The sequence below is a fragment of the Cygnus atratus genome, chromosome 19 (genome assembly GCF_013377495.2).
Source record: "Cygnus atratus isolate AKBS03 ecotype Queensland, Australia chromosome 19, CAtr_DNAZoo_HiC_assembly, whole genome shotgun sequence".
NCBI lineage: Eukaryota > Metazoa > Chordata > Aves > Anseriformes > Anatidae > Cygnus > Cygnus atratus.
The window spans coordinates 3,328,022-3,388,969 of record NC_066380.1 but is presented as its reverse complement, the minus strand read 5'-3'; the positions used below and the strand labels follow the sequence as shown (position 1 = coordinate 3,388,969).

Below are 60,948 nucleotides of genomic sequence, written 5' to 3'. Positions count from 1 at the left end.
GCGGTCCCCTGCCCTCCTGGATGTCTGCAAGAGGTGTGTGCTGTTGCAGGGACGGGCTCGGGCTGTGGATGGAGCTGCAGGCTCCTGCATGCAGCCTGAGGACCGGCCCCCACGACTCAGAAGCTGGGCTGGTGCCTGAATGCACTCGTGGACTCAGTCCAAAGGGTGTACGTACCGAGCGATGCTTCAGAGCAAGGGGAAAGCCCTTCTGGAGGAAGGGATGGAGATCCCGGAGGAGAAAGCTTCCCTTTCCTCTCCATACGCGTCTCGCTTTGACTCCCAAAGCCCCAGTGGCCCGCTGCTCCAGCTCTCCTGGGCCATTACACAGCGGTAATTACTGCAGCTCTCTGGGGAAACGGGATCTTCATCTGTGCTGTAATTACAGCCGCGCATCCACAGCAAAGGGCTCAAAGGGAGCTGGGGAAGCGGGAATGAGGAGCCTGCCCTCCCAGCAGCAGGCACACTCGGAGGCGCATGTAAGCTGTAAGCAGCCAGCACAGCCTCAGCCCTGGTCTCACACACACACACACACACACACACACACACACACACACACTCACATTCCCCTCTGCTCAGGGTGCTCCCGGCCACTGCAGGGGCCACCTGGCACAGTCTGCAGGAAACCACCCATTCCCCTCCCTAACTCTTTGCCCTCTCCCATCCCCATCACTTTTGCAGAACCGGCTGCAGGTTCGCTCCGCACTGTCACCCGAATCCAGCCCAGATGGGGCGAGTTCTGCTGCTCTCTGGTGGCTCCCTGGCATGAGGGTCCCTGACATGGAAATAGAGCAATCCCCTCTTCGGTCCCACGTTGGCTATCAGGAAAAACCCTGGGCCAGTGACTTTGCCCTCCCTGCACAGCCCATCAGCCGCCAGGTCAACCACCCAGTCACTTCCATCAGCACAAAATCCATCAGGAACGGTCGGTTTGATTTCATTTATTTACACAAGACATTTGGGGAAAAGCCTAATCCTATTGCAACTGGGGAAAAAAAAAAAAAAAAAAAAAAAAAAGGTCCCAACCTTTCAGCCTAGAGGAGCTCAGGCGCTGCAGCCAGGTGGGTTTCTGTTTCGGAGGCTGTGCCCCGCGTGCAGGGCACTCACGTTTCACTCAGCACCCCGCCTGCTGCACGTGGTGCAACGTCTTGCAGAGCATCAGGTGCAGGGAGGCTCTCCAGCCTCAGTGTGCAAATGCAAATGCAGCAGACAGATCTTGCAGCCTCACATTTTTTCTGCCTCCTGTTTCCTGCGCTGTCCGCCAGGAGCAGAAGCCCGGCAAGCAGTGCCTGGGGGACAAGGTGGGGAGCAAGCCCCTGCAGTCATCTGGTGGTGCATTGATTCTGCAAACACCGATCTCCAGGCTCATCGACAGCTGTGCGAGCGCCCTGGAATTCAGTGGGACCGCTGGTGTGATGTTCATCCCACATGTAAGCACCGTGCCAAATCAGCCTTGTACCTTCCGTGGATTTAAATAAATGGGTTGAGTTTTTCAAGGCAGAGGCACAGCGAGCCCGGAGGAACCAGCCACGAGCACCATCACGGGAGCTCCCCATTTGATGCCTGGAGGGAGGCAGGCATCTCTGGGGAGCAAACGGCAAACACCAGCAGGGGGCTGCTGCTCTCCTTGGCCCTTTTTGGTCCTGCTGTGCTCTGAGACCTCCACCTCTGCAGGTCTGGGGGTCCCAGCGCACACACACACCAGTGCACGGGGCTGTTTTCTGCAGGTCTCTGCCACGGAGCTGCCACGGAGCTTGTGCAAGATGTGCAAAGTGCTTGGGTCCCCTGACACAAGAGACCATAAAACCACATCTGGCTGCAGTCAGCACCCGAGAAGATAAAGAAGTCACTTTCCCAACAGTTATCTGTAGCTGGGTAAAGGTTATGTGAAGAAAATCTGGTTACCTGATATACTTTTGCAATTTTTTTTTCTTTTTAATTGCTCTTTCTTACAGACAAACTCCTTTACGCTTTCTTTTTCCAGAGAGCACGGGAGGCTGCGCACCCACAGCCCCGCTGCCAGGGCAGTTTCACAGTCCCAGCCTTCAACCTCTTGTGCAACCCAACTGCTTCGTCGCCCGGTGGGTAACTGCAGTGCTCGCATTTAAACCACACTGAGTCAACACCCTAATTCCTCCCCGAGTGCTTGCTCTGTTGTCATGAGAGCACTGACGTGTGACTACCTAAAAGCCCGGCAGCTACAGGGAGCGTGGCCACGGGGCAGCGGGAGCTCGTGCGGCAGCTGGGGGTCAGCCTGAAGCTCTGCCCTGCCGGCCTGAGAGCTGGGGAGGGAAAGGGAAGGCTGCGAGCGTGGGTGCAGCCCAGGGACATCACTACAGCATCCACACGACAGGGTGAGCTTCGCCTCTGGTGCCCCAGTGCCCGTTTAGGCTGAGCGAGTGGGACGGAAAGGGGATGAACCCACATCCTTTGCACAAACGGCTCTCAGCCACCGTCCTTGCCTGGCAGAGCAGCCCGCAGCAGGCAGCGTCAGCCTTAGGGCAGCCTTGTTTATTGAGATAAAGATGGCCCAGGTTACCAATCTATACCCATGCCTACGCGGAGAAAGCGCTAGCAGAGTAAGTACATCGGTATCATGACGCTGTGCTATTTACGTCCCCTGCCTGAGCCACGCTGAGGTGACACTAAGCCACAGCAGGCTCTGAGAGGCACCGCAGCCGGCTGCTATTGAGACAGGGAAGACACACACAGACACAGACACAGATTTCTAGGTTGGAAGAGACCTCAAGATCATCGAGTCCAACCTCCGACCTAACACTAAGTACTCCACTAAACCATATCGCTAAGCTCTACATCTAAACGTCTTTTAAAGACCTCCAGGGATGGTGACTCCACCACCTCCCTGGGCAGCCCGTTCCAATGCTTAATAACCCTTTCGGTAAAGAAGTACTTCCTAACATCCAACCTAAAACTCCCCTGGCGCAACTTTCGCCCATTCCCCCTCGTCCTGTCACCAGGCACGTGGGAGAACAGACCAACCCCCACCTCGCTACAGCCTCCTTTAAGGTAACTGTAGAGAGCGATAAGGTCTCCCCTGAGCCTCCTCTTCTCCAGGCTGAACAAGCCCAGCTCCCTCAGCCGCTCCTCGTAAGACTTGTTCTCCAGACCCCTCACCAGCTTGGTCGCCCTTCTCTGGACTCGCTCGAGCACGTCCATGTCCTTCCTGTAGCGAGGGGCCCAAAACTGAACACAGTACTCGAGGTGCGGCCTCACCAGAGCCGAGTACAGGGGCACAATCACCTCCCTAGACCTGCTGGCCACACTGCTTCTTATACAGGCCAGGATGCTGTTGGCCTTCTTGGCCACCTGAGCACACTGCTGGCTCATATTCAGCCGACTATCAACCAATACTCCCAGGTCCTTCTCGGCCAGGCAGCTTTCCAGCCACACATCTCCCAGCCTGTAGCTCTGCTTGGGGTTGTTGCGCCCCAGGTGCAGGACCCGGCACTTGGCCTTGTTGAACTTCATACAGAGGGAAGAGGATGGCTCAGTGCATGGATGGATAGACTGACAGAGCTCCAGAAGAGGTTAGATCAGATGCGTGGATCACCTTACGGTTCCTAGGTCTCCGGCAGGTGAGGCTATTTTGCATCCCTCAGCAGCAGGAGGTTGCTCTCTGGGTGCTTCAGCACCCCGGGGCTCCGTGCTGCCCACGCTATCAGTCCTTCCTCACAGCCAAGGTCACCGGCGCGTGCCTTGACACAGCTGAGAACAAAGCTCAGCAGGTCGCTTCCTCCCCCCTCTGCTTTTAATGTCACCAAAACCAGCTGCTGTTTTCAGCACATCCCTTGGCAAGAGGAGAAGAGAAATGAGCTGCTGGGCAGCGAGAAGCAGCGAGGGACACGTCTCTCCTTCCTTCCTTCCTTCCTTCCTTCCCAAGTGCTTTCCTTCCCTGCCCTTCTCCGCTCATCGCGCTGCCTGCGTGGGAGACGTTCTCACCGGCTCCATTTCTTCTCCGGGCCGGAGCTAGTCATCACAAGTGAGGTCACATGCTGTTTCCACGGGTAGCAACAAATTTAGTCAAATAAGAGTTAAAAAAACAGCGCCAGGTTACTACAAGGCATCAGACGACCAAAGCCAAACGGTGGCACTCTGGGCTTTGCGGTGTTTCACAGGCTCAGCCACAGAAACCCCATCATCGGTGACGCTGCGTGGACCCTGCTGCTCACGCAGGTCCCAGCACCGTGCTCTGCTGTGAGCACTCTCATCTCAGGCAGCTTTTCGAGGCTGCTGCTGCGGATGCTCGAGGGCACTGGGCACTGCACGCATCCTGAACAGGCAGCGCCTGCTACTGAGAATCTGTGGTCTGATCAGTGCTGGCTGGGTGCTTGTTTCTGCCAGCGTTTCTGGACCCTGCTCAGCTAGACTACCTGCAGGGTACACTTGCAATGCATGTAAATAATTCAGTCGGTAGTTTAAATATGCAAAACATGCAGCGCAATCTAATAAGTTTTTTTTTCTTTTTCTTTTTTTTTTTTTTTTAAAAAAAGCATTTGGAACTGCTTTGTTCTGGCTGCTGAAGCGTGAGCGGGCAGGGAGGGGTTGCTGCTGCCTCTGCCCAGGGTCGGCCGCGTCTCGGGGCTGCTGACACAACCCCTGCAGTGCTGGGTGCGTGGTCCCTGCGCCGTAAGGCAGCTTGGCATGATAATGTTCATACACAGGCTGTCGTCATCTGGCAGCGTAACCATTTTCCTTATGAAATAACCCAGAGGGACAGCTCTGCTTGCTGACATGCAGGCCCGTGTCTGCCTTCTAATCTGGCATCAGAAATCACTCCCCTTCCTTGAGCTGCAGACTAACACGAAATGTTTCATTTGCATCACTCCAGATAACCTGTTGGAGAGCATGGGGAGGAGGGAATTAGAGCCGGGCTCCTTTATAGGCACATCCACGAAGCAACACGTGATGCCATCCCCTCCATGCTGTACTTGCTAATGCCGTTTGCCGCCTGCGCCACGTCCACGCTGAAATTCACATTTCACTTTCCTACCATGAGCCAGCGTTTGCGATTTCGGTGGGTCGGCTCACATGCACCCCAGTGACAGATTGCCAGTGACTTTCTTCCCATGTCCACAAAAGCGAAAGTCATGAGGATAACGCAAGATCGCTCTAGGCCATCATATGCTCGGCTGGCAAGGCGGCGCTGCCTTCCCAGGCATATGCGGGCTGGCACAGTGCTGGAGCAAGGCTCACTGAGCAGCCTCTGCGATGCGGGCCCGAGGGATTAATCTAATGCTGTGCCGAGATGCTAATACAATAAGGGTTCTTTGTGGCATTAGCAGGAATCATGAGACCGGCTCTGAGATGTCATTGCCTGGCAGTTGTAGGGAGTGCCGGCCTTGCTCTCTCCGACAGAGAGAAAGCTTGTCTCCCGGGTCAGGCATTACAGCTGCTGAGGGGCGGCGAAAACGCAGCGAGCTGCCCCCTCGTTTTGGTGGCAGCTCACGTGGGAACAGCCCGTTACCTCTGGCGAGCCAAGGGAATGAGTTATTTGTGAAGGGATATCGCTTTTCCTCTGGTTTTCCAGGAGCTGGGAAGTCTGCTGTGCTGATGCCACCAGGACCGCAGCACCAGGGGTGTAAATCCAACACGCTGCCAGGCCCACATCCCACCCAGATGAAGTCATTATCATCCACGGGACCGGGATTTTACCATAAAAAGTGTTGCAAAACCTGCTGAAGCCAGAGAAAGGGTTTGTGCTGGTTCCAGCAGACTTCCTTTCATCTCCCTTGCCAGCTTCGCGCCCACAAAGCTGTTTGGCCTGATCCTGACTTCACCCCAGCGCCAGCGGGGGAACTCCCACCCGCTGAGCACATGGCTCAAGGGTCCTCTGCGGGGAGGCAGGGAAACAGCCAGGGGATGGTGATGGGGCACCACGACAGGTCCCAAAGACCCCAGATGGCACCATGGGGGCACCCAAAGAAAGCCCTCAGGGCACCATGAGGGAACCCAAAGACCCCATGTAGCCTCACAAGCAGAACCAAAGACCCTGCATAGAGTCAGGAGGGGACCCAAAGACCCCACATAGCATTATGAGGGGACTCAGAGACCCCACATATTGTCATGAGGGGACCCAAAGACCCCACATATTGTCACGAAGGCACCCAAAGACCCCCCATAGCATTATGAGGGGCCTCAAAAGACCTCACATACTGTCATGCGGGGACCGAAAGACCCCATATATTGTCATGTGGGGACTCACAAGACACCACATATGTTCATGTGAGGACCCAGAGACCGCACATACTGTCACAAGGGGACCCAAAGACCCCACAGATTGACACAAAGGGACTCAAAGCCCCCACATATGTTCACGCAGGGACCCAAAGACCCCACCTAACACCACGGGGGCACCCCAAACCCCCCACACCGTGCCGTGAAGCACCTCAGGGCCCCCCCCCCTCCCGGCTCCATCACGGCCTCCCCTTCTCCCCCCACAGCACCGGGACGGCCCCGGCCGCCTTCCCCGTTTCCCCCCCGCCTGGCTGAGGGCCGGGCCGGGCGGGGAGGCCGGGCAAGGCCGGGCCGGGGCCGGGCCGGTCGCACCGCCCACATAAGGCGGAGGCAACCCACGGCGAGCGGCTGGAGGCGGCCGGGGCTTAGCTCGGCTCGGCTCGGCTCGGCGGGCCCGGGGGGGGGGGTGGGAAGCAGCATGGAGCTGGGCTGGCTGCTGTGGGGCGCGGCGGTGCTGCTGCTGCTGCACGTCCTGATGGAGCTGAGCCCCGCCGTCAACTTCGCGCTGCGGATCGGCTTCTACTACCTGCTCTTCTTCGTCTGCTCGGCGTTCACGGCGCCCGTCTGCCTGCTGGTCAACGGCGGGCGAACCGTCAAGAACATGAGGCGAGTGCCGGGGCTAGCGGGGAGCCCCGGAGGGGGGGGGGAGCCCCGGGACACGCGTGGGTGGTGGGGAACCGCGGTTGTGCTGCCCACGCCGCGGGGATGCTGCTGGAGATGTCTCGGAGCACAGACTGGGGGTGGCCTCCAGGCTTTAGGGTGGGTTGGGGGGGGGGCTCGGAGCCCCCCTGTCTGCCCCCTGCTCCGTGCTTGCGTTTGGGGACCCCGGCAGGAGCAGCGGGGAGGTGGGGTGATGCTAGGGCTCTCCCTTTGGCATGCCTCTGGTGAAGGCTGGACACCAGCGGTGCTTTCTCCTCCAAAAGCGATGGCTGTGCCGTTTAAAAACATGCCCGTGCTCTGCCTGGGGAGCAGCACGAAGAACTTGGCCACCAAACAGCTGCCCAGGGCATGCTGGTGGCCTTTGGGTCCTGCCACGGCCATCCCGGGGTGCTCGGTGCTTGGGGATGAGCCCGGGGTGCTCCTGCAGAGGAGCAGCCCCTGTGTGGGTGAAGGCACAGGAGTGTTTTAGGGGCAGGGTTAGCACTTGTGTCTCTGGTGGTTTCTGTCCAAAGTCCTCCCTCTACGTGAGGATTTGTGCCGCTGTCTGCTACCAGGCCCCGCTGTCAGCCCCGCTTCGTTTCTCTTTCTGCCCCGCAGGCTGAGTTCTGTGGGCAGGGAGGGGGGGGACCTTTTCCTCGGGGGTGAAAGTGGAGCCCTGGTGCCTTGACGCATCCTCGTGGATCAAAGGTTGGGCAGCATCCCAGCCGGTGGAGCTGGACTTTGGCTGCTTCGGGGTGTGATTCAGCTCCCAGTGCCCCGCGCGGGGCGGAGCGAGCGGTGTCGGGAGGAAGTGCGGCGTGGGTCGCGCTGCCTCCTGCGCGCTGCCCTGCCCCGGGCCATGCTCTGCGACGCGCCCCGATGGCCTGGCAGCGGGCGTTACAAACCACTCTGTGCCCCAGGGTCTCCTGCTCAGCTCCGTCTCAGGCATTGACTTCCTTGGCTTGCTCCGGAGAACCTTTCCAGCGCAAGGTCTCCTCCTCCCAGGAGTCAACAACCAACCCTGCAACCCATAGAATTTGTGATGTCAGTTATGGAAACACCCTTTTCTTTTTTTTTTTTTTTTTTTTCCCCACCCCCTTAAAACTTTTAAAATCTGTAAAACTAAAAAGGAACTTTGCTGGGAACAAGAACTCCTTGCTCTGAACAGTTCTCCTGTTGAAACTCGGAGCTGAATTTTGGCCAGAACCACCCTTTTCCTGTAACTTAAGCCCATCGTTTCCACACGCTGGCGCTGGCTGATGATCCTGGTCGCGTATCCTAGCTCCTGGGAGGTCTGTGGCTGAGGTGATCTAACAAGCTCCTTATTTCTGCAATCTCCCAGACTGTTTATACTGCCGCGAGGAAAGGGGTTGGAGGAGAGCACATGCTGGTGGTCAGACAGCGATAACGGCGTCGCTGCCTGGCGCAGAACACCCTGTCCTTGCTGTGCTCCTGGCTCCAGCGCCAAGTCGCCGTGACTTGGAAGAGGTTGCCCTCCATGGCTGATAGAGATAGATCTGTTTATCTAGTGGCGAAACCTCTTGCGAGAGAGTTTCCAATCTGGTAAGCAGCCTGCATTAATCCTTCAAAGTCAGAGGATCCTAAAAAAGCCTCTGTCACAGGCTGTGGTGCGTGTGAAGCCGGGGTTGCTGGATTTCAGGCTCGAGCTGTTACAGATGTGCTGGAAAGGCACGTTCCCTCTCATTTGTCCACTAGCTCCTTGTGCCTGGCAACAAGTACATCAGACTTACAGCTGCCTGCAGCTGCGACTGCACCGAGTCAGGGTCCTCCACACCAGCAGGGAAGCTGCTCGCACGGCTGGAGGGGGGTAAGCTCTATCTGCATAGCCCCGTGGGTGACGTGGCCAGCTGAAGCAGGGCTGCCAATCGCCCAGTTCCTCTTCACTTGCCCCGAGCTCTGCCCCTTTGCCTTCTTCAGCAGCTCAGGCCATATCTTGTGCAAGGAAGCGCTCGCTCCTTACTGGCAGGAGGAAGTTGGATGGTTTGCTCTTGAGTAATGTGTAACCAGCCTCTCCCGGCAGCTTCCGAACAGCGTGACTTGCAGAGCAGCGACCTCTCCTTTGGTTGGCAGTCAGAAGGGAGGAGAAGTGGGATTTAGGTCAGTCCGGTGGCATGGCCTCCACCGTGCCCTCACCGGTCTGTGTCACCTCGTCTCTCCTCACCTGCCCCTTGTCCCTGCCCGGGCCGTGCTCCCCTCACCCCTGCAGCCTCCCTGCCCTGGGTGCGGCTCTGACCTTTGCAGCAGGTTTGCATGCCGGGGACTGATAGCAGCTGTGTCACGCAGCAGAGTTACCCGCGGCCACTGGCCTGCCCTGAACTCTGGCGTTAAAGCCAGAGACCCAGGGACCTGTATGGCGGGGCACCCCACGGAAACACGGCACTCGCTGCGGGAAGGAGCGAGCCAGGGAAGTTGTGCGGATGAGAGCTTGTGGCTGAAGAGCTGATGGCAGGGACGGGGAGAACTTCTGGGGAACAGATGCCGGGAGCTGCTGCCAAGCTGGGATGAGATGCCTGCTGGCTGCTCACCTGCCCTCCCAGGTGACAGAGATGCTTCCTGGGTGGGTGGTGGTGTGTACCCCTCCAGAAGGACCCCGTGGTGGGGGAGAAGCTGATGTTGTCCCTCTTTCCCCTCCTGCAGGGAGGGAAGCTCCATCCCCTGTCTGCAGGGAGAAGGTACAGGGTGTCCGGGTGCCTGCTGGAGGCAGGTCAGCTCGCGAGCCTGCTCTAGGGGAGGCAGAGCTGTGCTGGTGGCTGCTCCTGGGGGCTTTGCTCATGTGCAAGCTCCTCCGCCTCCCGTCCTGGCAAATGGCTGCTCCCCTGCCCAAAATAGCCCTCGTGTGCTGCCAGCTTCTGCCTGCGTCCTTTGGCCCACTTGGAGGGTCCCCAGCTCCCACCTGCCCAGGGGCGGTGGCGATGGGTCCTGCTCCCGCGGGCTGCCAGGGGCTTGGCCACGGAGCCCGGGCTGTCCGTGCTCAGCAAGGGCACGGCAGCCCACGAGATGCATTGGCAGGGCTGAGCCGAGCTGCTGGTGCCTCCTGCCAGCCCCTGACCTTCAGGCACTAGGGAAGGAAGCCAGGAGCTTGGTGGACAGACCTGAAGGTCTTCTGGGGGACCGAACTGGCAGGAGGAAGCTCTTGGCTTGAAGATGGCTTTGCCAAGGGCACTTCCCCAAGGCCAAGCTGCGTGGGGAGCATCCCGTTCACTGCTTGCCTCCTTTCGTTGTACCAGGATGTGCTTCTTGCCTTTGTTCTCCTCCTTTCTTGGACTCCCCTAGGGTAAAGACACCCCACTACTGCTAGTCCTGCTAAGCAGCACCTGCCAGCGCTGCAGTGAGCAGGATCAGCAGAGCATTCCTCGGGTGAAAGGCGCAGGCTGTTGGCCATGCGCTGGGGAGTGGCAGTTCCTAGAAGAGCTGTCAGAGCAGGTTGTGGGGCTCTGCTGACTGCAGCAGGAAAGCGTCGGTAGCGTTGGAGCAGACCGTGACACAGAGGGAAACGAGCAGCAATAAATGGGTGGGACTGGCAGCAGGAGGAGTGGTCCGGGCTCAAAGTTACAATCGGCTTCCCCCAGGCTTCCAGTAAAATTTCCCCACTAAAGAGGACCGTGCTTAGCAACCGAAGCACCTTGGGCACATGGCACCAGTCATGCAGGACAGGCACCTAGGCGAACCAAGGGCAAATGAGACTGGAGGCTGGCTGTAACACAATTCTCATCTCCTTCCACCCACTCTGGTGCTGCACGGTGCAGCAGACCCTGTTACATCCCTGCCCTGCTGCTGTCTGACCGCTCTTCTCTTCTCTTCCCCAGGATCATCAAAACTGTAGTCAAGACCTTCAAGTATTTCTTTGGCCTGAGGTTTGAGGTGAAAGGACGGGAGAACTTCGAGGTGGAGGGCCCTGCCATCATCGTGTCCAACCACCAGAGCATCCTCGACATGATGGGTGAGGAGCTGGCCCAAGGGAGGGAGCGCTTCTCTTGTTCGCCACCTGGGAAACCCTGCTGGCATCTCCTGGCCACGCAGCCCCCCTGCCCTGGCACTGGTCTACGCTACCGAGGCAGCTGGTCCAGCTTTCTCTCTCCGTGCTGGATTCAGGAAGGGTCTCCCCTCGCCCTGAGCCATCACAATCCCCTCCCCGCCTCGGATCGTGTCTCTTGTCCCGTCCAAGTGCAGGCGCTTGGGAAGGGGGTGGCTGCTGGGTCTCACCCTCTGCCGTCACGTTAGGGCTGATGGAGGTCCTGCCCGACGACTGTGTCCAGGTGGGAAAGAAGGAGCTGATGTACGCCGGCACTGTGGGGCTCATCATCTACCTCGGTGGTGTCATCTTCATCAACAGGAAGAGCACCAGCAGTGCCAAGATGGTGATGGCGGAGGTGGCCAAGACTATGGCGACCGATAACGTGAGTGTGACTGCGGCCCTCGGCGGGGTGGCGTGGGGGACGTGGCAGTCCTGCTGCTGCCTCAGCCAGCAGGAAGGGAGTGCTGCGAGTGGGTTGCTGGAGCAGAGCCTTATCTCCCCGCGTGCAGGTGAAGGTGTGGGTGTACCCAGAGGGCACGAGGAACTGCACCGGGGATTTGCTGCCGTTCAAGAAGGGAGCGTTTCACGTCGCTGTCCAGGCACAGGTAACAGCGCTTTGCCCCTGCGTGGGGACCCCGAAAGCTTTTGCAGTGGCATCGCAGACTGGTTGTACAGTCGCAGGGTCTGTTTGCTCTCAAGCGGCTGCGCTCCTCTGTTAAACCACCGTTAGGTGTCACAAGCACTGCCCAGCGAGAGCTGAGAGCCTCTCCCTTCCCCTGCAGGAGTGACACGACCCCTTGGAGTGGGTGGCCGCAGGCAGCGGAGAAGCTGCCTTGTCCCCTCTCCTGACTGCTGTCGTCCTGGTGTCCCATCTGGAGGGCAGAGCATGGGGACGGGCGCACCTGACCCCTGAGCAGAACTGCTTTAGGGCCAGGTCCTCCGGGCTGGCTCGTGGGCAGCTCCTGGCAGAGCGGCCGCAGCGCAGAGCTCGCCCCTGGCAGGGAGCCCAGCGGGCCCTGCACCTCGAGAGCTCGCCTGGAGGATCCCAAAGCTGTCAATTCCTTTCTCAATCCCCCAGGCTGCAATAGGATAGTGTTGATTCGGGTTTATTAATGCTCGTGCTTTAGAGCAACATCTGGGCTTGCTCTTCGTAGAAATAGCTGCTCCTTCCCAGGCAGCCGTATGGCACCGCTCTGCGTTGTCTTAAATGCCTTCCCTCCCCAAAATGACAAGACCTGTGAGCAGTCAGTGGGGGAACAAACGGTTCCTTGGCTCTGGGCTGCCGGCACTCCTAAAGGAGTGGTGGTGTCCAACCGGAGCCCCGGGGGGTTGCTACAAGCCCAGGTGGAGCCTGCGTTGTGCCATCCCTGCTCCTGCCAGGGCTGGTGCAACCCCAGCGGGGTGGTGGGGCCAGTGGGAAAGGCTGCTGGCGGAAACGGCACCCACCTCTGTTTACACTCCCCGTGAGTCACCGACTGCAGTTTGTGTCTGTGTTACCAGCACTAAAACACCGTGGCTCTGTGCTTGCCCTCCCGGCTGTGTCTCTGCCTGTCGGAGGCTCCCCTGGGAACAACGGGCCGCTGCTGATGACGCCCTCCCTGAGCAGCTGAAGGCACAGCGCCTGGCCTGCCCCACGCTCGTGCTTACCCAGCACAGAAGGCCTGTCAAAACAGGCACCTTATAGTGCTTGCAGGTCGGAAGCTACCTGCGTTTCGAAGCCTGCCCTGGGAGGAGCCAGGCTGAGTGCTGCCTGAGACTGAAGTGTAGCCTCCCCTGTGGGGCTGTGTGCCCCAAACGGCCCAGAGCCAGCCCTGCTGCGTGGGACTCGTGGCTTGTCTCTGCCCTGCCCTGGGCTGCTGCGGAAATGCTGCAGTGCGAGTAACTTTCCCCTCTTCCTCCCCAAGGTCCCGGTGATCCCCGTGGTGTATTCCTCCTTCACCACCTTCTATAACCCAAAGAAGAATCTATTCACATCAGGTACGAAAGAAACTTTACAGAGACGGGGGGGGCGATGCCATCTCCATGTGGAGATCTGGTGGGAGGGAAGCGGTGCTGAGCAGGAGGAGCCCTGCTGGCAGATGTGTGGAGGCAGTTCAAACGCTTGGCACCAGAGCCTGGGCTGGGTTAACTCGGGAAAGAATGCGATTAAATATGCCAAGTTTTCATTAAGAACGGGGCACCACCTCGCCCTCTCATAGCTGGCACAGCCAGGGGCGTTGGGTGAGGGCTCAGGCTTTGGGGAAGAAGCAAGCACGGTCTGCCTCCTGGCCTTTCAGAGCAGGGACCCCTCTGCAAGTTGTATTAATGCTCAGAAGGCTGTCAGTGAAAGTGCTGGGCAGAAAGTTGGCTTTCAACCAGCTTGGATCAGTAACTCTAATTCTGGGAGCTCTGCATGCTCCGCGCCTGGCTCAGCAGAGCCAGCCAAAGGTAGGAGGCCGGGTAGGAGCAGATGGAGGGAGCGCCTGGCTCAGGCTGAGCCCTGCGTGCTCGCCCCAGCCTTGGCTGAAAACCCTGCAGAGCAGCCGCTCCTGCAGTCTCTCAGGAGAGTGTTGGGTCCTGATGTGGATTTACACCCTGATATGTGGCATGGGCTTGGCTGTTGCTGAGGGCAGAGGGGCCTAACCCAAAGCACGACGCTGCCAGAACCTGCAGCCTCTTCTCCTGCCCTGCCCTGCAGACTGGGGCATGGGAAGTGCTTTGCTGTTTGCTTTGCGCAGCTGTTCAGGACAGGGCCTAATTCCCAGAGCGATCTCTTCCCCTGAGGGCAGCACAGCCTGCGCTGGCAGGGGTGGATGCCTGAGGGTGGGTGCCTGGAGCCCTGGGGGGTGAGGGCTGGGCAGGGGGTGCAGGTGTCCCGGGAGGGCAGAGAGCAGCGCTCCCATCGCGTGGGGGATTCTCACAGGCTCTTCTTGTCTTCCCAGGCAAAATCAAGGTCGAGGTTCTGCCTCCGATAGAGACCAAAGGCCTGACATCAGACGATGTCTCTGACCTTACCGACAGATGCTACCGCACCATGAGGGAGACCCTCTTCAGGCTGTCCGGCCGCCCAGGCGAGGCGAAGGACTCGTCCTAGATGCTCCTCCAGTGGCGGCACCATGCGGTGGTGGCTGAAGGGACCTGTCTGTTGCCAAATACCCAAGGAACTTCTCTTCCTCTGCAGTGACTTCTAACTCTGGGGACATCGTGGACTGGCACACGAGGCGTGTTGAGCCAGCGCTGAGGTTCCCCATTGAGTGGATTTCTCTTCTGGGTACATTATCTTGCAATGAAACGTCTCCTCTTTCTGTATTTCTCAGGCATCAAACTTGTGCTACCAAAGGGCTCAATGACCAGAGAGGTGAGTTCCCCAGCTCGGGCAGCTGCTGTGGGGCGATGAAGAAAGCCTGGCTGGAGGCTGGGCCCTGCCCCGTGTCCCCACGCCTGTGTTAGGTGCTGGCCTGGCCCTGTACAGCCCCAGATGGAAAGCCACCAGGCAGCAATGCGTATCTGCACGTGACACTGCTCAGACCAGGCTGAAAATTGGGTAAAAAGCCCAACTCCGTGCGTGCTGGGAGCATGGTGTCCTCCCCAGGCAGGGCAGAGCTCACAGCTGACTCTGAGAGATGCCCTTGGGTCTCAGCAGCGTTTTGTGCTGGGGCTCTGCATTGCCCAGGCACTCTTTAGCCAAGTCTTTCGCACTTTGTGGAAAGCTCCGAGGGCCAATAACTTCAGGTGGGCAGAAAAGGGGAGTGCATGCGGCCAGCCAGCCTTTTAAATGTCTCTTAGGGCTTGGATTTCCCCTGTCTGAACAAGTGCTCTTGGTCACTGAGGGGTGCAGCAGTGCAGAGGGAAGCTGCGGTCTCACCAAGCCAGCATAAGCAGGCTGGGGCTGTCTGAGTGCCGTCCAGCCTTGCCAGAAGTCATCTTCTGAATGAGACCCCACGCCTGTTGCTGGCATAGAGCCACAGCTTGATTAAGAACTGCACAGATCTGTCAGGGTCCTGGGCCAAGCTGTGCTCAGGACAAGCCTCTGGACACTGCGGGACAGGCACCTGGGCTGCCCCAGTGCTTCCTTGGTGCAAACTTCTGCCGGCTCCCTGCTGTGCTGTCTGCTCGACCCCCTCGCAGTCAACATCCCAGTGCCCGTGGTACTTGTTCCAGATGCAGAGGGCTCCGTCACGCTCGTCTTGTCATGGTCAGCACTGGCCGAAAGATGGTGCCTCTCCCATGTCTGTGCGCTGATCTCAGCGGAGCTGCTGCTCCGCGAGAGATGCAAAACTCAGGAGGAGCCACAGGGTGTGAGAGCTGCCTCTGTAATGAGCAGCGGAGCTTGGAAGGCTTCGGCTCTTCCCCTGGGGGAATAAGCTCAGTCCTCAGAGCAGGAGTCCAGCTAATGGGGTTTCCCCTGCGCTCCGGGGTAGCGGACCGGCAGGGCTCCTGGATCCCTCGCTGGGAGCTGCAGGAGCACCGATGCCCTCTGCGAAGAGCAGGGCTGGCTCACCGAGGTGCTTCCAGGGTGCAGGGAGGCTTCGGCACCCCTGCTGAAGGAGCAGGGAGCAACACCTTGAGGTGAGCCCCCTGGGGCTGCTTGGGTAACCCATACAACCAGGTCTTGCAGCCTGTCTGTGACTGCACTGGTGGAATTGGGCTCACAGGGCATTTCTGGGGGTAAAGCCTTGCCTGGGCGAGGCGGGGGGATCCCACGCAGCCAGCACTCCCCAGGGGAGGGAGTGCTTGGGCTGAGCTGGCAGGGGGCTGGGGCTTTATGGAGGGGCCTTACGGTACGGCCTCAGGTGTCCGACCCGTGGGATGGGTCGGGGTGGGAGGATGGAAACCGAACCAGCACTTTGTAAGAGCGGCAGACGAGCGGCTGTCAGAGAGGTTAAACCCAGACAGGTCCCAGGAGAGCAGCCACGGGGTGACTCCTGCAGCACCTGGGAGGAGGGAGTGGTGCCTCTGTGCGTTGTCTGCTGCTCGCTTTTAACTGGGGTGAGAATAATGTATTTGCTTTAAAAAAAAAAAAAAAATACACCTTTTGGTTATTTAAATAAAGGAGACTCCTGGTCTTGTGTGGGAGCTGGGGGAGGAAGGCTGTTGTCAGGAACGGTGCTGACCCTTCAGGTCCTGCAAGGGGAGGGTTTGGTGATCTGGTGGCAATTTTACAACCTTGTTTTGACAGCCCCGTGCTGAGCCCCTGCCTGGTCTGAGGCAGGAGGACAAAGACCCCCAGGGACCTGTCTCAGTGCCTCCAAGCCCCATCCCTGGGAGCTCCATGCCCCCAGTAACAGGTCCACAGCCTCGGTTTGCTCAGCAGCAGGCTTTATTTTATTACAACCCTGCAGCACGGCCGTACCCACGTGGCTCCTCCTGCAGCTGTGGTCGTAGGAAAGCCTTGTACGTGGTCGGTCACATCCGCTCTGCTGCACCTGCGACCTTGGGCTTGAGCAAACAGGGCTGGGAGGCAGCATGTTCTGCAGCAACTGTAGGGCAGGGAGAGACCAGCTGCCCCACAGCCAGCACTGTGCCAGTGAAAGCGAATGGATTTGTCGGCCCTCGGCCCTGAATCCAGGTGTGCAGAGGACTGGTCCCCTGCTTGGCGTCACCCTGTTGGCATGGCTGAGCTGCACAGGTTTGTCCCCGTCCGCTCTGTGCGGATGACGGGAGTGTCGTGGGGAAAGGTTTTGCATTAGAGCAGGTAAAACCAGACTCTGCCTTCAGGGCCGTGTAAAAGCATCGTCTTTACTGCTCTACAGGGCTCGGGGGTGGTGCAGAGGGCTGAGCTAAGCAGGTAATTTCAGAGCAAGCCACTGCAGCAGCTACCCTAAGGAGATACAAAGAAGCAGCCCCCTTCCAGTGCTGGCTGCGGAGGGAGGAAGGTCCCCAGGGGCAAGATAGGTGCCGCAGCAGGGGCACCCGTCCCTGTACCTGCCCCGTGCAGTACCTTTGCAGGGACCAGTTGCACCCGTCCCTCCCTGCAGCGCTGCCTGGCTTGGGACTGCCCCCTGCCACAAATCCACAGCCCTCCAAATGCTCAAAAAAGCACCTGCCTTGTCTGCACCTTCTTTGGGAGAAAGTCCAAGAATACTCAGGAGGGACGTGGAGGACAACTGTCCTGCCCAGGTCAGGGCTGTGCTCTGCTGGGAATTAGGGCTGGGCACGCAGCACAACCCCCCCTCTGCCCCAGGCTCCCCGGGCGATGTCTCTGGGTGACGCCAAGTAAAAGCCAAACACCACCAAGCACCACACGGCCTCACATAGAGCCACTCAGGCACCGCTAACGGCGTGAGGTACGGCATTTATTGTCTGCCCCTCCAGCAGGAGTGGGGTGGGATGCTCGAGGTTTAGGAGTCCAGTTTGGAAGTGACTGCGTGACCTTTGGTAAGGTGACTTGGAAGAGAAAACGCTGGAGATGCTGATGGGAAACCAGCCTTCTCCTGCTACCCTGTGTCTTCCTGTGGATGATGTGGCTTCAGCCCCAGCCTGTGGCTGGAGAGCGAGATAAACGCTACGGATGCACTCCGCTTCTTCCAGTTCCTCAGGCGCTCAGCTAGAGTTCATTCTTGCAGGAACCTGGGAAGATTAAAAATAAATAAATAAATCCAGCGGTGTTGTTAGCCGGGGTTTGGTGTGGTGACAGCAACTGGCTCGTAGCTAATGCAATCCTCTTGTCCCACTGCTTGGCCAGAGATGTGTGCGTGGGCTGGGGGGTACTGCCTGACTCCCTGGGGGCTCGTATCACACGACTAGAACCTGTTACGGCAGGCTGCACCCACCAAGAGTCGGACTTTCAGCACGTGCAGGCAAACCCTGCACCAGGCACCTCCAACCAAGCTCGTGGTGGGCACGGAAGCGCAGGGTTTCCTGTGCTGGCCATAACCAATCCCCGTCTTCTAGAAGGTGCTAAATCCTCTCACTGTCTCTTTCCCCAGAATGACAGGGCTGACCTAGACCTTTATAAACGTCACCCGTATTTGCTGGTTTCCCTTTGCCAAACAACGCCCTCCTGGCTCCCTCCTGCTGCCTTTGGGAGCGTGGCGCTCACCTCCCTGGCATGCCGCAGCCCTCGCCAGCCCTGCCTGGGCCTGGGGAGTCCTGCACAAAGCGTCCCCAGGTGGGGACAGCAGTGACAATAACGCTGCCTGGGACCAGCCTGTCCCGACCGCAGCCCGTGGCTCTGGGTGACAGTAATTGGAAGCAGCCTCTGCCGGTCGCTGAAGCCCCCAGCGCTTTGGCTGGCCCGAGCAGGAGCCCAGGGAGGTTTTGTGGGCTGGGGATGGAGCTGTGGCCGCAGAGCAGCCAACACAGTGATGAGCCTGTCTGCCAGCTGGCTGTCAGCGGCCCGCCGAGCACTGACACGGTCTGTGCTAACCCGGGTAATGCAGGCTTGGAGGGGCTCAAGTGGTTATGGCTTGAGATCCAACCTCGTGCCCTCACCGGTGGTTTAAGGAAGAGGAAATGTTGTTTAGGCCTTACACACAGCCCCACTGGGCAAAGAATTGAGGGGTGCAGTTATACCTTTGCGTTATGCTTCACAAGGCACAGAAAATGGATGGCTACGTAACTCTCCATGGGATGCCCTGCAAACCCCACCGCTCACTGGACAGAAAGAACGGTCTTGTGTCCTCCGGGGACTTCCAAGAACATGGGAGGGACAAAAGCACGCTTTGCTTGCTGGAACAGGCTTGGCAGAAGCTAATTTCAGGACTCTGGAGTCATCCCTTGGAAGAAATCCACGTTACCTTGTGATGTTACTCACATTCCTCGGTGCTGTCACTAATAATATGTACAGGACAATGCCAGGAAACTTGGTCTGCTGTGTGACACTTGGTGGTTCTGATAATTACCCCTTTCTATTTTTTTTTTTAAAGGGTCATTTTGAAGCTTCAAGAATGCTTTTTGCAGTCTTTTATATCTAAACCATTACCACAAGCAGTGAGCTGGGACTGGATATGCCCTGAAACTTCGCTGCCCCTTAGTCTCTCCATGTAACCCCTCTGCAGTTAGCAGCAGGCTGCTGCTGCACACCAGCTCCTGAGCCAGCCAAACCATGGCTGGGTTCTGGGAACGCTGGACTGGATTTTTTTCATAGGAAAATTAGCTGCGAATCGCCTACAAGCTGCAGATCAAAATAGAGTGTTCACACGGTTTGTGCTCTACTACGAGTCAAACTGCAGTGCTCCAGAGAGAGCTCTGGGCCATCGTCATGGGCCCAAGGACACCCTTCCAGCACTGCCTTGCTCTGCGGTGCTGCAGGGGAGCATGCCAGGCAGGACACGCCACATTCGGTCACACCGGCAGCTCTCACCAGCATCCCTTGCTCAAATCTGCTCAGTTTGCTACTAAGACACCTCCTCTGGTGTGCTGCATGGCAAAGGACTGTGCTATAGACTTCAAGAAGAAACATGCCTAAAACTTCCCAGGTTCATAAATCTGCCAGCTTCAGCACGCTCCCTAAACTTTCCTGATTGACTTTTTGGACTATTAATTTCCTACAAGTTTGGGATTCTTTTCATTTCATCCTGGACTGTTACAGTGCTACAGGAAGGGAACAGAGCTGGTGAAGGTGCTGACTGAGATGTGAGCCACCGCTCATGGTGGGCTCCTTCTGCTTCTGCCTCAGAGCCACGTTTCCGTGTGCCTGTCTTGCTATTCTGGATGCTACGAGGGCAATCAGACGCTGCAGCCATAAAGACATCTTTGAAATGAAGCTAATGGGCTGTTTGTGTTCATCTTTTATTAATTACAGGCTGCTGAGTTTGAGGGGAGATACAGATTAATAGTGGCGCGTGTGTTACTGGTCTGGCTGGCTTGCATCTGTGGCCAACCTCCGTGCCTCCTCCCTGCACCAGGGCACAAACAGCCCCAGGCTGCTGGCGGAGCAGAGCCGCGGTCTGAGGTCTGAGGCCGGCTTGGTGGCGCTTGACTGCTTGGGGAGAAATGTGGAGGGGTGGAGTGCAACACTTCGATCCCCCTTCCTCCGGGCACTTACATGTCTCCAGCCGCTCCTCGAGGAAGGAGATCTGCTCACTCAGCGAGTCGATTCTGTCCAGTTGCTGCAGGGAGTGGGACAGCCGGCTGATGGGGTCCGCGCCGACGTCCTCGGGCTCAGATGTCACGAGGTTGTGGAAGGGGGCCAGCACCAGCTGGAGTTTCTGCGGGGAGAAGGGGAGCCGTCAGCATGCCCTCCCCAGCCAGGAGCAGTGTTGGCGGGGCGTTTGGTTGTGTTCAAAGGGACACCATGCTGCAAGAGCCGCTGCGAGGCTCTGCGGCAGTGTGGAGCACAGCTGGGATCCTTGCCTGATCCCTGCCTGCGTGAGGCCGGCGTGGCGTTAAAAATAGAGCAGGGGTGGAGGGAAAGCCTGGCTGCACACAGCCCGGGGTTGGAGCCGGCTGTGCACGGCCGTGGGCCACGGCTGGGCAGGGAAGGAAGGGGCAGAGGGGTGCACCGAACACCCACCTCTTCCAGCGCTTCCACTCTGTTCTTCAGGTCTTTCATTTCTTCCTTCATTTCATCGGAGGGACCTGAAAAAAATACCACCAAGAAAAGGTCAGTTAGTAAAAACCCTAAATTTATCCAAGGTGAAGTGGGATGTGCTGGGCTCAGGCCAAGCACTGCTGCTTGCTGCTGCCCTCCTAGGGAACCCCAGGGCTCAGGAATGAGATCCAACGCCTGCTCTGAGCACAGGCACCTGGACCTGGCGCTACTGAGAGCACGCCTCTCCTGGCCGCTGGAGTACCTAGAACAAAGTGCGGGAGCGTTTCAGGCTTCGATGCTTAAAGGACAAAATGTCCGTGTTGTCAGGAGATTAGTTAGCACCCAGCTCTGCCCTGTCCCATGGTGAGCTCAAAGGATTGTCCCTGCTGAGGACCCTGGACATGGGACAAAGGCAGGCAGGTGGCAGGGCACATGCAGGGGGCTGCCCTGCTCTCCCAGGTCTTGCCCTCACGATGCCAGTGCTGGCCACAGCGCATTATTACTCACGGTACGAGTTTGAAGTGTCACAGCGCGTACCAAAAGTAATAATGGGCCGTCACCAGCAGCGCCCGATGCTCCTCGTGGCTCCAGACATGCCCTGCGAGAAGAACGACGACGATGACGGAGAGCACAGCCACAGCCCCGGCCACCGCATGCCACAGCGGGCTCTGTCACCCTTGCAGGGGCCGAACTCGTGCACAAGGGCGGTTGTTTGGGTCTCCTGGGTCACTGGGAATAAAGCTGATGGGTGCTGGCTGCTGTCCCCTCTCCTGTCTCTTGCCAGTCCTGCTCCAGCCACCTTGTGATGCTGAGAGGTAATCCCAGCTTGCATCAAAGGCCCCGAGCAGCTGGGGCTGTGCCGCCTCAGCAGAAGGTTACCTGCTTGGCTGAAGGTTCCTGGCCCGGGGCCCAGCCCCGCGGGCTGGCACGCCTTGTCGTCAGCAGCGAGGCTGAAGCCATCCCGGCAGGCACAGCGGAAGCTCCCGGCCGTGTTGACGCAGAGCTGACTGCACCCGTGGCTCCGGCCGGCACACTCGTCCACATCTGGAAGGACAGGGATGGCTCCGTGGGGACGGGGCTGGGGGGAGATGCTCACGGGGGACGAGGGGCGCGGACGGCGGTGCCACACGAGCAGGGGTGCTGCTGCTCCCCTGCCAGAGCCATGCTGATGTGATGGGACCGCAGGCAGGGCACAGGGCGCCCAGACCGGGCTGGCATTTGTGCTGGGCACAGCTCTGGTCTCCCCATATATAAGACTCAGAAACAAAAGATAAGCTCAGAAATGTCCAGATTCTGGCTGGGGTGGTCACTATCCCCGAGCAGGCAGGCACAGGCGGCCCCGCACTGCCTCTCGCAGTGCTTGGCTCTCATCCTGGATTTACGGCCGGGGTTTTGGTTCCAGCCAGCCGTGGCGAGGAGCTATCAGCCTTTCAAGTGTGTATAAAACCCAGTAACCTCTCCTCACACGGGGGAGTTATTAAAGCTGTTCCCACAAAGCAAAATGAGCAGAGCTGCTTCCCACGCCCGGGCGAATCTCTTCTAGGCAGTGGGAAAATCCTTTCCCCCCGCGCTGGAGCCAGAGCTGTCAGCGATGTGCTCAGCCCTGCCCTGCCCAGCATGGGTCAATGCCACACGTTCCTCCTCTGCGTTACAGGAGGGTGGAAAGCCAGGAGACATGGCAGACGTGGTTTGCACCATGCTGGTGTGCTAAGGTCCGTCGAACACTGCTGCCTCGGCTCTGCCAGATTTCCCCGAGCTCCAGCAAGGAGCTGCTCTCACGCAGGAGAGGAACCCTTCCCCTCCACTGCCGGATATTTTTGGTTTACAGATTTAGTCTGTGCAGTAAATGGGTGTCTTAGTTTACAGCAGGAGTTTACAAAGGCTGGGATATGGGTCACTGCAAATAGAGTCTCGGGCTGACCCCGTGAGTGTGACGGCTGCTCTGCACAAGGCCCTTTGCTGGCTGCAGTCGCAGCAGAGCACAGCCTCTGCTCGTGCTGACCCAGTGTGGAGCAGCAGCAAAGAGCAAATGTGGGTACCAGGGCTGTGCTCTACGTCTGGCAGCACCAGCACAGCCACAGGGAGCTCTGAGCTTCCCTGCTTTCCTGGCTGGACCAGCAGGCATCGGTGCCCTGGAGCAGGATGCGTAGGCGTGTGTGCGGAGAGGTCACACACAGGTTCCCCTCTGGGCTCTGGGTAGCACCAGGCTTGGTGACGAGCCACAGTGCTGGTCCCTGTCCCCTACCGATGGGCCAGGAGGGCAGCGGGGAGCAGCGGTACCTGTCTGGCAGGAGAGCCCCGTCCAGCCGGGTGGGCAGGCACATCGGCCGGGGAAGGCGCAGCGGCCGCCGTTCTGGCACGGCACCTGGCAGAGAGCTGCAAGAGCAATCAGACGCAGCGTCACTTGGCAGGGCTGGGGGTCCCGAGCCCCCTCCTCTGCCACCACAGTTGTGTGTGTGCACGCACCACGCACATGCACAGAGCAGCACACCCTTGCACCAGTCCATCCCGGTGGGGCTGCGCTGGCCAGTGCTGGCAGCACCAGGGTGTGTGGGGCACAGCTGGAGTGCGACGAACAGACCTTGGATTTGCAGCCTGGAAAGAGGCCAAGGTGCCTGCAACCAGCACAGGGCCAGGGCAGAAGGGCCACGCTGCAGCCCCAGCAGCTCAGGCAGCATCAGGCCTGGGAAGTGGCTGGTGCTGAGCTCCGAGCTCTGCTGGGGGCAGATTAGCTGCTGATGTGTTTTGTGTTTGCTTTGTGCTGCACATCACAATTTCCTCCTGAAAGCATTTCTCTTCCATTACTGCTGATTTATATGGAAAGGACTTACTCATTTTATTTATCCTCTGGTGACCATAAAGTTAATAAACAATCCCAAAGGAAAAAGGCCTGTGAGGCAGCAGAGAAAGGATAGAAATTAATCAGAAATCGAGCCACATTTAGCTGTGCTATTGGAGGCTAAAAATGTAAATGCTTTCCTACAGGGGGAATTGGACTGGTGTCAGTAGACGAGAGAGCTGGCTGCTGGGGCCTCATCCAGGGACCTGAGCTACCTGGGCACGGGGGGTTGGGGACAGGGAAAGCGAGCGCTGGCCCTGGGGTGGCACAGCGGCCTCCTTACCTGTGTTGCAGCTGAGCGCGTGGCTGCTGGCTCTGCTCCAGCCGGGACAGCACGAGGCCACGTGCTGGGGCACCTGCCTGTACACCTGCCGGTAGGCAACCTTGTAGATGGTCCTGCAATGCAGAGACGGGGCTGAGCTGCAGGACGGACCATCGGGGGCCATCCTGAGCCCCCCCGGCCCCGCTCCCACCCCACTCCGGGTGCTGCTTTGCTGCGACGGCTCCAGCTCCTGCTCATGAAAGCAGGCAGCTCCCTCACCTGTAGGTGCTGCACAGGCGGTGGCCCTGGCAGGTGGTGAGGTAGGGCTGGTACACGGGCTGCACGTGGGACTCGGTGTAGGCGGCCGTCCGGCTCCGCGGCTCGGCGGCGCAGGCCCTGCGGCTGAGCAGAGAGGGGCACGGGTGAGGCCCCAGCTGGGACACGACCCCGACGCTACTCCCGACACGCCAAAGGGGCTTTACACCAGCTGGGGACACAGCCTGACAACCCCAAATTACACAGGGCTATTTAAACGGCAGTGGCTCAGTGCCCAAGTGACCCCGGAGGTGACTCCAAGCTGTTTCGGGGCAGGGAGACAAAGCTGGCAGCGCTGCGGGCTGCACGGCCTCCTCCTTCCCAGCCCGGCACGAAGGCACTGACGCCCCCTCGTCCACTCACCCCTGCACAGTTCCTCTGTCCTGGACAGGCAGGGCCTAGATTTAGGGGGGGGATTCACTCAGGGCTGTTCTCCTTTCATTCACTACCTCCTTTCCTCTAAAACAGTTCAATTTTAGGTGTATTTTTTCCTCTCCGAGACTTTTTTATACCTGAACCTGATGCCTCTGTGGTCACCAAAAAATTAATGACTTCACAGAAAGGGTCAGGCTCAAAGCAAAAAGGTAGAGGACAGAGGAAAGTTGCCCTCTGTTCCTTCTAAGATAACTGAGATCCAGTCAAAAACTTTCCCAAGGTTAACAGCCAAAGCGGTATCAGTTAAAGATTCTTTTTCTTCAACAGTTTCCAGCCCAAGCAGGTCAGTCCCACTGAGGAGCCTGCTTGCTTGTCTCAGCCTCCCAGCTCGATTAGAAAATTAGAATAAAACAGTCTGGGAATTAACACGGACATCAGATGGCTTCCATTAACTCCAGAAAACTCCTCTCAGCCTCACTGGTTAATGTTACAGAAGCCACAGTTTTTAAATGGCAATTGTTTGCTTTGCAGATTTTATAATAAAGCTATAGCTGCAGTGTGTGCGTGTGAGAGAGGAATTCAGCCTGTGGGTATGGTCACGACCAGAATGTGAAAGGTTTAATGCTAGAGGAGAGTATTTCAACGTAAAAACAAACTCTGTAGAAAATGTGAGCCGAATCTGCGGGGCAGGGGCTGAGCTCGAGCTCCTTTTGGCAAGGGAAGGAACAGGGGCGCTGAGTGCTAGGCACCTTTTGGCCCAGCCGAGAGCTGAGATGTGGCTATTCAGGTCGTGCTGGGATGGATGCAGGGCCTGTGTCAGCCCCAATTCCAGGAAAGGGAAGGGGAATTGCTGGGGCTGCAGCTCCCATGGGCCACAACTGCTGCAGCAGTCCCTGGGGCTTTTAATACCTGCATCCCCTGCACGCTGCAGCCTCTCGGAGCTGGGAGATGGCAGCCTGCTTTGATGGCTCGTTTGCAAGGCTTGACTGGCACGATACCAAGACAGCACGAGTATTTTTGTGCAAGGATGTGCTTGAAAGGGACAATAATAATTCCTGAACAGCTCAGGGCCTGTTTAGCTTTTGACTCTCCCAGACAAAAAGCCAAAGTGCCTTTGTGTCCCCTGCATGGGCTAAACAGAGCCAGGGCGTTTTCTCTAGAGGAGTTTTTCGCTTCAGTGGCCCAGCAAACAGACCCCAGCGAGGGCCTGCCCAGATGTGGCTGCCCCAGGAGGGCTCTGCAGAGCCTTTTCCCAGCTCCTTGCCAGCCCAGCTATGCGCCCACATGTGCACAGCCAGCTGGCTGAACAGGGCTCCCCACCACCGGGTGAGGACGAGCCATGCCTTTACAGCTCAGCATGTGCTTGTGACAGATCTGGGAGATGCAGACAAAAAGGAGCTTACCCTGCCCGGGCAAAACCCTCCGTGCTGGTCGTGCTGAGGATGAAGGCGAGTCCCGAGAGGAGGCAGCCGATTCGGGGCATGTCCTGTCCCCTCCCGCTGCGCGCTGGGCTGTGCAGCAAGGACCAGGGTCACTCCTTGGTGGGAAGCGCTGGCTCCTACTGCATGTCTCACGCTTCAGCGGGGAACCCTGGAACAGAGCAAAAAAAAGGTGTGAACACGTGGTGCCCATACCCAGCCGACGACATCCGATAACATCCGATGGGGACAGGGGGTGGAAGCAGGGCGCGGCATGAGATTGACAGCCAGGTCAGCTCTAAGGGAACAGAAATTTCCCTGTGAGGCATCCACACAGGGTGGGATGGGGTGGCTGTACTGCCCTCGTTGGGCTGCACAGAAAAAACCTGCATCATTTAAAATATGCAGCCAATTCCAGGCAGCAAGGCCAAAACAATGGCTTGTAATTTCTTAATCCATACAGCATTGTAAAGCTGCATTTTCCCACCACATAACATACTGAAATCTGATCTTCCTCTCTTTAAAATACAAGCTCTTGCCAGAGAAAAGTGCTTTAAGGGCCATATGTCCCGTCTGCAGAGTCAGTACTAACCAAGTTGGAAATAAAGAGGCTTTGATTTTCTAGCAGAGGACAAATATGAAACAGGGCTGAAGAAGGTCAATAACAATATCTAATTTACACAGTGTCTAATTTATACAAAACAGTTGGCCTCCGGATGGCAGCAGTTAAAGGAGGAAGAAATAAAGAAACCCACCTTAAACATACGACAATTAAAGAAAGAATCATTCTTTCTGATTAAACCTTGAAAAAGGAGTTGCTTTACTGGGATACAACACAGCAGGGAGCATCCTTCTGAAGCTGCAGAGCTACCCAGAAGTTTTAAAATCCCCAGGTGATGTGGGATGAGAATGGATTGGAGAGCTGCAGATTCATCCCCAAACTTCTGTGGAACAATTCCTAACGCCAAGTTGTTAAGGATGATCATCCCAAATCGATAGACCTGTAACTCTCCAAGTCCTCCTCCAAGACAGGCAGCAGCATCTCTTTGTGCAGGTGAAGAAACTGAGGCACAGAGAGATGGAGGCTTCCACCTGGCCTGCATCTGGAGATAAACTGGCATGCCTTGCATCTGCTCAATGCCCAGCAAACGTGCTGAAGCTTCCCGCTGCTTTTGAGATCCCCTGGCACCAGCCCCGAGCCCATGGCTGGTCTGACCGCAGCAGAGTACCCGACACAGGCGATCCCTTGCCGTGCAGGGGTTTGTGCCTTCCTGCCCCTTAGAGGCAAGCATCTTGTGCCTGTTTCCGTGCAATATCGCAAGGCAAAGGCTGGCTAAGCAGCACCAGGACTCGTCACGGTCAGTACGCAGACACATGGCTCGGCCTGGCTGTGCAACGGAAGCTGCACGTCGCAGTGAATTGACTGAATCGCTGTAAAACGCAGCCAGGACCTCGCTCCATCACTCAACCCGGTGCAGAAGCTGAGGGCCTGGCTCCAGAAGCACGGCAAGGGGTGGCAACGTCGCCACCCCGCTCCTCTGGCTGCCCAGGTGTCCCCGTGGGTCCAGCACCCAGCGGGGAGCTGCACACTCCTGGGCCCTTCTTAACCAAGGTATGAGCCTGGCTTTGAGGAGGTAAGGAGGATTTTGGTGATACGCAGCCTGCAGCCCTCCATTCTCCTACCTTTCTTCCAAACTTAACAGTACATTTCATGTTCTAATGATTCATAAATCATAGCTCCACCATCAGGAAAGACCTGTGGGAAAGTTTTTAAAACACAGTGAAAGAATATTTTTTCTCCCCATCCCTTCTGGAGACGTCCCAGGGACACTGGTGTACAAAGACGGACTAAATCCCTGCTGCTCAGACAGGGGCTTTCCCCAGAGCTGTACTGGGACGCATATTTTCCCTACGGGCACAGATCCTGGGCTAGTGGTGCTACTCCAGAAGCCTCCAAGTCAAGCCCTGCCAACCATCGCAGTCCTCCCACAGAATTCCTGCAACCACCATGGGAGCTTTCCCTGTGGGGAAGGGAAGAAACGCAGGGCACAAGCCGAAAATACAGACGGTTTGTTTTTCTCTTTGAACTGGAGCAGCACTGCCCTACCTCAAGTGGTCTGAGTATTCCCCCGGGTCATAAAATTATGGTTGCTTAGTATCAGATGAAGTTTTGAAAGCGGAAGATATTATAGTCTATACTTGTCTCTTTTACGAGTTTATGAAAATTGTGAAAATCGGCCTCTTCAAAGCTGCAGAAGATCCTCCAACCTGTTGCCACTATCTATCCTAGTATTCCATTTTTAAAGCACATAGTTTAAGGAAAATCTTTCCAGGCTTGAAAAAAAAAAAAAAAAAAAGCCTTTTTTCAGTGTCTTTCTCATTTCTTGAATGATGAGATGAAGCCCCACGGCTTGGCAAGTGAAACTATGTAGGTGCATCTGAGCTTCTGCTGGTTTAGGGGGCAGCAAAGGCTCCTCGGTCAGCCCTGTGCTCTGGTGGGTCCTTCTCCCGCCAGCCGGAAACATCCCCATTACGCTTCCAAGCCTGCTCTCCAACTCACAGCAGCAACCGAAGGGAAAATACAACCCCTAAGGCAGGTGAGCAGCGGGCAAATACAACCCCGGAGGCAGGTGAGCAGCAGGAAAATCCATCCCCCAAGGCAGGTGAGCAGCGCTTCGTCCAGCTCTGCCCGCGAACCCCAGGCTAAAGCTCCAGGTGATGCCAGCGGCACGAACCAGGGGCTGCCTCCAAAGTGATGCCAGAGGATCCAGCCCCTCAGGAGGACGCGATGCCCCCCCCCCCCCCCCCCCCCCAGCTGCATTTCTGCCAACAGCGTGGCCTGGTTCTGGAGGCGAGACCGCCGCTCTCAGCCCTGCAGGTCGGTGCCCAGACCCCCTGGGGAGGGTCAGCACCAGCACCAGCAGCAGCAGCAGCAGCAGGGACACAGCTTTCCCCCTCCGACCCCTTCCAGCTGCTGCCCGCGCAGGCTGGGACACGAGCAGCGCGGAGCAGGGGCAGGGGGACGGATGCTGCTCAGCACCGCGGAGCTGAGCGCGGGGACGTGGGTACCGGGGGGGGGGGGGGGGGGGACACACACACGACACATCATACTGCGGGGACCGGGGGGGGCACCCGGGATGCGGGCACCCACCGCAGGGTGCCAGCACCCCCTCAGGGTGCAGGCACAGCACAGCGGGGCTCAGCGATGCCACCCCCGTCCCACGGCCACGCTCCCCCCCGGGGCTGGACGCCCCCTGCCCTCCCCTCTCCGCCCCCTGCCCCAGCCCCCCCAGCCCCTCTCCGCCAACGCCCCCGCGCTGCCCGAGCCCTCTCCCCCCACCTTTTACCCCCCTTTTACCCCCTGCCCCCCCCCCTCGCCTTCCCCTTCGCCCCCCGAAGATGCGCCCCCCCCCCCCCCCCCCCCGCCGTGCCGAGCCCCCTGGGGGGCTCCGCAGCCGCCGGGACTCACCGGTGGCGGTGGCGGAGCCGCGGAGTCGCCGCCTCGCCGCGGCCCCCCCCCGGCGTTTCCTTCCCCCCCCCCCGAGCCCCAGCCGGTCCCTCCGCCCCGACCCAATGAGGAGGAAAAACGGAGCCTCCCGGAGCGGGGGGGGAGAAGCGCCGGGACACGGGGGGAGCCGCCTGCCCCCGCCCTGATGCCCCCCCCCCCCCCCGCCAACTCCTCCGGACCCCCCCCTGCCGGCCGCCGGCTGCCCCCCGAAATGCCCCGGGGGGATGCTCGGGGACCGGGCAGAGCCCGGCCTCGGGAGGGGGGGGACACGCGGTGACAAGTGCCAGGGATGCGGTGGGTCCCGGGGGGGGGGGGGGTCTGGCCCTTTAGGGGGGGTGCTGGGGTGAGGGGGGGTGCTGCTGGGGTGTCCCCGGGGCTGTCGCTGGATCCGAGCAGGGGACTGTGCTGCTCCGGTGCTGGTGTCCGGGCTTACCTGCAGAGCATCCGTACAGCCCCCAGAGCATTTAGGGGGGCGCGAGGTCCCCGGCCCCCTCCCCGCAGAGAGCTCTCCTGGGTGGGCAGCGGGTTAAGGGCAAGAGAGGAAGACCCCAGCATAGCCCCCATCCCCTTACAGGCTTCCTGAAATCGTCCGTCACCGGTGCAAATTCATTTCTCTTTCACTAAAACAGACTGCACGTGGCCCTGCATCACCTTCCCCCCGCCACCCAACGCTGGGCCGCAGGGTCCCGCCGTGCCCCTTTAATCCCCCTGGACTCATCACAAAACTCACTACACCAGCAAAGTCCTGCAGGAGCAGGCAATGGACTGCCAGGGCAGGGAGGCTGCTTTTCGGCCAGCCCTAAAGGATGCTCGGAGGTTTCCCGGGACGCCCTGGGGCAGACGCGGCAGGCCGGTCCCCCAGCTGCCGGCAGGTTTTTGGTGTTAAATGCCTGCTTATTTATCAAAGAAAATTCTGCGCTTCGCTTTGTGCCAAAGCGCCACTCGTTTTGTCTACATTTTTCCTTGGGAAATTAGAGCACAGAGGTTTATTGTTTTTCAAATGACTTAGGCGCCTGCCTCTGCACAGAGCCAGCCTTAAAGATAGCAGGGGCCTGATGTGTCGCTGAATGGCAGGATACACCCCCCCGGGAATATTTGTTCCCATTACGCTTTGCAATTTTTTTTTAATTTTTTTTTTTTTTGGAAACCATGTAGGCATTTAAAGGAAATGTTTACCAGTTAAACAATAATGGCTCCAAAAGAGCAGCCGGGATCACTGGCCCGTCCCCTCTATTTCCCCGTGGATCCGCCGATTGACTCGGAGCTGCCCCTGGGTCACGCTGCGCCCCCCCAGGAAAGCCGGGGCGTGCTGGTTGTGCTGGTGCGGGGCTCTCAGGTGGGCCCGTGTAACAGGAGCACAGACTGCTTTGGTCAGGCCCTCCCCGGGGAAGGGAACAGAGCAGATGGGAATCAGCTCCGGGACGTGCTTGTAGAGAAAGAGCTTCATCAACCGGGAAGGACGGAGCGTGCTGGGGACGGGATCCCTCCGGCAGCCGGGCAAAGGCTTCCCGACGCCGGTGGAAGCGCAGCGCCGCGTTACACGGCGTCTTAGGTTGCACGAGCAGGAAACAGGAGGGTTTGCTCACTCTGCCTGGATCCAGCAAACCTCTGGGGGATGATTTCAGCTCACGTAATCTCATAAGCGCAAAGCACAGGCAACTTTTCCCAAGAGCCTCAAAGGGACGGTAATTATCTTATTATGCAGACAGCACTACTGTTTTTTTTCTGGTTTATGGGGAGATGAACAGTGCCTGATACTCGGCTTGTCTCATAGTTGCAAAACGTATTTGGAATCCGGTGGAAAGCTTCTGCATCTGACCATACTGAAAGCACAACATCTAATTTCGCGACCGAGACGCTCACCTTATCCGCGGTGCTCTGTCATCTGTCCCGAGCAGGGATCCTTTCCTTAAGCAGCATCTTGGCTTCTTACTGTCAGGACAGAAAAAGCCCGTGGTTACACTCTCTGTGTCCTGCGGGAAGGTATCAGGGATCCTGACTTTGCCCATGAGGGACCCGGTGTGGGGGTTTCCCGGACGCACCCCACAGCTCCTTGAGGAGCGGGGTGTAGGCTGAGCACGGGATCGTGGCCACAGAGCGCCCGTGTCTGGCATCGGCCCTGAGCTCGCAGCACGGAGGCTTGCTGGCATGCTGGAGAGGCACTGACACAGCATTAATGGTGGAAGGGTGCCGGGAGGGCCGTCTCGTCCCTCCTGAGCAGTACAGCTGGGCAGTGGGGGCTTTAGGAGCATCCAGTGGGGCCTGATTGTCCCCTCACTCACACAGGCTTGCAGTGGGGTCGCACTGCTGCGATCCTGGTGGGAAAGGCCAGGCAGACCCGCAGTGCCTTTGCACCCTTTGGGATACAGCAGACAGAGATATGAGCGAGGGCAGAGCAGAGCAGGGCTGCCTCACGCCTAAGGCAGTGCCAGGGCTTCACTAAACACTGAGCTATCCCCTCTCAGCAGTTTCCCTGGTGCACAAGGCTGGGATTTTCCGAGAACCCCCAAGAGCAGGTGCCCCACCTCTCTGGGGTGCCCCATCCCTGCTGACGCTGCCCGGGTGTATCAAAATTCCCTCCTGCTCACTTATGATCCCACCCGCTGTATCCCAACACCGTATTTTACCATCTGCAACACTTGCACACGTTTATTTAAGGACTAAGCTCCCTCAATCCCCAGGCAACTTTTGCACGAGTCCCCAGGCATGGCGAGAAAGGGGATGGACTCGTTCCCTCACGGCACCCAGCCTTCAGCTCCTCGTGGGACATCAGCACGTTGCAGGGCTAAGCACAACACCTCCACGGTCTTTGTTACCGCCCTTTCAGCCATTCCCCAATAATTCCCAAAGTACACTGCAGCAATTTTAAATTTCTGCAATTATTTGAATTGCAAAATGTTTGCTTTTCAGCTCCATTTACTTGGTCAAATCTTTGCACAAGCAAGTGCCCATGTTATCTGCTTAAGAACTGCATATAGCACATTAAAAGAGCATTTAATCCTCCGCTCAGAGGGAGGATTCAGTGTCTTGTATGCTAATATTCATTATGCCGGGAGGAAATCCCCCAGGATACAGCCTGGCAAAGTTCCCTTGAAGGCAGTGGAGTTATGCCAGTTCAGCGCGGGGGAAGATCAGATCTGTTGGCTCTGTTAATATAGGTGTGATGAGCCTCTGACAATGGCAGTAAGGGATTTTGGCTCACGACTGAGAGTCTGTGTGAATTTGAAGTCCTCCCTGGGCTGGCATTTTCCCTGCTTCCTCCGAAGCTTTCTCCCTTGCACTTCAGAAGTGTACTCCCACGACATCTAATATTAATGCTTGTCTCCGGGCCAAGAAAGAAATGTTTCTGCACAACCTCCCTCTCAGATCGAACAATGTTAAATCTCCTCGTCTCCCACTGGTTTTACCGCCAGCGCGTACTACAAGATAAACCGAGCCTCGCCCAGAGCGGGACTCAAACCACGCACCAGGTGGGCTTTGAAGGTGAAACTGCCACCACCCCTGGATCCGACCGTCCCGTGGGGCACCAAGGGCTCCCCGTGTAGGAGGAGAGCTTGGGGGGCAGGAGAGTGTCTGCGGCAGGGGCTCTGTCGGCATGAAAAAGGAATGATTAACAGAGGAGACCTAATAAGAGACCAGCACTAAGGTCCCACACCGGGAACCGTTCCTAGAGAGGAATGCTTATAGCCCTTTGCACCAGCCAGGATGTGCCCACGTACAGGAACTCTTCCCAAAACAGGGGCCGGAGGTGCTGAGGTGGCAGCTGGAGGTGGATGGATGGGGACACAGACAGAAGAGTGACACACATAGAGATGCAAAACTTTTCAGCTGCTACAAACCGGGGCTGGCTGCATACCTGCTGTGCACAATGGTCTCTCGCTGGCCTCCACGGGGGTCTGGCACAGAACTGGGAGTGCTTGTGAAAGAAATAGGAATTTTTGGTGATTCAAAAAAAGGGGAATCTGCTTTTCCTGATTTAGGACAAATTCTTCTGCTCGGGCTTTTCGTAAGGCTGTTTGTAAGCTTTACACTAAAGTTTAGGCTTTGGAGCAGCCCCTGCTCTGCAGAACTCTGTGAGGAAAAAGACCTCCCACTATTCTATTATGTTCCATATTGTTCTCCATTGCGTCAGCTGCAGACCAGTTATCTCAGTGGAAATCTAGAGGCGTCCATTGATGTCAGTGGGATCAAAGCAGGTCAAACCAAGAAAAGTACTTGGCCCATAGCACTGGGTCTCTCACCACCAGTCGCCCGTGCTATGCGTATTATGACCCAGATCTGATTCCCACAAAGCGATTTTTTTCTCTGAGTAAGGACTCCACAAGCAGGACCAGTATGTTATAAATCGAGTCTACTAAAGGGACATACAGCAGCCTAGCTGTAGCTGTGCAAAACACAAATGTGTGAACAGGACAGCATCTTGCAGCCATGTTTATTTTCTTTTAGTACACACAGTTCTTATATACGTTTAGGGGAGGCAGTAACGGCTGCTGTATAAAAACTGGGAAATGATTCATCTCACTTAGGAATAAACTGAATTTTGCTGCTTTCTGTGAAATTTCCCTGGCAAAAAAAAGTAGTGTTAGTCAGTAGGGAATGGTTCCCGCCCTGCCTTTCCCTTCTGCGTTTTTCCAGTGAATCACTCCCCAAGGAGCGCACGGAAAGTGCAGTGGGAATGGCTGTGAGTTGCATGCATGGCTCAGCTGCTCTCTTAATCACAGCCATGCCAGCGAGAGCATTTAGCACAATACTGTTTTTTCTTGTTTGTTTTGTTTGTTTTTTTTTTTTTCTCTAATTATCCTTCAGTATCAGGAGAAAGTCTCCAGTTCCAGAAATCTGCACTAAGCGGAGCTCCTTTCTGCCATCCCCTCCCCAGCTACAGGCAGACCAGGAAGCCAAGGGTTTGCTTTGGGAGAGGGGACAGAGAATTAAATAACATTTTTTATTACCCTCTTCTGTTTGCAAAGACCCTTTCCTTTTCCTTCTCTGTCTGGTCTGAAAGCTCAAGTTAAATCTTCCCTTGTGTTTCAGCATGTCCTCCTGCTGCTGGTGTGACTGTGAGTCAGGTTCGTTTACTCTAATTTGTTGCAGTTTGTAAATCTATCTCCCCAGAGCCAGCCCCATCTGCAGCAGCAGAGTCTGGGAAATGGCTCAAATAATCCTGCATCCCAGATTCAATTTCTCTTCCTTACCTCTAGGGAAAGTTGTACAGAGCTGATAGTTTTGTAGCATAGAGAGGAACTAACTCAATCCCCAGAATGAATTCTTGATCACAGGGAACAACATTCAGAGCCTGCCAGGGCAGACTGGGGGCTTTCTGTACGCACCGCTAACCCCACTGATACCCAGAGAGGTGCATTTGCAGGGGAGGCTCAGGATCCAACCGCCGCATCTGGGCTTCTGTCTTACACCACCTCCCAGGCAGTGTCAAAGCTTGCCAACCCACTTTCACATTACTTTTATCATTTGTATAACCTTATTATTTCTTCTGTGAATGTTAGACCCTGTGAAAAAGTATACCCAATTATTTCTGTCGAGCTATTCACTGGCTTGGTCCTGCTCCGCATGCCTGGATAGCCCTGCTGCTCCTACCCACAGCCCACTTTTTATCCCCAAATACCCCCAGTGAGCCACTGAAAGCATTCTCCCTGTATTGTGTAATGCCACAGATTAGGAGGGTAGGACCCACAGGTCTGCAGGTAGGTGAAAAAAACTTGTATGCATAACACCCATGGTTATAAATTAAGAGGCTTTGCTGAGATCCTGGCATGCAAACCACAGCACGCTCCAGGCTCGCAGTTATCCAGTACCAGCCTCAGCAAAGCCAGTCCCTGCCCAGAACTTTATCCAGCCCTGTGTCCTGCCTGTCCCCAGGGGCCGAGCTCTGCCACTGCCACCTGAAATCAGCAGCGCAGCAGCAGCAGCAGCAGCAGCATGGCCCGGGGTCCCACTGCCGCCAGCTGTGCAGGGGGAATGGGCGCAGGTAGCAGGGTGCAGGTGCAAGGATGAACAACGTGGGGTTACAGCAGAGGCACTCTGAGAGACAGACAGACGCAAAAAGAGAAGGAATGATGGAACGAAAGGCAGTTTGCTAGGAATTTCCAGTTGTCTTATATATGTATCTTTGCGTGCACAAGCGTTGCAGCCTTCCTTTGCATGCGCAGGGGCTAAAATAAACCCTCTGTCCAGCAGCCAGGACTCTTCTGTTCCTGGAAAACAGCCTAAGCACCAGTGGAGTGAATTAAAATAATAGTGCTATGGGCTGGGCTCAGCTCTGAGCAAACCAGCACCGGAGCCATCCCTCGGCACACACGCAGCTGGCAGCAGCACAGCCAAGGGATGCTTCGCAAACCTGTTTGCTCGGCAGTGCTTCGTCAGTGCTGCATCCTTGACCACAAAACCCCACCGTAGCCTGACAAGGACAACCCCTCCACCCTATCCTGTCCCAGTCTGTCCCCTCTGTGGCGATGGCCATGTCTCATACTGTACCTGCGGCGCCCCGCTGTCCCCCGCCGTGCCGGGACCGTCCCTGCTGCCGCACTGCCCTGTGGCTGCCAGCCGCCATCCCTGCATGGCCGTCCTGGGCCCGGGCCCGGGTGCCCGCCTCGCACCCCCCGCATGGCCGGCCGCCGGCCGCGCACAGGCAGGAGGTGACTGCTGAGGTGGAAGGGTGGCTTTTTATGCTTTTCTTCCTGTATAAATCAGGCCGGGGATGGACAATCCCAGACAGGACTTCCTGTGTGTGTTGTGCGCTGATAACGGGCGCTGTGAGGAGAACAAACACGGCTGCCGCATGCCCAGAGGGGAGAGGGGCTGTGGGGCGGCGCCCCCACCCTGTGCCTGCCAGTCCCCAAGATGGAGGGGACACAGCTGGCCGCCATCAGGGCCATGTGGAGGGACAGGCAGCCGAGGAGGAGGCACTGCCCACCCGCCTGGGCTCCCACCTGCACCGCACAGCAGCCCTAAAATGGCTGCCGCCCCCACCCTCCTGCCTCGCACCCCTTGGTGCACATCTCAGCCACAGCCTCCCTGCATCCCCCCTCAGAAGGGGCTGGTGGGGACCCCCACTGTGGTGAGGCTGCCCTCACGACCCATGACAAACATGGCGGGGCTGACGGCCATCTTCTTGTCAGGGGGCCATATTTATGTGGGGTGCCAGCCCAGTGTTTAGGACGCCCCAAAATTTAGGTTACACGTCAGCGATCAGTCAGTTTGTTGGCTGGCTTGTCACCCTCATCACAGCACTGTCCCTGTATTGGAGGTGAGTGAGGCACAGGGCCACTCGGGCCACCAAACCCACTGAAATCACCCAGCAAAGACGGGCTCTTTAGCATCAGGCAGCAGAGAGGAGCACAGAAAAAACGGCCGCAGCTCCCACATTTTGAGAGCCTTTCTGGAGCAAAGCTTACTGCGATTTCCACTTAAGTGCATGTTTGTACGTGACCTTGGTTCAAAGGAGGAATAGCATGCTTTTTAATCCGAATTCGAAACCTTAATCTGCTGCTGGCCACCAGAGCCCATGTTAGAGCCCATGTGCCATCTGCCCCACTGGCACAGGGCAGCTCCGGGGCCCCGGCCCTTGCTGCACCGCGTCCTCCCGGCCCAGGCAGCACAGCACACTTGTGCGCAGGCTTACAATAAGCCGAGGATGACTCCCACCCTGATTCAGCAAAATGCTACTCCGGACAAGTCCCCTGAGGCTTGCAAAATATTCCCATGTTTATTTATATAAACGCATGGCTAAAGAAAGACCCCACTTGTTTTCCTTGGCACGAGGGTTTTTCAAGGGCTGTTTTCTGCATCCCATCGTTTTTTCCAGCAATAGGTGATTTTACACCGCGGGTTGCTTCCCGCGAGCATTGCTAGCCGAAGGACTCCACGGGAGCAGTTCTAGCCACCGTTTGTGCTCAGCTGTGCACGAAACACCACGTGTGTGTGCAGGGAGGGCGTTATCTCAGCCTTTTCTGGTGCAGGTTTTCAAGCTCCCTATGGAAAGTTATAGGGCTTGCATGGATGGCTTGCACTGCCTGCAAGAAGAGGCAGCGCTGAAAACTGAGGGACGCTGAAAACTGAGGGCCAGAGCTGACAGCTTTCTCAGCCCCGCAAGCCACAGAGCCTTCCCAAGGCCCCCAGCACCATCACGATCCTCCCCACTCCTCTAGAAAAAAGCCCCTGAATTCTGGGGACAACTCGAGACCCAAATCCTAACACTTGCAGCAACCGCTGCCTGGCCCCAAGCCATCTTTCCTGTGTCCTCTGCCCCGGCACAGGTCACGGTGCATCACTGGGACATCGGCCGCCCACACCGCCACGCGCAGGACTGCTCTGGGCTCAGCGGCGGAGCTGCAGCAGCGGGATGGGATGTGTGGAAAATGTTTCCTGTTTACCCAGCCCGCAGTGTCTGCTGTAGTAGCTGCTGGGGCGGGAAGTGGTCAGAAGGGGCCACACAAACGGATGGTTTTAAATTTGAAATTTGCCCATGGCCCACCTCTATCCACACGTCTCCGATGTCCCCAGACCTGCTGCTGGTGTCCCCCAGCACACACAGGCTCCTGATAGCCGCCCCAAGCCATGGCATGGTGACATTTTGGGTAGTCCAGTGGCGAGGTGGTGGTGGGACCCACCACGGGCCGAGCACGGGATACAGGATATGCAGGCAGACAAAGCCAGGACACGTGCTTCTCCAAAAGCCCTGCGGCATTCAGGGCCTGTCAGGCATGAATTGAGTAGGGGGATGGAGGGACTTCAGGGTCCTCATTAGCACCAGCCAATTAGTGTGGCATGCTGCTCTCCTGTCAGCTGATGGGGCTGCAGTTGAATATCCCCTGCCCACGCTGATCCTTCAAATTTGAGGCCGTGTTGGTTTTGTGATCATTTTTCCTCCACTGTTTAGTTGCAGGAGCATTGCCCCTCATTGTGTCTTTTCCCTCTGAGTCTCAGCTGTTCTTGAGAAACTAAATCCGCCTGGTTTATTTGATGGGCACTTTTGGGGCCAGCATGCAGCTGGTAGCTGTGATGCTGCAAGCTACTGTCGGAGAAAATGTTGTCATGCAGTAACACGTGACACTCTAATAAAATCAATTACTAAGCAGCAATCAAAATCAGGTGGCAAAATCTCCACCTTCACAGCTTTTTGCATCACAGCAGGTTTGGGACAGCCCAGCTGTTTTAGTGCAGCAGGACAGGGGCACCGCAGAGCTGGCTCTGACCTGGGGTGGGTTCAGGAGCACAGCATCAGATGTTTACAGGCGGGAGCCGCTCCAGATCCTTGAGTGACAGCTGCTTCTTCTCCATGGAAAAACTATTTTACCATCCTTTGCCTGTTTTCTCAACTGTGGATAATGAAAGCGCCAGTCCTGTCGAATGGATGTTATGCTACTCGACTAACACCCATGAACTGCTTTTATATTCCTGCGTGAAACCTGCTGCATGAATTTAACTCCTAATTTCAGATGTTGCGAGCTGCCATGGGATTTAATTTGCTTCTCAGCAGAATCAGATGTTCACTCGAGCCTGAAAGTGTAAGAGGAAAAGGTATTGCAAACCTGAACATCTTCAGGGAGCAGAGGAAGAAAAGAAAAGCCTTTGGCTGCTTGTCCTGCACTGAGCCCCGTTTGCCCTACCCATGCTGGAACAACCTCACGATCTCTCTCCTCTGCAAGGACGTTGATGGGAGCTGTGGGGGCCTGGCACCAGGTGCCAGCACTGCTCTGCATCCTGCCCATGCCATGGCCAAGTTCTCAGAGCCACCAGAGCTGGGTAAGGCCCCCAGCAGCCAGGTTTCAGCAGCAGGGACCTCTGCTCGACCATCCCCTGGCTGAGCTGCACCTCAGCCAGCTCCTCCCTTGTGGTGACATTTCTTGCAGGGCACCATGTGGGTTGGGACGAAAACCACCTCCAGGTTTTGCATGCTCAGTCTTCGTGATCTCCTGGGGCACCTCCAAATGCCTCTCATCTGCCCCCCAGCCGGTCCCCAGGGTGCAGACATGGGTGAGGCCGACACAAGTGACTCCAGCCCAGAGTTTATGCTGTGCCTCGTGTGCTGGGACAAGACCAAGGAGTTTCGAGGGTGCCTTGGGAACACCCATGCGGTGCAGATGTAATTAATCAAGGTCAGAGATTGCATTCTTCGTTAGCACTTCTTGCCACGCGGGAGAGCCTCGGGAGGCTGGCAGACAACCGCAGCCTTGCTGGAAAACACATTTGTCTTCTCCTGGTGAAAATTTTATATGAAAAGAAATTTTATCCACGTTTCGCATCTTAGAAAGTGCCATCTCTGAGAAATCTGAGTTCAGGAAAAGGTCCCTGGAAACGATCAAAGTCCCAGAGTTCAAAAACTGAGCCTTAGGGTCCAGAAGTTGGAACGATCGACTAAAATTGTACTTTTCCCACAGAAATTTCCCTACTGGTTAAAAAAGCATTATTGTTAAAACAAAACCTCTCCAACAAAGTATCTGGAGAGGCTGTGAGCAGGGGCACTCGGTGACTGGTTTGGGATGGGACTGGGGTGACTGGGCAGACAAGGCCGGGCCAGCTCATAGGTCTGTGCTTGCGGAGTGGTTTTTGGGTCACTGCCATCACGAGCACAGCGAGCACCCTGCTGGGCAGGGAGAAACGGCACTGGGGAAGGGTCTTCTGGCAGAGCTCTTCGGGGATTATTTGTTCCCTTAGCTTTTGATTATTAGTCTTTTTTTTTTTAATGTTCATAAAAAGAGTTAAAGAAAAGATGCTTTGGGATAGCTGCCCCTTCTGAGGTCTTCCCCTGTTGTTTCAGCTCATTTGCATGTCTCTAGGTTTTTTATCTTACCCTAAATGCTTATTTTCTTTCTGACAGTGAGAATCAGAAAGGCTCCTGACATCCAACAGCTGGGAAGCACCTCGCTGCATCTTTCAGGGATGGACGGATCCTCTGTGGACACTGCCAGGACCAGAAGCCACCTCCGAGAGGCCGGCTCTCTTCCCCAGGAGAAGTCAGCATTGGGCCCAGACCTCCTTTTTGCACAGGGCTCTTGTTGCTCATGGAAGCCTCTGGTTTTGGAAAAAGACATTGTTCAAGGTGTGCTGACACCCCTGTGACCACCTCAGACTGGGCTCTTTGGTACTAATAGCTGCTCATTAACACCAAAGGCTAATTACTACCACTTTTTTAATTAGATATTCAATGCCGCGTTGCACAAGGGGCTGGTCAGGTTGTTGCGCAGAAGACAGGCAGGTTCTGTGCACCACAAACATGGAGCTGAGCAAAGGCAGAGGCTCCTTGCATGAGCAACAGCCCCTGGCCAGGGAAGCGTTTCCATTGTGGGAAAGGTTTTCAGCACACTTGGAGCTCTGCACATGCTCCTGTGCTGCGTCAGAAGTGCAGGGAGAGCTCAGCACCACCGTGTGTGTCATCAAGGTCACCTTTTGAAAGGGGAGGATGCCACGCCACAGATTTCTCCTGCAAAGGGCTCCCCAGAAGGGCCATCCCGTGTGCGCCTGCTTGCCAAGAACCGTAAATCATCCCCAGCAGAATTAAGACTGGCATCAGAGCATCAGCCAGGCCTTACCGTAACGCACCGCCGTCATCTGTGCCTTCCTGAGCCGGAGCCACCCCGAGACGCTCCTGGAACGCTCCCAGGTGCGTGGCTGCCAAGGACTGTGTGCTGGTTACCAAAAGAGCTGTGTGTGGATTCCCAGGAACAATCCCTTCCTGTAAGCACAGTGATGTACCTGTCTGTGTGGCGTGCCAGCCCTTCCTCTGCATGAGCCCTGTGTGCTCAGGCTCCCCCTCGCTCCCCGCATCTCTGCTCAGGGTTCGAGGAAAGCTGTTCAGAGAGAGGAAGAAAGTGAGAGAGACAGGGAGCAGAGGCTAACTCTTGTACACGTTGGTGTCCCTCGCACAGGCATCAAACCAGGACCAGGGGACAATCTGCCACATCCCGCAGCACCGTGGTATGGGGTGCCACCAGGACCCCAGGGTGCTCGAGCCCATCAGGGACGTGGCTGTGCCTTGCTGCTGCTGTGACAACATTGAAGACAGAGGCAGGAGAAAACCCAGAGCCTCTCTTTTGCTAAGCCAGCTTGGTAAAGGGCTCCCTTATCTTCACTTTGGTGTGAGATAAGGTTTCAATGCTGCCAGAGCAGCTTTGTATCTCGCAGATACCTCCCTGTGCTGCAGTGGGTGTCAGGCGTTCACAAAATATTTGGGTAAGACCGTATCTTTTTGAAACCCATGTGCAATGGAAAGACACACAGGGTGGATCAGATCGATGCTGCGTGGTTTTCGGTGTCTTGTTGTTCGTGTGAGGACAAAACGGGTTTCCTCAGCTGGTAGGACCGGGCTGGAAGGGCCTCTCACTGCAGGTCCCTATACAGCACTGCTGCAGAGGGAACGGGGACACAAGTGTCCTGGCTCCCTGCTGGGCTGGAAAAGCTGGGCACTCTCCCCCTTGCTTCAAAGCCTTGGTGATACGTGACCATTTGAGAGCTGATCCAGATAAATGTTTGTTTTAATGAACCAGTGAGAGCTGTATCCTATTGCAACAAGCCACTTTCCTTAACACCCCTGACATACGTGCATATATGAATAGCAATAATAATAGCAAAATAATTTGTGTCTCTCCAGGATGATTTACTGAGCCGGGAGCTTGCTCTTCCCTTGGTGCTGTGCTGTTCCCTACAAGCGACCTGACTATATAGGTCTGGAATACCTTCAGAGGCAATTTATTTCTATGAAATCCTCATGTAACATCACAAGGAATGACTGGGAGGAAAAGGCTTGTTGTGAGAGTAGAGGACAAGGAATAAAAGCCATCCCTTTGCAGGTCTGACCAAAGAGCCATGTGCTGCACCAGAGGCATCAGTCGCGTGTGATTTGGGTGGTGCAGGGGCAGGACCCTCCCAATGCCCAAAACCCTCACCCCGGTTCACACATCGCTAGCTTCAGCAGTCACCAAAAGGGGAAGCGTTGCCCTCTCACCACAGCAAAGCTATTTTCATGTCACAAATTGGTGCTAGATCCTGCAAGGCACCTTCTGGGCTGCTCCATCCTCCACCAAAGTCCTGAGGGCCACGAGCCCTCCTCCCTGCCCGCAGCAACATTGCCTTTCCCAGCAACTTTCCCTGATCTTTCCGGACAACAATAATTGAAATATTAAAACTACCTAATTGTAGAACAAAACCCTTGCAACTGATTAAATTTTTCTATGTTAAAAATACCTGGTGTATTGAAAACCACACTCTAAAGGCCAGTTCTGATCTCATTCGTGTGGGACTAAGGCCAGACGAGGTCTCCACGGAGAAGTCCTGAAGAATGGCCAGGCCTTAAACCAACGGTGGTCTGCAGAAATTATAAAGACAAATACCATGCGTCCCTATAGAACTCGATGTCTCTTTTTAATAAAATTAATAAAATGTGCAATAGATAGCTGTCTCCCTATTAGTGGATCTAATACCTTGGCTTGAAAGTCCTCCCCAGGAAACATATATGTCTTTTTGCTGACTTCACTGGATTTCAGCAACATAATAGAGAAGTGGAATTCAGCCTAAAAGCCAGACAGTGAATGCAGAAGTCAAGACTTAGGAAAAAGATATAAAAAAAGAACTGTTGATATGTCTTTTCTCTGACACATCCCATCCTATCAAAATGGCCACTGCCTTTATTTTGTTTAATCACTTATCTCCACGGAGGGAAGAGGAAATTCCCAAGAACGCATGATCGTTAAAAATATTAGCCAGGCCTGGTGATTATTTTTGGTAGCTAAAAACTTCCTGACCGAAGGGTTTGGGTTTGCATTGGACTTCAGTAGATGTTTTAGTATAACTTTCATAAATACCCATTATACTCAAATTGCTGTGCAGTTTACAATTCAGCTGGGAAGGGCGGGTGTATGTTTCTCTTTCTTTGTTTTGTAATGCAGCATGGTAAAGTGCACAGCGCTCCACTGAATTAGGGTTTAGCTATTTTCTTGTATCCTTAAATAAAGGACTAGTTCACACAGTCCGAAATCTCTGTTTCCTTTCTGGCAGGAAACAGGAAGTGAATGCAAGGGGCAGATTTGGAGTTTGCTTGCAAGAACAATTGAACTCCCATCCAGAGGGGAAGGGGATCTGCGTCAAGAGGAATTCACTTTTTTTTTTTTTTTTATTCCTTTTTTTTTTTTTTTTCTTCTGGAAGGGAAGAGAAAATGACCTTTAGTTTAAAAGCCTGAAAGAATAAAGGTCTGAGCATTCGGGGCTGCCTGCACAAATATAGTCATAAAGGCCTTTTCCTGACAAAGGGCCCCGGCCGCCGCTCGCACCATCCCTCGGGCGGCGGGGTCCTACTGCAGGCAGCGCACCGCTCGCTGCCCTATTAGTTATCCTGGGTGAAGGGCGTCACCGAGACCTGTCAGCAGTTCCTGCTTAGGAGGGACAGTCCCTTTTTTTTCCTTTTTTTTTTTTTTTTTAATATTTACTATATTTCTCTCTGTCCCTCCCCGGCACTGCCAGGAAGAGATTTAGTGGATGGGATTTAGTGGAGTCCCTGGCCTTTCCCCCCAAAGCCCTGTTTGTAGCCGTCTCCACAAGCAGGTAGGGCACCAGCTCAACTTGTTCAGTGGTCAGGACCTCGCAGCGGCCCCACCACGTCTGGTCCCCGTTCAGTCAGCCACAAAACCTCTCCAAGCATCTCTGGGAAGAGGATGTGAGCTGAGGCCTGCGGGGCTTGACTAAGTGTCCAAACATTATCTGTGTGGTCTCATCTCCGAGTCCTGCCCATTTTCATCCCCACCACCACTCCCCACTTCAGTGGGCCCTGCGTAATTTTCTCTGTACTTTTTTCTCCCTTCATGCAAACCAGATTTCCAAGGAAGATGCAGAGCTGGAGAATCCGGTAGTCGAGACCTTGAAATGTACCCAAGCATATGTTCCCCAAGGGCACGAAGCACTTCTGTACGTTTGAGGCAACCAGCCCTGGAGCTGGTGGAGGCGAGTGCCACAATCCCTGTGCCACCCAGCATCTTGATAGAGCAACCCTGGGAAAAAGCTTTAGCTCGTAACTTCTCACAGCATCGCCCTACCACGCCTGCTGCCAGTATCACAGGTAACAACCAAGGGCTGAGGAGTTCCCACACAATCGCACGAGCCCCTCGGAGCAGTTTCTGTCCCCTCCAAGCAAAACATTTATCCAGAACGTGCAGCCACGGCTGGGCAATGTCAGCAGCAAATGTCAGTGGGTGTCAGGAGGAGAGAAACTCATGAGACAAAACGAGCTGAATTTCTCCCAGGAGGGGCTCCCCTGCAATCACAGGAAGGATGAATGTGGGCTGATGCTTGAACACATTATTTTATGCTCCCTTGTTGCCTCTGTGCCGGTTTTGCCACTAATTGTGGCCGGAGTCAGCCCACCCAGGGGCTCACCAGGCTGCAGCAATGCATCCAGGCAATGCGGGGCAGGCACAGAGCCCCCAGCAGCCCACGCTGACAGCTCGGATGAAGTCACCTCTGGTACTAAAGCTGCGGTTCTCCAAACACACCTTGGCAGGCTTCCACTTTTCTTCTCCAAAGCTGTCCAGGCAAAACGCATGCAGCTGGAGGGATGCCCCCGCCAGCGTGCAGAGGGATAACACCGCAGCTGGGCGAGAGCCAGAGGGACAAGCACAATCGGTCCTGAGCGGGCCGGGCACCGTCTCTGCTGGGGTCAGACGTCCGCAGAGCCCGGCACTAGGCTAAGGTGCGTCTGGAAGCGCCACGGCTGCGGTGAGTCACTGTGCTCGAGGAAATGGTGTCACCGCCGGCCCTGCTCCACGGCAGCCCCCAGCTCCAGCAGTTTTTGCCTTCTACTACCAGAAGTTTTGGGCCGAGCCCCCCCAGCTGAAGCCAGAGTGAGCCTTGGGTCCTGCTCACAGGCCTGTTGGCGTCAAGAGCTGGGCGAGCCCATCCCCAAGTCAAGCCTGGGGTGTCACTGGGATTGCTGTGAGAGTGGAGCATGGGGCAGGCGAGGATGACAGTGCAATACCTGGGTAGGGAGCTGCCAGCCCGCGTTCCTATTTCTGTTCCCCTGGAGCTCCCAGACAGCAGCACCCTGGTGCATTGAGGTAATTCATTAACCCGCGAGAACAGTGAGACCTAAACTTTCCCCCAGTCGCTGCGGTGCAGCTGGCAGCTGGGCCGGTGTGCTGAGGACGGGCTGAGGGAACGGTGCCAGCAGTGTGGGAAATGTGCAAATAGCCCAGGAATGCACCCCAGCAGGGCTCAGGGAAGGACAGGGGGAAGCCACCGAGTGCAGGAGAGCCCAGGGGGCTGCCGCAGGGCATGGTGAGGGAAAGCAAAGCACAGTTCACCCCGCTAGCACCCGCTGGCTTTCCCCAGTGGGGCCAGTGTCAGCCTGGTAAAACAAGGCACCACCAGCTCGCAGCCTAAAAACCAGTGGTGGTTGTGTGAAGAGCATCCCACTGGTTGAAATGTATGCGTGAGGCTGGATAGCAGCAGGGTAGGATGGGTTTAGCAGAGTCATTGCACTGGGCTTAGGATTCCAGACCAGACATGGCCTCTGGGGAGGAAAATGCTGCTGTGGTGAGAGCAGAGGGGCTGCGTGCGATAGGGATGCTGAGGCAGGGCTGAGGCAGGGCTGATCACTGCAGGGTCATCAGCCCTTGTGCAAGGCCAGGGGCAGCAGCAGGGCTGGAGCTGCAAGGAGAGGAGCCCTGAGCTCTACGTCGCCCACAGGGCTACACAATCCCCGGGGGGCTGCAGGGAGCCTGGTCCCTCTCCTCTCCTTGCTTCGGCCATCAGAAGGCAGCAGAAATTAATCCCAACCAGGGCTGCGCACAGACATCAGGATTTCTACCTCACTCTGAGCACGCAAACGTCACCCAAACGCCCCAACAGAGGGGAGCAGGAATTCTCCGTGTCAAGCAGAGGTGCTGGGACCACCAAGCAGTGAAGGGCCACCTTCCCCCGGCTTGGTGAGCGCGCAGGAGGCTGTGCCAGCCCTGCAGGCAGCGGGCAGCCGGTGGCTGCTTTATGCAGAAATCTCCACCCCGCGCAGCAGCCCCCGAGCTGCCGCCTGCCTGGCGCCAGCCCAGAGGGGTCGGTGCTCCGAGCACAAGCAAGCAGCCGAGCAAAGGCAGCGCGGCTGGGCTCGCAGCGGGAGCGATAACATCTCGATCTGCCGGCTGGTAGCAGAGAAATCAAGCCCTCGGAGCGGGACATCATCACGTGCCCGCTTCCTCCTCCATCACAAACGGACGCTTCGGGCTGGGGAGCGCACCTCGTTTTCCATAAACAGACCAGATTTTGCATCCTGGATTTGCAGCAGATCGCTGCTGCAGCAGTGCTTTGGGCTCAAGTTATCCGAGCTTATGTCCGAGCTTTACTGACGCCAGCCCCAGGCTACCAAACTTGGTTACATATAAGCGAAAAAATTAGTAGGATTGGTATTCAGGTGTCCCACAATGAACTAAATTCCTTGTCTGTTACTTCTTCTAATTCCCCTTTTTCTTCTTGGCTTCATTTTGATTTTGATTTATTTTTCTGCTCTCACAGAAGCAGCTCTGAGACTGGTTGTGCCATACCCTGGGTTAATTCAGCGGAAAGCTGCTTTCTGAAGGAAACATTTGCCATCTTGCTCCCAGCTTTGATTTGCCTGTCCCCACTTGCTTGCCAGGGCTTATTCGGAGATGTTAATAGGAAAGTTTCTTTGCTCAGAGCCAAAGAGCTATTGTGCCCAAGTGATTTTATTGAAGAAGTAGAAAGCGCACTCACTTTGTGTTCGAGGAGATGACATTTGTTTGATTGGTGTGTTTGAAAGCTCGGTGGGGAATACGGCCGAGAAAACACATTCTTGTGAGGAGCTATTTCGAAAGAAAAGAAACAAGAATCCAGGAGAGATAAGAAAATTAATGTCTGCAGAATCTGGGAAAGCCTTGTGCAGAGGGACAGAGACAAAGTACGAGAATGCACTTTATTTGTGACAAGCTTTCCATCCTGGGCAGCCAAACAGGACATCCTGCTTCAGTTCTCCTTCCTCTCTTTAATTAGAGCTGCGTTCGGGACACTGCCATTAATGTTGTCTCAGCATTTCCATGACAAAGCCCTGTTTTTGCGGGACTTTAGGAACTTGGCCCTAGAAGGTCTGTTATTAGCGCAGAACTGCTCGGCCCAGGGGTGGCGGCGACATCCCCATCGCACGGAGCCGAGGCCAGCTCTGGGTGTGCGGACCCCGTCCGGGCAGGGGGAACAGCAGAGGAGACCGAGCGCCCAGGCTCTGTGCACTTCATCCCGTGCCCAAGCAAGTCTCTCAGTTTTGGATCCAAAATGTTTCACCCTCTGGAGTCCATAAATGTCACAGAAAACACAACGCCCCCATTTCCGAATCTCCAAGTCATCGTGGAACCCGTTGTTTTCAGCTAATTTGGCTTGGGCAGCCTGGAAAGGAAACCTGGTTCCCTAGCAATGCTATTTTCACTACCTGACAGCAAAGCTTGGCTACGGTCCCTCTGGCCGAACCTGCCGCAGAAGTGGAGACCCCCAGAAATCCCCCTCCCAGCGGGCAGAGCAGCTCCCCAGCCCCGGCCACGGGGCTGTGCGGTGCTCCCTGACCTCTGCAGCTGGAGTAATTTCACCGGGAACTGGTCCGGGAGCCCCAGTGTCAGAAAAAAATTGTTTTCCCACTGGTTTCTCAATTGCTGCTCTTCCCCTCCTTCCAGGTTAGCAGCTCCGCTCTCACGGGGCTGAGGCCGTGGCTTTTTATCCACCCCACGTGCTGGAGAAGCCGCTGCAGTGTTGCAAACGGATTGTTTGCAACTGCAAGGCAAATGAGACCAAACGGGTTGTAAAAGTCACCGGGGGGCCTGAAACCCTGCACAGGCCCTGTGGGAACTGGGGGCTAGTGGCAGCGCTGGCGAGGAAAAATGAGCTCCTAAAAACAACCTTGAAAGGTACCAAAAAACAATTTAAACCCCAGGACAGCCTGGGTGAGTGCCGAAAGCTGCCCTAGTGATAAACCTGATTCCCATCACATATAACCGCCTTCCTTCAGGTCTCTGCTGCAGGACCTGGGGTTTGTGCGCTGGCTCTGAGCACACGGGCAGGAGAAATCCTTGTTCCCATCCCTTTGTGGCACCAAGGGCCCCGTGTGCCCGCTGGGACGCCGTCCTCGCAGGGCAGAGAAGTGCCAGGTCGTTCCTTGCTAACACCTTTGGAGCCGGGCTTGGCCTGAGAAGTGCTAAATATTACTAGCAAAAAGAAAACTTTTTTTTTTTTTTTCACAGTGGAAAAAAACAGGCCCTCCAACTGAAAATATTATTGTAATTCCTCCACCCCTGAAGAGAGAGAAAACAGATCCCTTTGTTGCTGTTAAAGTCCCAGGTGCATCGCTGGCAGCCGGAGCGGAGCAGGCGCTGGGAGAAGCTGCAAAGCAACATTTCAGCACAGGATACTCCAAAGCAGACAGGGTTAAGCTAAACATCCTTTTACTGCTACCCTTTCACTTCCCATTTTAGGGGGGATGATACAGAGATCCTGCACCCTGCGCTGACGCTGCGCCGGGGGGACCCCATCCCTGCGCAGTTGATTCCGTGTCTCTCCGAGCTCCAGCCCTGGAGCAGTTTGCAGCCACAGGTCCTTGGGGCCAGCTGGGCTGCGGGACGGGGTTTCGTGTCCCAAACCCTGTGTCCCTTCAGCACTTTGTGCCCCATTCCCGGCTAACATGCTGGGGCACCCCGCACACTGCCCTGCATCTCCATCACCACCCAGGCTTATGAATGAGAAGCCCACCCTGGCGTCTGGATGCTTGAGCCTCGGAGATTTAGGGACTCGAATCCTGCACACTCAAAGGGCAGGATGAGCAGGTTGTCCCCCGAAGTGCCCACTGCCATGGGGCACGGCCGGGAGAAGCACCCGGGCTGTGTCCCCTGCCCGGTCCCGGCGAGCCGCAGCGCGGGGCGAGGCAGGGCAGGAAGGGAGCCGGCGGAGATGAGTGTTTCCTGACTCTCGGGAGCGAAACAGAAAAGGGCTGTCACTCAGCAGCCCCCGCAAGTGCAGCGGCAAGATAACTCCAGACACAGCCGCCATCACTTCCCCCCTTTGTCCCTGGCTTTTTTCAGGCCTTCCTGAGCAGAAACGTCCCATCTCCGAAGGAATGTCGTTGCCGCCGGCTGCCCACAAAACCCCCCAGCGGCCGCGCTGCCCGCGGCTGGCTGCTGGCTCAGCCGGGGTGTGGGTGCCACGGGCACGCCGGGGTGCAGGGTGGCTGCAGCCCTGCGCTGGGTACTGGTGTGAGAGCCCGAGGGCGACGTGCAGGGCGGCCCTGCACAATGGAAACGGGTGGCCACATCCCCCGGTTTCCTGGCCTGAGTCACTCCTGAGTGCAGGAGATGAAAGGCACCAAGGAGAAAGCACCTCTGGGGACATCGGGGCAGTCCCAGAGCCCCAGCAAGTGGCCCCGGCACCGAGCACTGCCCTGCACGTGCCTTAGGCTCCTGGGACAGCACCAGACCCTGCCACCCTCTTTAAGGGCTGGAGGGGGCTTGCAGAGCATCTCACGGCTGCGGCTCTCCCCGCTGCTGCCCTGGCCCTGGCCCCCACTGAGCCAGCCCTGGGGACACACATCCCCTGCATAAAACCCAGAGGCACCCCAGTGATGTGAAAGAAGGGAACATTTCCACCCTTTAAGTTAGGCTTTATTTTTCCCCTGGCTCCTTCTCAAAAGCAGGTCCTGTGCTCGGCTCCCTCTGGGCACAGCTCACCCCGTGACCACCTCTTGTTTTCAGTAGGGACCCAGGTCCATGCCCTGTCCTCTCTGGTGCAGGATGACAACGACCCCGCGGTCACTCAGCCCTGCTCGGGGCTGTCACAGGCTGCAGAGCTGGTGCTGGGTTTGCTGCGAGCCAAGGACCAGGCTGGGGGGGATGACCCGGCTGGGGCCGCTGCCTGGGGGGGGACAAGGTGGGAGCCCCGGGCCCAAAGCCAGGAGCAGGAGGAGCAGCCGTGCAGAAGGAGCTTCTGCTCCCACAGCAGCACGGGGCAAGGAGAGGCTGGAAGGGAACAAGGGGGCGATGGGGCACCCTCGGGCCCCCGGAGAGCACGGCGGCAGCGTCCCCAAAGACAGGGCTGGAATGCAGCAAGGCTGCTCTATTATCTCGCTCCCTGGCTCTTCAAGGACGCAATAATCTAACGGTCACAGAAACACATTTTTTCGCCCGGGGATTCTTCATTAGTGCTCGTTTCCTCTCCCAGCCCGTTTCCTGGAAGCGGGTTGTGCTGACAGAGGTGGGCAGGAGCCGCGGGATGCCCGGCCGCACGCACGGCCCCTCCGCGCCCCCAGCCCCAGCTCGCGGCAGCGCCGGGGGGAACGAGCTGCGTTGCCGCCTGCCTCCAGCTCTCCGCACCCAGAAACCCCGGGTGATGGATCGGTGCTGGAAAAAGCCCCTTTTAAAATGTTTATCATAAAGTGGAGGCCCAAGCACCTTGCAGAGGGGTCCTGGCGTGCACAGGGCAGAGCCCACCAGCATGCGCCGGCACGGTGCAGCCCCCTTACCAACGCCGTCCTCGCGGGCGTTTACAGTGCAGCCATAAATATTTGCTCCTGGCTGCCGTTTTCCCAAGCAAGGTTTTAGCCTGAGAGAGCAATTGCTCACGGAGCTCGATTCTCCCTGGCTGTTTACCTTTAGTGCTCCCTGGAGTTAAAAGCAGCTTTGTTTCTAAAGCAAATGGAGTGGCAATAGCTATTATCACCAATTAGTGCAACAAGCCAATCGTCCGTCTTGTGGCAACAAATGCCCCAAAATTACGCTGTAACTGGTGCCACAGATCAGACACCGAGTCAAGAGAGCACAGGTCCTGCCCTCCCCATTATGGACTGGGGCCATACACTCGCACAAAGGCTTCAGGGAGCATTTAGTGCCATCTGAATCCCTTGTGCACAGTCTGGGTTTTGAGGGTTTGGTGTTTTTTTTTCAGGCTTCTGTGTTTTTTCACACATTTGGAAGCAGCAAACACTGTACAGTTTGGCTTTGACTGGCTTCAGGATGTTAGCACAAATGTGTGCAAGCCCAAAGCAGATGCAGGCTGCACAAGACACCGTATATTAAATTATTCTCTGAAACAGACCCGTCCTTCCCTGGGCAGCTCCCATCACACGGTTCTGCCCCTCTGGGCTCGGTGGGGGCGTCCCTGACCCCCCCACAGGCAGCAACCCTCTGCCCACAGCGGTGGCAGCCAGGCAGCCCCAGGACCGGGCAGCGAGGCGAAAAGGATACGGTGGTGCCGGGAGCCGCGGCCGTTTGAAGGCTGCGAGGGAAACAGGCCAGGGGGTTATCCAATCTCCCCGAGCAGACATTTCCGCCTGGCACGCCCCAGCGGCACAGGCACTCCGCTTCATTAATAAATCACTAATCCCGCCCGCTGCGGCCGCTGCGGGGAGGAAACTGGAGTCGGTGCGAGCGGGGCTGGAGCGGGGTGCGTGTGCGTGTGCCCGCGCTGGGGCGCACGGCGAGGTGCCCTCGTGGGCAGGCACGGCCCGTCCGTGGCTTGCCCAGGTCCAGCCACATGTGAGGGGTGCTGAGCCGGCACCTTGGTACGGCTGCCTGTGGCCCAGATGAGCCAGGACTGCGAGAACACATGGCACAACCTGGAGATGGGCAGAGACCTTCCCTCTACCAACAGTCGCAAGCTCCACTCCCCCTTCCCAGCTGCCTCCCGTGTTTGCAGCAAGCCAGAGCTTTCCCAGGGCTCTGAGCCTCTCCAGGACACCATTTCAGCCCTAAGCGATGCGAGCAGCGTCGTTTCCCTGGGAGCACAGATAGGGTTTGCACAAGGGCGCTTGGCAGCTGGGTGATTATCAGCGTGGATCAGAGGGTGAAGGCAGGGCCCTTGGGGCAGTGGCTGTGGGTCCACCCCAGTGAGGCTGCGGCTGCCCCCCTCAAGCCAGATCCTTCCCCGCACAGGCTCCACTCCCCAGGTGCAGCTTGCTGGGAGCCCAGCAGCCACGGGAGATGCGGACACACCCGCAGGTGGAAATTCAGAGGCGCGAACCAGAAATCCAGCCCGGGCACCTCCCTCTGCTGCAGCCCGGCAGCAGCGGGGATTTCACGCGCCCGCCCGTGCAGGAAGGCATCCCCGAGCAAACCCTGCGGTTGCCGCCGCGCGTCCCTGCAGAGTAAACGCTGGTGTAACGGCACGGCGGGGCCGCCCGCAGATATTTGAGCCCAGATAACCCGAGGCATCCCCCCGGACCGAGCCATGCGCTGCTCCCCGTCGTGGCACCGCAGCCACCAGCCACGGGAATGACCCCTGGCCATTTCTGCAGGGAGCTGCCCTGTGCTGCGCAGGGGGCTGAGCTAGCAAAGGTGAATTGCAGCCCGCCCCCCCCCATCCCCACGGCAAGCTGGGGCACCCAGGGCCGACTGCTGCTGTGCACGGCGAGGGGCAAAGGGCATCCTGCACCTGCCCCGTGGTACCGGCATCAGCAGGACATGTCTGGCCTGGAGCTGCTGGAGCAGCACGTGCAATGTGCACTGCTCCCTGTTCGGGTCCATCTCCTGGGGGGGCACCCACGGTTCCCCTACCCCAGCGGAGCAGGATGAGTGCCGGGAGCGACGGCAGAGAGGCACCAAGCCCTTCACAGAGCCTCCCTAGCTAGTGAAGGATGGGCTGCGGGGTGCCCGGCGGCTCCAGTCCCAGCCTCCAGCGGTGTGATGCAACGCACCTCGGCCCCAGCCCACCTCGGGATGTGAAGTGCTAAACGAAACAAACCCCCGCCACCAGCGCCGCTTCCTGTTTTCCTGTTACAACGGCTCACGCTTCCCCGCAGTCCTTGACCCCGGGGACCGGCGCTAGAAAAGGATGCGACCCAGCGCCCCCCGGCCAGGCGCGCAGGGCTGGGCTGGGCTGGGCAGCTGCCCCTGCCCCGAGCCTGCCCCGGTTTCTTTGTCCCTCTGTGCAGACACAAAGCCGCACGGTGCCTCCAGAGCAGGCCTGGCTGCCGGCTTCCTCCGGGGACAGGATCTGGTGGCCGAGGGGGGAGAGGCAGAGCTGCAGAACAAAGCAAACTGCAGCGGAGCAAAGCAAAGCAAAGCTGAGCCTTTGATACGGATCCTTTTTATTTTATTTTTTTTTTTTTTTCCCCCCTCCCTGAGCGAAACAACAGTGTGGGCTTCTCACTTGCACTTCCCCGCGGCTGCAGCTCGGTGCCCTGCCCGGCGGGACGTCTGCGACCGGCGACCGAAGCAGCCCTGCCCAGCCTCCTGCCCCGGGACGTGCAGACCTTCGCGAGCACGCGGTGTTCAAGGAAACGTCCCGGCGGGGCAGGTCGCGGCTTTTCACCCCCATCAGGGAGGACCCACCCCCTGCCTCTGCTAGGAAATGATGCCGGTTTGATTTTTCACGATTTCAAAGTGCGAAGTAAACGTCGATCAACCCCTAACGATGCTTTTTTTCACTCTCGGTGGGTTGACGCGAAAATTTCAGCACGGCTTTTGTTTCATTTTCTGTCTATTAAGGGAGTGTCAAAAGCCAGAAATCCCTTCCAGGCGGCTCCAACCCAGTTCTCCCCAGCTGGACTGGGAGCAGAAAGCTCACCCCACACATCACTGCAATGAAGACGAGCCAGAGAGCAAGAGATGCGAGCAGTGCCCTGCGGAGGGGCAATACGAGGGCAGCTGGGATCAGCATTCAGCCAGGACTGAGCAACCCAGCATTTTTGCAAGGGGAGCTGTGACCAGCATCACCCTGGGGGCTGAAGGCCAGCTTTGCAAGCTCAGATCTCCTTTTAACCCAGCAGTGCTCGGCCAGAGCACCCGGCAGCGCCATCCTATAGGGTCAGCACAGAAAGCTCTGCAGAAGGGCTCAGCCCCAATGGAGCAGACGCGGGGACATCTCTGCGGGATGCTTTATGACCACCCGTGGCCCAGCTCGCCCCTGCGCCCGCTTTGCAGCGAGATAAAAGCCTCCAGCCCCGCGCCAGGCGCTCGGCTCTGGTTACAACACACTTAATCCTTGAGCCGGGTTGACGTCGCAGCTCGGGGCTGATTGCATGACCCAGTTATGAGACAGCAAGGCCCCACTGAGCTTGGAAATATTAAATACGTTGTAATTGGACCCCTGGTGCCTCCACTTTCTGCAGAAGAGGAGGCCCAGCTAAGTGAATTTTCCCTTTGCCGGGGCCAGCCCCAGTGTGTGGCTGTTTCACAAAGCACCCCGACAGAAGACGTGTGGGCTCTTCCCCCTCTACCCATGGTGGCAGCGCTGCCGGGAGCCCTGGTGTCACATCCACTGCAAAGTGAAGGAAACCAAGTCCCACTGCTCCTGGTTTATCCCAGAAGGAAACGGGAGCGGGGCTCGATAAGGAGCGATGTCCCCGGGGAAGGGAGGAGAGAGCTTTCCATTTCCTGCTCCTACTTTTCTTTTTACTTTGCTCAACCTTTAATATCAAATCTCCTACAAAACGCTGCCTGCGTGCAGCCCCCAGCAGACGGATGCCACACAGCAGCTCAGGGAGCCTGCATCGATAACTTTACTGCCTTTAAAAGCTTAGAGCGAGCTGCCAGCGCACACTGCCCGCCGCTGGGTGGCACAGGCAGCCCGTGCCCGGTCACAGGGCACCCAGGGAGGGCAGCGAGGTGGTGACGCTGCCGGGCTCTGAAGCTGGCTGCGATGTGCAGGAGATGCAGCCACCTCCAGGGGCGACTCTGGCTCCTGGCACCGACGCCCTCAGGCCGGGAGCATCCCGTGGCTCGCAGACACGTGCCCAGGCTCTCCAGTTGTGGCCCTGGGACATGCCCCCAGGTGTTGTTTTGATATAAAGAGTAGCACTTCCCTAGCCCTGAAGCTCTCCTGCTCTTTGGCAATGTGGGTCACTGCTTCCCTCGCAGCTGCAGTCCTCTCCGGACGGGCTCTGAAGGCCGTCGTAACAAAACCAGCACGCTGGGGCAAGCAGGCTCAGCACACAGGCACAGGAAACAGATGCAAGGGGAGCCCACGGCAGCCTTGTTTTCCTACCAGCACTCCAAAACATTGCAGGACAAACCCAGCAGGACGGTGAAACATCTCCTCAGCCTTCTGGGGGCTTTAAGAAAAGCCAGGCTGTTCTCCTGAAGTTTCCAGCAGGCTGAGCTGGCAGGGGCAGGGCTGGGGGCTCGGGGACAGTGGGCGAGGGGTGCACGGGGGCCAGGGGCAGTCCTGGCTCTGCAGGGTGAATCTGGCACCGCTTGGCTTTGCCCATCCAAGCCCCACGCTCCTGTCTGTAGGGCACGAAGGAGCTGTTTGAGCTCGGGAGCTGTGGGCTGGAGACCAGTCCCACCTGCCGGCCTCAGGTCAGGACAGATTTGCTTGCCAGGAGCAGGACGACACCTGGGTTTTCTGCACAAACCGCACTTCAGTTTCTTCTCACTGCCTCCTCCACAGATGGGACGTTTCCTCTGCCTGCCCAGGGCCAAGGCAGTGCTGCAGCACCCTGTCCTGCCCCGTGGTCCCCGTGCATTCCTCCTCCAGCCCCAGCAGAGCCACAAACCTGCCCCGTCCTGCTGGCAGGAGCCACACGTGCCTCCCTGCATCCCAGAGCTTCTGCCTCCAGCACACGGAAAAGAGATGGGATTGCAAAGCAGCTCGTGTGGAAATGACCCTCCAGGTAACTACAGAAGCTGCGGCCTAAAACAGCTACTGGTGTGAACCTGCACTCTGCACAGTGCTCCAGGAGGGGTCCCCAACGTGCTCTCGAACAGGACACCATCACGCTGGCGTGCAAGGGGAATCAGAGAAGCTTCTGGCACGGCTGTTGTGGACCGGAGCTCGGGTTTGGTAGCCACCTGCATAGGAACATTTCTGATACTACTGAAAATCCCAGAGCACCCTCCCCAGGCAGGATGGGGCCCGAGCCAGCACCCGCACGCCAGTGGGGAGCTTCTGGTGCTCTGCAGCCATTCGGCTCCGGTGGTGTCAGGGAAGGATGTGTCCCAGGCTGGGGTCGGCAGGGACGGGCTGCCCTGCCATGCTAGGCTGAGGCACTTCAGGGAGGGATGTTCTCCTTGTTTGCCTTCCTTTGAAGTGAAAACCCTTGAAAGGGGAGGAATGCCGGAGCCTTCTCCGACTGCACTTAATTAATTCAGCTTGTCACATTAACGACATCAAAACAGGGCAACTGCAGCTCAGCCTGGGCCTCATCTCACACCCACGGAGCCAAGAGGGCTCCACAGGGCTTCCCTGGGGCTGGGCTGACTGTCTGCAGTGCAGAAATGTGGGCAGGGTGCACAGGACACGAGGCATGAGCTGTGCCTCTGTTAGATACGTCCAGCACCATGCACACTGGGGCCAGACCTTGCTGGTGATGCTGGGAGCCCGCTGGCAGCAGAGAGTACACAAAGATTTCTTCGTTTTCTTTGCTGTCCTGCTTCCTCCAGCCAGGGGTTTTGATCTCCCCCTTGGTGTTTATGTATCTGTGAATTTGTGCCCTTCCCCAGGTGGCTGTTGGGCAGCAGAATGTGTCCCCATCACCCCAAGGTGACGCCGTTGTCTCTCTGCACCCCACAGTAGGCAGCAGACAGGTCAGAGGGGTGGCTCCTGCTGAGGTCCCACATCTGGCTGGCACGGCCACGCTGGCGCCCTGAGCCCCCCAGCCTCTCGTCGCCTTCCTCCCAGCAGCTGACCCCAGCTGATAACCTTGGGAAGCTCCCTCTGCCCCCGAGGAGCTGGGATGGGGAAAGAAGTTGACTTTTAACCCCCTTCTGCGTTTCTTCCCCCTCCTAAACGTGCTGAATTCTCCCCCACTGCCTGCCCTGTGCACCAAACCCATCCATCTCCTGCTGCTGGAGGGGCCCCTGGAGCTGGAAGCTCCCGGGTCCTCCCACGAGCCCATCTTACGAGGAGGAAAGAGCTTCTCTTACAACCACAACCTTGCCTGCACCCGCAGCCATCAGTTTCCCCAGGTGCTTGTTGCTCCCTAGCCTGCAGCTCGGACCTGCCCTGTGCCTCAGTCGCTCACGGTGCACTTGGCTTTATATCCCCCAGGAGGCCCTTCCATCCCCAGTTTAATTAGGAAGAGAAAGGGTTTTAATTCTGCCCAGGGCTTCTGGAGCTGAGCGGGGTGCCCCTTCTCACCCTGGCCTGTTGTCACAACCATGGGTCCCTGGTGAGGCTCGGTCATAACAGGGGACGTGGGGGCAGAGCGGTGACAAGAGGGCTGCAGGCAGTGCTCTCAGTGCTTAAACCACCGACCTCAGCCAAGGCACCAGGAGACACAGAACCTGACCCCTTTCCTCCCAGCCTGTCCAAAAGGAGCCAGTGAGCGGCCCTGTGCACCCAGCCGGGCCCCCAGAGATAAACACGGGGCTTTGATGTGAAGGGAAAGTGAGCGGTTCCATGCAAGCCCTTATCTGCCTTTTCTTCTGCCCCTGGTGTGAAGGAGTGATGTGGGAGAAGGCGCTCTCCAAAAACTCCCTGTGCTGTGGGATGAGGGGCAGGGGTCTCAGGACACCCTACGTGGATGCTGCCCGCCTGCCAAACCAGGCCACCATGTCCCCAGGGCCATGCAGGAGGTCGGGCACAATGCGGGGACACACAGGCTGATCAGAGGAGACTCTGAGCGACTCGGTGGGGCGCTGGTCCCCCTGCCTCCTCCTGCCCTCCTCCGGTGGCTGTGGGAGGTTTTCCTTGGATCGTTCTCATCGGCCTAAGGCTGCTTGCTCACCTGGAGGCAGACCTTTAATGAAGCCCCCAGCGTGGCAGGGATAATTATCTTTGTGCTGCAGAAACTGCCCTCGTTACTTGTTATTAATGCCGGCGGGGTGTTCCCAGCCCGAAGAATTACCATAAGTAATCCCAGCCCTGATCCTGCCAGGCGCTCGGCGGGAGTTGTGCAAAATGTTTTGCTGTGTCTGGGACTAAATATAGACCGTGATGTGATGGGGAGGAGGAACAAGACCAAGAGTTGGGAAGGGGAGAGACACACGTGCAGCTCCCGGGGAGGGGAAGCTGCCTGTACGTGCTGCCTGCGGCTGCCTGCACCCACACGCTCCCAGCACGCTTAGGAAGGAGAAGCACACCCCACTGCGGCTGCTCATGCACTCGTTAGGGCTGTTTGCATCAAGGATCTCCCTTATGGAAAGCGCCCACGACAGCAAACCTGCAGTTCCAGGGCTGCAAGAGGCAGCAGGAGAGTGCTGGGCTTCCAGACGCTTTTTTTGATGTTGTTCTAAGCCTCAGCAACACTTTTGTCCTAATCACATTTCAGGAAAGCTTAGAGGAAATACACAAAGCGAGGAGGAGCAGCATCACCAGGTGACAGAAGGGTGGAGTGGGAGAGCCACGCTAGTGGGAGCTGCGAGGTTTCAAAGCAGAGGGCTCCTTGGCCTCACAAATAAATCCAACATTTGAAAACGGCTGAAATTGTCTTTGTATGCAGCTCAAATTGAGGCTTTCACATAGCAAGGGGGAGGATGGATGCAACGCAAATGTTGAAATGCTTTACGCCAGGCTTTGCCAACAAAAAGTTTCATTTTGGATCTGCCAAATGTTTTGTTTCATCATTTTCAGATATGAAGCATGCTTTTTGGAAGTGGCAAGTTCTCTGACAAATTGATCCCAGCCTAAAGAGAAAGAAAAAAAAAAAAAAAAGGTTTTAATGGATGTGAAATAACCCCCGATAAATAAAGGAAGGTTTTTAATTTACGTGGAATGCAACATTAGCAGAATGAACCTGAGAAGGAAACATGGCAGAGAAGCTGTCTTTGGGCCTGACCCTGTCTGATTTTGTCTGTGTGTTTTTGGTTCAACTACAGAGTACAAACACCTTTTTCCCCTCCGTTTCTCCCCGAGCCTTGCATGCAGCTCTGCTGCTGACAGTGGCCCAGGACAGCGGTGCCCAATATAGCTGCAGTCAGGGGTGATTAATTCACTGTGGGCACTGCTGTTGGAGAGCTGTCCGCAAACTCCAGCTCCTGGCCTCGAAGCCCAGCTGAAGCTGAGGTTATTGCTCTTCCAGGCTCTGCCATGTGTTACTGTTTACTTGCTCTGTGTGCCAGCGGAGCCCCCGCATCCACATCCATTATGTTTGCATATAAGCTGCAAATCTGAGTTTAATGTGGCTGGTTGGAGCCCTGGGGGCCTCCTGGCTGTGTTTGAAACAGTCGCTGGGTCTGAAAGGTCTCTAATGCACGAGGCTGTCCAGGAGAGGTCAGGGGTCTGTGTGTGATGGGGGGGAGAAGACCAGTAGGAGCAGAGAAAGGAAAAGGAGAGAAGTGTGGGGATAATAAAGGAGAAAATGGATAGCCAGCCTTCTCAGGACAGCACAGCGCACTGTGGAGCCTGTCTCGTGGCAGGGACGTGGGACCCTCCCGAGTGCTTGGTGGCACAGCAACCTTCCTGTCTCGTCTCCCAGCACACTTTTGACAGCCGCTTTTGCAGAGCCCAGCAGCCCCCATCCCCGTCCCCCCGCACTCCCCCCCGTACCCGCGGGGCAGCCGTGCCCTTGCTTCATCCGGCGCACACGTCTGAAACACCCAGCAGGAGGCTGGGAACGTTTGGCTGCTCTCCCAAGGAGATTTTCCTTCATAAAACACGAGGCAGGCGGGGGCTTTTCACATGCGGCGGGCACGGCTCAATCCCTTTTCTCGGCAGCCAGCGGGAGGAAGATGGACGGGGGACAAGAGACGGGCAGGCCTGCAGCCGGCGGGATGGCCAACGCCTTTGTTCGGCAGAGGCAGAATTAGGATGTTTGGGGGAGTTAAAGCTACACTGATGGCATGGGACAACCACGCAGTCACCATTGATCTCTGAAAACACGAGCAAGAGGGGGGCTGGAGAGATCTCGTCGCAGCCCAGCGGAGCAATGGCCCTGCGGTGGCTTCTGCTGCTGGGACCTTGGAGAGGGCTGGACTGTCCTCGGACGTTCTGTAGAGCCACCATTTGAGCTTTATTAAAAAATAATAAAAATAATAATAAAGAAGAAGACAAAGAAGTAGAAGAAGTGTTTTGCATTTTTGCATTTTGCAATCCACACCACAAGGCACTCGGCATGGCGAGCACCCAGCTCCCGATCGCCCATACCCAGCTCTGGGCTTGCCCCCGAAGCCCCCGAGGGGCTGGAAGATGGTGGGGACAGTGACAGGGAAGGGGACATGGCCAGCACCACGCTGGGGACCCGACAGCAGCGGGCAGCCCGGTGTCGCGTCGCTAGATGGCGGCGCCGCCTCAGAAATGGCCGCCATGGCGTGGAGAGGCCCATCCTGGGGGACCTTGGCCATCATGGGGTAACTGGGGGACCCCGGTCCCACGGGGCTACTAGGGGGGCCCAGCACAGCCCCCGTGTCTCCCCTGGGTGCCCCCTGTCCCCACAGGCACCAGTGTAGGGCCACCACAGAGCCCGTGCTGCTCTCCCACCATGGGAGAAGCAGCCTGTGGTAAAAGGGACACCTTGGGGTTGGGATGTGCACCCTGGGGCCTCCCGGAGGAGAATGAGGACATGTGGGGCCACCCCGGCCCCTTGGTCAGCTTGGTCACATTGAAGGGCTTCATGCCAGACCATGGAGGCAGGTGCAGCCCCCAGCATCAGCATGGAGGGGAGCACTTGTCCCCTCCAGCCCCACAGGGGACACAGCAGCTCAGAGAGGTTTCTGTGGGGCCCGGCACCACTCATCCACCCCTGGGACCTCACACTGACGGGTATTCACCCAGGCACAGGGTGCCACTGCCATCACCCAGGGCAGCAGATGGTACGCAGGAATGGGCAAGGGGAGCCCGTGTTGCAATCGCCCGTGAGTAAATAAAGACATTGCATACTATATACAGTAAATAAAGTAAATAAAGACCTTGCATACTGGAGCGGGAGGCCTTTCTGCCTGCTGCAGCCTCACCTTACCAGGCTGTTCCTCATCACCAAGAGCTCAGCAGCCATTTTA

At 57.0% G+C, this 60,948-nt stretch overlaps 2 protein-coding genes across 5 annotated transcripts; one reads left to right on the top strand and one right to left on the bottom strand.

Annotated features, from left to right (window-relative positions):
• Positions 1–6,575: 6,575 nt before the first annotated feature.
• AGPAT2 (1-acylglycerol-3-phosphate O-acyltransferase 2) lies at positions 6,576–15,952 on the top strand. Its single transcript, XM_035555298.2, has 6 exons — positions 6,576–6,858; positions 10,719–10,852; positions 11,134–11,309; positions 11,437–11,532; positions 12,832–12,904; positions 13,849–15,952. The coding sequence occupies exons 1-6, from the start codon at positions 6,671–6,673 to the stop codon at positions 13,998–14,000; spliced, it is 819 nt and encodes a 272-aa protein (XP_035411191.1). The 5' UTR covers positions 6,576–6,670; the 3' UTR covers positions 14,001–15,952.
• A 1,204-nt stretch (positions 15,953–17,156) lies between these two features.
• EGFL7 (EGF like domain multiple 7) lies at positions 17,157–35,680 on the bottom strand. Of its 4 annotated transcripts, XM_050714606.1 has the most exons (10): positions 35,588–35,680; positions 30,962–31,030; positions 25,576–25,762; positions 23,762–23,884; positions 23,504–23,616; positions 22,662–22,757; positions 21,261–21,425; positions 20,364–20,428; positions 19,896–20,058; positions 17,157–17,476 (listed from the first exon to the last, which is right to left on the bottom strand). In XM_050714606.1, the coding sequence occupies exons 3-10, from the start codon at positions 25,653–25,655 to the stop codon at positions 17,454–17,456; spliced, it is 828 nt and encodes a 275-aa protein (XP_050570563.1). In that variant the 5' UTR covers positions 25,656–25,762; positions 30,962–31,030; positions 35,588–35,680; the 3' UTR covers positions 17,157–17,453. The 4 variants fall into 4 exon arrangements, with proteins under 4 accessions (XP_050570563.1, XP_035411187.1, XP_050570562.1 ...); XM_035555294.2 differs by lacking the exons at positions 30,962–31,030; positions 35,588–35,680 and adding an exon at positions 29,060–29,124 and having other exon boundaries at positions 22,662–22,784; XM_050714605.1 differs by lacking the exons at positions 30,962–31,030; positions 35,588–35,680 and adding an exon at positions 29,060–29,124.
• Between the last annotated feature and the right edge of the window lie 25,268 nt (positions 35,681–60,948).

Bases quoted from the DNA above. Each gene is read 5' to 3' on its own strand.
- EGFL7 (XM_035555294.2), bottom strand. From the start codon at position 25,655: ATGCCCCGAATCGGCTGCCTCCTCTCGGGACTCGCCTTCATCCTCAGC. The intron at 22,785-23,503 runs GTAAGGAGGCCG...AGCCCTGCCAAG, and splicing joins CGCGCTCAGCTGCAACACAG to TGACGCTGCGTCTGATTGCT. The intron at 20,429-21,260 runs GTAACCTTCTGC...TATTTTTTTCAG, and splicing joins AGGAACCTTCAGCCAAGCAG to GTCCCTCCGATGAAATGAAG.
- AGPAT2 (XM_035555298.2), top strand. From the start codon at position 6,671: ATGGAGCTGGGCTGGCTGCTGTGGGGCGCGGCGGTGCTGCTGCTGCTG. The intron at 6,859-10,718 runs GCGAGTGCCGGG...TCTCTTCCCCAG, and splicing joins CGAACCGTCAAGAACATGAG to GATCATCAAAACTGTAGTCA. The intron at 12,905-13,848 runs GTACGAAAGAAA...TTGTCTTCCCAG, and splicing joins GAAGAATCTATTCACATCAG to GCAAAATCAAGGTCGAGGTT.